The sequence below is a fragment of the Melozone crissalis genome, unplaced genomic scaffold (assembly GCF_028551555.1).
Source record: "Melozone crissalis strain CALT ecotype California unplaced genomic scaffold, PUWL_Pcris_2 ptg000110l_1, whole genome shotgun sequence".
In the NCBI taxonomy this organism is placed as follows: Eukaryota; Metazoa; Chordata; class Aves; order Passeriformes; family Passerellidae; genus Melozone; species Melozone crissalis.
In genome coordinates this window covers 1,409,931-1,469,154 of record NW_026535887.1, presented here as the reverse complement: position 1 = coordinate 1,469,154, position 59,224 = coordinate 1,409,931, and the positions used below count along the sequence as shown (strand labels likewise).

The 59,224-nt window shown below is 50.5% G+C and overlaps 3 protein-coding genes across 3 annotated transcripts; all 3 read left to right on the top strand.

Annotated features, from left to right (window-relative positions):
• Nucleotides 1-3,048: 3,048 nt before the first annotated feature.
• LOC128947902 (endonuclease domain-containing 1 protein-like) lies at nt 3,049-30,404 on the top strand. Its single transcript, XM_054292418.1, has 4 exons — nt 3,049-3,088; nt 18,917-19,235; nt 22,226-22,799; nt 30,365-30,404. The coding sequence occupies exons 2-3, from the start codon at nt 18,951-18,953 to the stop codon at nt 22,769-22,771; spliced, it is 831 nt and encodes a 276-aa protein (XP_054148393.1). The 5' UTR covers nt 3,049-3,088; nt 18,917-18,950; the 3' UTR covers nt 22,772-22,799; nt 30,365-30,404.
• LOC128947905 (endonuclease domain-containing 1 protein-like) lies at nt 26,467-30,336 on the top strand. Its single transcript, XM_054292421.1, has 3 exons — nt 26,467-26,518; nt 28,559-28,883; nt 29,803-30,336. The coding sequence occupies exons 2-3, from the start codon at nt 28,593-28,595 to the stop codon at nt 30,334-30,336; spliced, it is 825 nt and encodes a 274-aa protein (XP_054148396.1). The 5' UTR covers nt 26,467-26,518; nt 28,559-28,592.
• A 4,002-nt stretch (nt 30,405-34,406) lies between the features above and the next one.
• On the top strand, nt 34,407-39,391 carry LOC128947904 (endonuclease domain-containing 1 protein-like). Its single transcript, XM_054292420.1, has 3 exons — nt 34,407-34,480; nt 36,522-36,843; nt 38,849-39,391. Exons 2-3 carry the CDS (start codon nt 36,556-36,558, stop codon nt 39,389-39,391), a joined length of 831 nt encoding a protein of 276 aa, XP_054148395.1. The 5' UTR covers nt 34,407-34,480; nt 36,522-36,555.
• The last annotated feature ends 19,833 nt before the right edge of the window (nt 39,392-59,224 follow it).

Sequence of the window (59,224 nt, the reverse complement as noted above, 5' to 3'; positions counted from 1 at the left end):
CAGAGCAGACACACTCCAGCCCTTGCAGCATCTTCATGGCCTCCACTGGACTCCACTCCAACAGCTATGGATCATTCTTGTGCTGTGGGCCCCAGAGCTGGAGGCAGCACTGCAGGTGGGGTCTGAGCAGAGCAGAGCAGAGGGGGACAAATGTCCTGGTCAGAGTCTGTGCTGCTTCCTTCTCTGCTGTGTTTCCAGCTCTGTCCCTCAGGGCACCTCCTGCTCTGCTCAAAGGCACAAAGATGTGGGCAGAGCCTCCAGCTGCTTTGCTTTGCTGCCCATGTCAGGAGAGAGCTCTGAGGAACGAGTCCTCTCCTCCTCAGCAGTCCCCAAGAGTGTGCAGCTGACTTGTCCCTCCCCTCCTTAGCCAGGCTGTGGCACCAGGGCGCCTCAGGGTGGCCAGAGATTCTGTCTGGAGATCTCCATGTCTGGAGATCCCCAAATCCCAACAATACATGATTCTGGACAACCTGCTCTAGCTGATCCTGCTGCAGCCTGGAGTGTGGACTAGAAGATGCTGAGAAGTCCCTCCAAAACACAACAATTCAGTGATTCTGTCATCCTGGCACATGCTTTTGTTTGCTTGCTTTTGAAAGTGCACCTTGGGGGCAGCAGCTGTTGTATCAAACAGGCAGGCTTTGGCATCAGATCCATAGAGAGCCTGGAGCAGCCAAAGCTGAATTCCTGTGTTGCACTCCTTGGACACCTTCATGCTCTGCTCTGCTTCTGAAGCTTTTCTGCAGATTGAGGGGAAACTGATTTGGGGAAATGTATTCAATGCTTGTCAAAGATCCATGTGTGCCCCATCATGGAGTTTGCAAGAGCTTGCAATAAAAGTGATTTGCTGCAGTGCTGGATTGTAGGGTCAAGTCTTCTATAAACTACAATTTGCTTCTCAGTGAAATTTCTACATCCACCAGTAAAGTGACAGTGCCCAGAGCATCCTTGCAGGACATTGGGTGTGCAAATGCAATCAGAGGATGCCACAACACCCACACAAGTGTCAGCATCAGACACCAGTCATTCTCCTGTGAATGGCATGAACCAAGTGGGCCAGGGTGTCAACAGCTCATACAAGATACTTCCATTGATCCAGGAACAAGACTACCAGCTTTGATGTCCCAAACTTTGACGATTCTTTGGGACTTGAGGCCTTTGCATTGAAGAGTTCTGTAGGTTCTGTGAGTTCAGGATTATGTGGGGTTTCCCCACTTTTCCCCTGGGCGGTGTTGTACACATTGGTCATGCAGCACTGTGGAGCTGGGGGACACTTTGGTGGTCTTTGATGGTTTATGGCCCCTTCTAATGATGTGACCACTGTTGGGCCCCATCAGAAAGGAGGAATTTGCCCCACCTCCACCAGATCTGCTTCTTCTTGGCCTTCTCCTTCATTCTGGCTAAACCCCACTTTGTTTAAGACATCAGTCCCAGGTTAACAGAGACAAAAGAAACCACAGGACTCAACCAGCATGCTTAATAAACTTTGGTCTAACACACTTCTGGACACTTATGGTTGTAAGAAAGAACTCGTCACTTTGTTATTCCTGGACTTTTGGAAACAGAAGAAAATTTGTCCAATTTAGTTTGAGTGAATGAATGGTCATAGAATGACAGACTATTTGGGGTTGGAAAGGAACTTGAAGACCAGCCTCCCGGAAGGCAGGGACACCTTCCAGTATCCCAGGTTCCTCCAAGCCCCAGCCAGCCTGGCCATGGACACTTGCAGTCATGGGGCAGTCTCAGCTTCTGTGGGCAACCTGTGCTGGGGCCTCACCACCACACAGTAACAAATATCTTCTTAATATCCTTTCTAAACCTACGCTCCTTCCATTTCAAGCCCTTTCAGCTTGTCCCAATAATGTGTTTTTGCCCCAGCCAGCAGCCACACCCCACGCAGCCGCTACCTCCCTCCCTGACCACTGGGATGAGGGAGAGAACTGGAAGGGGATAAGCTGGAAATCTCCTGGGTGGAGATAGAGACAGTTTAACAGGGAAAGCAAAAGCCGTACACACAAGCAAAGCACATCAAGGCATTCCTTCATCATTTCCCATGGATAGAAAGGTGTTCAGCCAACTCCAGGAGGGCTGGGAACTGTTCCACCTGCCAGCTACCTAGGAAGACAAAACCCATCACTCCAATCTCCCCCTCCTTCCTCCTCCTTCCCCTCACTTTATACCCTCAGCATGATGCCTCATGGTCTGGAATATCCTCTGGTCAGTTGGGCTCACCTGTCCTGGTTGTGTCTCCTCCCAGCCTCCCAGGTACCCCCAGCCTCCTTGCCAGCCTGGCAGTACAAGAAGCACAAAAGGCCTTGGCCTGTGAAAGCTCTGCCCAGCAATACCAGAAACATCTCTGTGTTATCAACTCTGTGTTCAGCAGAAATCCAAAACACAGCCCCACACCTGCCACTGTCAAGAAAACTAACTCTGAACCCAACACACCTGTCAGCCCCATGCCCTTGTGCAGAGTCTGTCTCCAGCTCTCCTGTAGACTCCTCAAGTACTGGCAGGTGCTCCAAGGTATCCCCAGAGCCTTCTGCTTCCCAGGCTGCTGGGATGGAGCTGTCACACAGCCATGGCAACCAGGCAAGAGAATATTTGCAGCCTGGCCATGGCAATGATGTTCAGGGAGGCTGCAGAAGGACAGACTGTGAATATCTGAGTGTATCAGAGTCAGGCCAGTCCATCCAGTGTCAGCAGAGCTGTTCTGTTGGGAGCAGAAACACGTGTAGGTGCTGGAGCAGCAGCAGCTGCAGCTGGTGGGATTGATGAAAGGATCAAGGAGCCCACCAGACCCTGTTAGCTGACCCTGACATGCCATGCTGCAAGGCAGCAAATTTGGGAGAAATTCTGGGGAACTATAACAAACAACAGTCAGCACATTTCAGGGTGGGTTTCATCATGCCCCTGAATAAAAACAGGTAACTTCTCTATTCTATAGAATTCCTTGTTTATAACAAGGGGCAAATTTTGGCTGCACGTGATATTTATAGATTGCAGGTGCACTCCTGAGGATTCAAACTCTCCTTTCTCGTGGGAGAAGACAGAAGGAACAGTTCAGCTGCCTGTTCTGAGACTCTGCACCAAGGTAAGCTCTTTCTCCCTCCTCACCATTGATTCCAATATTCTAAGTCTTTCCTGACTTTCTGAAATAAATATTTATATGGACAAAACCCAGGCTGCTGAGCTCCAAGGAGCAATCAGAGCTTATGAATGCATTGAATTTTGCAGCATTTTGGTATTTTCTGTCAGTCAGGAGGGTATGGAGGGAGGGAGTGATTTGGGAAAGAAAATCAAGCACGGTCACCTGAAAATTATCATCAAATTGTTTAATAAGAAGGAAGGGCGAGATTATTGACTACTAAATCTTCACCTATGACCTTCCAAAAAACCTCTAGACAAACAGAGAAGGGGTCTGAACACCTTAGAAAATTTATTCTAAAGGCTTCTTGGGAAATCCAACTACTACCTCTTCCTGGAAAGCATATAAATCCAGAAAGTCTGAGACTGCAGCAGAGGCATTTGAGACTCCTCTGCCACTTTGGGGCTGCGAGCAGAATCCTGTGCCACTCCTTCTCACGGTACTTTCTTTTGTATGAATCTGTTAAAGTAGATATTAAGTTAGAGATATTTCAATCTCATGGAGTGGATCATGCAGAAGGACTTCTCAGACCCTTCTCTGCTTGATTTGGGGCGGCTTTGGGCATGCTCTGCCGAGTACTGTAAAAATTCCGACTTGTAGTTGCAGTTCTCAGTTTCCAGCTCATTGGTCACCACATTCCTGATGCAGGGCTGAACAAGAGGAAAAGGGCCAGATATCTTGGGTCAGAGCAGGGCTGTGTGCAGCTCAGCATCCTGAATCCAGTGGAGATGGAGAGATGAGGGGCAGGGAGAAGAACAAGACAAGGGCAAATGTGCAAGGTGACCTGTGAAGCCTTCAGCAGTGCTGAGCTCAGCCCCTGGCCAGCCCAAGGTGGGCTTTGTGCTTTAGAGGCTGTGGCAGCTTTGTGTGCCAGGAGCCCTTTGAACTGCCTGTCCCAGCTGCCTTATCCCAAATGCTGATGATATTAAATCTGTCCAATGAGTGTCTGGCAATGCAAATGGAAGCATCCCTGCTCTCCCAAACCTGTGCTGCCTCTGAAAAGAGACAAAGCTCCTCGTGTGGTTGCCATCATCCCAGGGAGCTTTTCAGCAGGTTTCTCATAAAGGAATGATCTTACTGCCTGCTGAAAATCACATCAGCACTGAGAAAGACAAAACAGGACCGGTGGCTGTCCAAGAAATTCCTGCAATGGTGCCTTTGACTGTCCAGGGAAATCAATCAGCAAAGCTGAAGATGGGCATCAGCAGGAATCCCAAGCAACCAGGGCAAGAGCTGTCCCTCAGGGCTTGCCTTGCAGCAGCCACTGTGCTGATAAGATAGAGGTGTTATCCCTCATGCTTGCTGCTGCCATCTGCTTGGCCCCTTCATTTGCTCCATCCATGTGTCTGCAAGTTCAGAGTCTGGGCTTGGATAACGTGGAAATGCAAGGTGAGCAGCAGGACACGCATGGCCCCATGTCAGCTGAGAGGCAGGAGCCCAGGTGGATGATTTGGGGTTCAGTGTTGGGTCTGACTGGAAGAGCTGAGTGTCTGTGTGAACCTGGATGGGGCCAGAGAGCTGTAGGCAGTGCAGCATTGCTGTTCTTGGCCTGCCCAATGGCCCATGAGATTAAAGCCCAGCTGAGCATGGCAGGGGGCTGAGCAGAGTCCGTGCCCAGCTGCAGGTGTGTGCTGTGGGAAGGTGCTGAGAGCAGGAGGGAGGTGGGCAAAGGTGACCTTGTCCCAGGACTGTGCCTCAGTTGCAAGATCCCTTTGCTGTGAGAGCTGATTGCAGTCCTGGTGGGTTTGGCTCCTTCCTCCTACAGGCTGAGTGCTCCCACTGCTGCCTCCTCTGGGCACCTAAACCCTGTTTTTGGTTTCAGCCTTGTCATCCTTGTGATTTTTCCATATGCAGGAGAACATAAATTACTCCTTTCCTGGTCTCTCACAATCCCCTGCTCTGCCAGCTCTGTCCCCCTACACCAAAAGGCTCCAGGCCATGACCTGCTCTCTCCAAGCTGAGTGTCCCTCTGCATTTGCCTTCCAGGGGAGCAAGAGCCCTTCACTGAAATCCTGCCACCATGCTGGGGCTGCTGCTGCTGCTGCAGGTGTTGGCCAGCTGCCTCTGGCTGGGACACAGCGAGGTGGTGGACTCCTTTGATAGCTGTCCTCAGTTTTTCTATGATGGGATCCCCCCAAATTATGCCCTCAATCCACGTAACCCAGCCCGGATCTGTCAGCGCTTCAACAACTCGTATCACTATGCCACCCTGTACGACAGAGACGGGAGAATTCCAGTGTACTCTGCTTACAAATATGAGCCTGGAGATGCCAAGAAACCTCCAGAGTGGTGGATGGTTGAGCCTCAGGTGAGTGTTCCTCTTACACACATCGCATCACTCTCCGGGCACTTGGAGATGATCTCCAGCATTTAAATTACCACTTCTATTTCCTAACACCCCAATACACACATGCAAATGGACACACAGATGGGAATGTCCTCATTGAACTTCAAACGCCTGCACCACATGGTTCCTCTGATGCACCTGAGACATCAGCAGGAGCATGAGATGAATCACATCCCAAAGGTGCCCAGCTCTCTGCCTTCACCTGACAGGAACAGCCAATCACATTACTTGGCATGACATGACAAAGTCAAATGCTTCCCCTCCCTGTGCCCTGCTCTGCTGGCTGACCAAGTGATGGGGAAAAGGCATCCAGGAGAGGCAAAACTTGAGGGACCAACAGTCCTGCTGGGCTCTGATCCCCACTTTGCCCTGAACTGTTCTGCATTCCTGGCAGAGCTTCTCTGCTCCCAGTGATGTGTCAAACAGGCTTTGTGATTGGTGTGAGAGAAGTGAGGAGAAACTCAGAAGGGGTGAGATGGCCCCGGGACAAAGCTTCATGGGAAAAGGCACTGGAGATGAGGGGGTCAGGTTCACTGGGCAGGGATTTCTGGAGGGACATTTCGGGCAGTGCAAAGTGTGGAGCGTCAGTGTTGGTCCAGTCACAAGGGTGGGATCTTCACCCATGGGCAGTGACCCCTGAGCACCTTTGGCTCAGGCTTGGTCCAGAAGGATCCAGCAGACAGACAGAACTCCACAAGCTCTAGAGCCCTCCCAAATGTCCTTCAGAGAAACCTCAGCAGAACAGGCCAGGCCAATTGTAGAAGAGAAAAAGAAGCAATTCCTGTCACTGGTAAGGACAGAGCAGCAGGGCAGCTATGGGGGAAGGTGAACCAAAGAAGGAAGCCCCATGCCCTACACCAGAGGAAGGCTAAACATGTTTCCCTAAAGATGAACAAAAAGGTGTTGAAATTATTAAAAAAAAATCTTTTACATCTTAATTTTCAAAGGAACTTGAACAACTACTCTGGCTTTGCATTACTGCAGCCTCCACATTCTCTCTTTTTGGTATATCATACAATGGTTTGTGTTGGAAGGAACACAAGGTTTAATGACCCTCTCAGTCCAACTCCCGTGCATGGGCCAGGCCACTTGCCATTAGACCAGCCTGCTCCAGGCTCTCTCCAACCTGGCATTTTCCTCCTGGAGCTTGGACCCCAGACACCCAAAAAACCTTTGATATTTTTAACTTTCTCCTTAGATATTTCTGGAGTATTTAGTTTCTCTAGGACTCTTTAGGGATTACAGGCCCCTCTCAGAGGCAGATCATTTGAAATTTCTTTTCAGCAATGCTGTAGAAAATGCTCCCTGGCCCAGATCAGCTCTGGCACACATTCTCAGCACTGCTGTAACAGATTCCATTCACATTGAGATCTTTTTGGTTGCTGAGCAAAACTGTTCATCCTTCAATGAACTGCACTGCTATCAGGGAAACCTCAGCTCCAGGACTGATTTCCTGACACTTCTTCCTGTGTATGGGATTACAGGAGGCAACCTCTGGTGGTCCAGGACTGGGGTACACTTGTAGCAACCCCACATCAAATCACAGAATCACAGAATGACAGTGTGGTGTGAGGGAATCCAGGGAGAGCCCTGGGCAGTTTTGGGCTGTGGAGACAGGAGGAAAGGGAAGCAGATTTGGCAGGGGAGGTGAATCACCAAAGTCACCTTTCAATCCTAGGAGTGGGAAATGCTCCTTGTCTCAGGCATTCATCCATGCTCCCAGCACAGGCTGCAGGCTGGATCACAAAGGTCACAAATCAAACTGAGAGCACTCAGATTCTGAGCTGCTAGTTCTTTAAAGCTTTTCTGTTCATATGGGAGGGTCATGTGTATGATTTCTCTCAGATTCATACATTTTCCTACACTTTGATGACAAAAAATGGGATCTTGACCATCAGAGCATTTTACTCCATGGAAATCTTCTCCATTACTCCCATTCCCCATTCTAACACCTCTTTCTCTTTCCCTGTCCAGCTCTTAGATAAAAATAATCTTCCAGACATGGACAGGGATTGGATCCTCATAGAACAAAAAAAGTTCACCTTAGACCAAATCAAAAAGAGCCAAGCTATTCCTGACGACTACAAAGGACTGAAGGATTTGGACCGTGGCCATTTGAGCCCCAGTGGCCATCACTTCAGTAGAGAGAGCAAGATGGCTTCCTTCACCTTCACCAACGTAGTGCCCCAGAACAGCACTCTCAACAATGGCAAGTGGAATGCTTACGTGCATAAAACAATGCCAAAAATGACCAAGCGCTGTAAAACCACCTACGTGATCACGGGTGCTGTGCGTGGGAACACCTACGTATCTGAAGAGAGGGTGAACAGACCCAGCCACATCTGGTCAGCTGCCTGCTGTATGTTGGACAAAAAGCCCCCAAAGGCTTGGGGGGCCATTGCTGAGAATGACAAGAACCAGGTGGAAGAGCTCAGCCTGGGGGAGCTGGAGGACAGGTTGACTGAGCTCTATGGTGGAACTGTTACTCTGTTCAACAATGCATGTCCTCGGAAAAAGCCTCGCATAATCATTAGAATAGCCTCGGTGGCTTTTCCCACATATCATAGAATCACAAAATCACAGAGTGGGTTGGTTTGGATGGGACCTTAAAGATCATCTCATTCTAACCTGCCTTCCATGGGCAGGGACACCTTCCACTACACCAGCTTGTTCCAAGCCCTCCCCAGCCTGGCCTTGAACCCTTCCAGACATGGGGCAGTCAAAACAGCTCTGGGTAACTTTTACTCGTACCACAGCCTGCTCACTGTAATTCACTGCTTTATAATATCCCATCTAACCCTGCCCTCCATCAGTGTGAAACCATTCCTTCCAGTCCTCTGACTCCATACCCTTGTCCAAAGACCCTCTCCAGCCCTCTTGGAGATCCCTGAGGTACCGGATCCTCAGCAGTCTTCTCCAAGCTGAACATCCCCAGCTCTCTCACCCTCACCCCAGAGCAGACACACCCCAGCCCTTGCAGCACCTTCATGGCCTGCACTGGACTCCACTCCAACAGCTTTCCATCCTTCTTGTGCTGTGGGCCCACGGCTGGAGGCAGCACTGCAGGTGGGGTCTGAGCAGAGCAGGGTAGAGGGGGACAAATGTCCTGGTCAGAGTCTGTGCTGCTTCCTTCTCTGCTGTGTTTCCAGCTCTGTCCCTCAGGGCACCTCCTGCTCTGCTCAAAGGCACAAAGATGTGGGCAGAGCCTCCAGCTGCTTTGCTTTGCTGCCCGTGTCAGGAGAGAGCTCTGAGGAACGAGTCCTCTCCTCCTCAGCTGTCCCCAAGAATGTGCAGCTGACTTGTCCCTCCCCTCCTTAGCCAGGCTGTGGCACCAGGGCGCCTCAGCATGGCCAGAGATTCTGTCTGGAGATCTCCATGTCTGGAGATCCCCAAACCCCAACAATACATGATTCTGGACAACCTGCTCTAGCTGATCCTGCTGCAGCCTGGAGTGTGGACTAGAAGATGCTGAGAAGTCCCTCCAAAACACAACAATTCAGTGATTCTGTCATCCTGGCACATGCTTTTGATTGCTTGCTTTTGAAAGTGCACCTTGAGAGCAGCAGCTGTTGTATCAGACAGGCAGGCTTTGGCATCAGATCCATAGAGAGCCTGGAGCAGCCAAAGCTGAATTCCTGTGCTGCACTCCTTCGACACCTTCATGCTCTGCTCTGCTTCTGAAGCTTTTCTGCAGATTGAGGGGAAACTGATTTGGAGAATTGTATACAATGCTTGTCAAAGATCCATGTGTGCCCCATCATGGAGTTTGCAAGAGCTTACAATAAACGTGATTTGCTGCAGTGCTGGATTGCAGGGTCACATCTTGTATAAACCACAATTTGCTTCCCACTGAAATTTATATACCCACCAGCAAAGTGACAGTGCCCAGAGCATGCTTGCAGGACATTGGGTGTGCAAATGCAATCAAAGGATGCCACAACACCTACACCAGTGTCAGCATCAGACACCAGTTATTCTCCTGTGAGTGGCATGACCCAAGTGTGCCAGGGTGCCAACAGCTCATGCAAGCTGTGTCACTTTCAGAGCTGCCAGCTTGGGACATCTCAGCTCAGGAGCCTTTGTTCATTGTCCGGCTTGGTCTCACTGCTCAGCCAGGACCAACCTGTTTGGGGGCTGCACTAAAACACAGGTTCTGGTGGAGGTGCAGAGTGAGGCAGCCCCATGCAGGTGTCTCCAGGTGTGCTGGTGTCCCAGCTGTGACCACAGCCAGCAGAGCTGCAGGCCTGCCTCAGCTGCATAAAGAGCTGCACCCTGGGCCCCTGCAGCTGCCCTGAGCTTTGGAGAGCCCCACTGGGGCTGGCTGATGTGCTGCAGCATCCTGGGCAGCAGGCACCCCCAGCTGGGCCAGCAGCCAGAGGCCAGGCCCATTCCCCAGGGGCAGCTCTGGGGGCTCTGCACACCTGAGCACAGGCACCAGGTGCCAGGGCAGACACGGGGCACGGCCTGGCAGCACCATGCAGTTCTGCTCCTCTTGCCTCCAGCTGCCATGGCCACAGCAGCAAGAGCCCTGCCTTGTGCCAGCAGGGCTGCACACACCCCTGGGACAAGATGTTGCTTTTAGGAGAGCAAAGTGAGCACATCACTCTCACTGCCTTTGCTGGACAGCTCCTGCCCTCCCAGGTCCTCTGCCTGCATGGATTTTTTCTGCTGGGATCAAATGCTGACACAGCCCCTGCTGGGATGAAAGCATCAGAGTGATTTCAGGCTGAGGCCCCTCTGCAGACACCTCTGCAGTACCTCAGGCTGAGGCTCCCTCTGACTTGCTCACCCACCTCTGCACACTGGCTGGGGCTTGGGACCACACTCATCCTCACCATTCCTCGTGCCATGTCTCACTGCCCCAAATTTCCAGGCTCTGGAGCCACTGGCTGCTTGAACAACTGTCGTGGTTTGACACTGGCCAAAGACCAGGCAGCCACAAAAGCTGCTCACTCAGCCTCCCCTGTCATAGCTGGACAGTGGAGAGAACAAAAATAATAAAGATTTATGAGTTGAGATAAGGACTCAGAGTAAACACTCCCAAGGGCAAAACTTGTTCAACTTAGAGATAGAAAATGAGTTTATTACAGACACTATCAGAGGAGGATAATGAGAAGTAAAATAGCCCTTTAAAAACACCTTTTCTTTCCTGAACCTTTCCCTCCTTCCCACCAACAGCACAGGCAGACAGAGTGAGGGGGGCTTGGTCGGTTCATCACCCAAGGTTCTCTTCCAATGCTCAGGGAGAGGAGTCCCTCCCCTTCTGCACCGTAGGGTCCCTCCCATGGGAGACAGTTCTCCTTGAACTTCTCCAGTGGGGCTCCACTCTCACTAGCAGCAGTCCAACCAAAACTGCTGCAACAGGAGGCCCTCCCACAGGCACACAGTCCTCCCCAAATTGCCCTGGCCTGGGTCATCCTTCCATAGGGTGCAGTCCAAGGACAGGCTGCTCCAGCAGGGGAGCAGGGGACCCCTCTCTTCACCAGGTCTCCCAGTGGATCACAGCCTCCTCCAGGCATCCACCTGCTCCAGACTGGCCTGTGGGTGGATCTCTGAATATATCCTGGACTCCCATGGCCTGTGTGTGGACCTCTGAATCCCCTGTGGATCCCCGTGGTTGCAGGGGCAGAGCGGCTTCACCATGGCCTACAGAGGAATCTTGGCTCCAGCATCTGGAGCACCTCCTCCTCCTCCTTCTCCATTGACCTTGGTGTCTCCATGTTGTTTCCCTCACATGTTCTCACCTCCTCCTAATCTCTGACTGGAATTCAAACTGCACGCTCCACTTGGTTTTGATTTTCTTCTTAAATATGTTATTGCAGAGGTGTCACCAACATCTCTAATTGGCCCAGCTGTGGCCAGCAGCATGTCCATCTACAGAGCCACCACAGATTGGGTTTGCTGGACAATGCTGGAAGCTTCTAGCAGCTTCTCACAGAAGACACCTATGTGGCCTCCCCACTCGCAAAAACTCAGCTGTGCAAAACCAACACACCAACCCCATCTGTGCCACCTCTGTCAACTTCCCTGGCCCTTCCTAGGACCTTCACTCCTGGCAATAATCAGAAATGCCCTGCCATCCCCAGCAAGCTTGGAAATACATGGGAAGCCCAACAGTGAAAAGGATCAGCTTGGACTCTGCCTTATTTCATTCATGGGGACTGTTGCTTTCCATCAGTGGCGGGTCACTGGGGAGGTGCCAGCTGCCTGGAGTTTGCAATTGTGACACACATCCACAAGAAGGGCTGGAAGGAGAATCTGGGGAATTACAGGCGTGTCCCCCTGAACTTGCATCCGAGAAGGATTTTGGAGCAGATTGTCCTGAGTGTGATCACAGGACACATCCAGGAGAACCAAGGCATCAGTCCCAGCCAGCCAGCAGGGCTTTAGGAAAGACAGGTCTTGCCTAGAGAACTGTTGGAAGCCTGGATGCTGAGAATTTTACACTTTCTTTGCTGAAAGGCACAAACCCTCCAGGGCACACTGCATTTGACCTGAAGTCCTGGAGAAGGCTTCCAAAATTGATTGATAGCGCTGGAATTATACCTAAGTAATTTGAATAGAAGTATGTAATATCAAAGGGTGAAAAACACCGGGTTTAACATTTTTGAATATAGCAATATATATAAAGCAAGAGGGAGGGTTTTGGGCACTGGCTGGTTGTTCTTCACCTTCTTCCTCATGGGTTTGGGGAGCAGGATGTAATTGGTTAGAAAAGTCTGCATTGTGGACTTTGAGTGATTAGATTCTGGATTAAAAATCAAAAAAAATTTAGTTGTCATTTCTCAATTCATTATTTTAGCCTTCAAAGACTTGGTTGAGAAAGATACTGGGCCAGTTTGTATCTTGTTAGTTGAATCCCGTAAAATTCACAAAAATCACACTTTGTAAGACAGTAACACAGATAAGAATTAATAAACACTGAACACCAAACACGAGAAACACTCCAGCGCATTTCATTCCAATTCTAACAATTAAGAAAATAAAATAGCAACACAATAGCAAACCTGATCTCCTTTGATGACCAGATGACTGCCCCAGTGGATGAGGGGGGGTTGCTGTGGAAGTGTCTACCTGGACTTCACCAAAGCCTCTGGCACAGTCTCCCACGGCATTCTCCTGGAAAAGCTGTCAGCCCAGGCCTTGGAGAGGTGCTCTCCTGGCTGCCTCAGGAGCTGCCTGCATGTCCAGGCCCAGAGAGCCTTGGTGAGCAGTGCCACATGCAGCTGGCGTCCGGCCACAAGCGCTGTCCCCAGGGACCAGGGTGGGGCCCGGTCCCATTGAAGATCTTTCCTGATGATCTGGATGAGGGGATGCAGGGAACACTCAGCAAGATCACAGATGGTGCCAACTCTGGAGGGAGACTCAGCTGCTGGAGGGCAGGAAGGCTCTGCAGAGGGATCTGCACAGGCTGGATCCACGGGCCGAGGCCACCTCTGCAGGCCGTGCAGAGCAAGGCCATGGAGCTGCTGAAGGCCCTGCAGGGAAAGGCCTGAGAGGAGCAGCTGAGGCAGCTGGGGTTCTTTAGCCCAGACATGGGGGCTCTGAGAGATCATTTCTCTCTCCAGCTCCCTGAAAAGGGGCTGTAGCCAGCTGGGCATCAGCATTTTCTGCTGGACTACCAGCGAGACGATGAGAGGGCAAGGCCTCGACCTGCACCAGAGGAGATTCTGGTGGCACATCAGGAGGAATTTCTTCACTTAAAGGGTGATTCAACACTGGAATGGACTGTCTGAAGATGTGGTGAAATCCCAATCTCTGGAGCCTGGATTAGCATAGCACTCAGTGCTATGGGCCATTTGAGCAGTGTGTGATTGGTCCAAGGTTGGACTCCACGATGCCAGAGGCCTTTTCCAACAGAAATAATTCTGTGCTTCTGCCAGGAAGCCAGCTTGGAGCTGAGCACAGGGCTGCCCCAGCTCCACAAGCATGCTGCCAGGCACCTTTCAGCTGGCATTGCCTCTGCTTTCTGCTGAGCCTGCTGTGAATGGGCAATAGGGATGGAGCCCTTTGCTGAGCCCAGAGCTGCTCCATGCCCATGGTGGGGTGGGAAGCACCTGAGTTCCCTGGGAAGGTGCAGCTGCACTGCCATGGCAGGGTAATTTTGCTGTTTGCTCTATGTCTGTCCATCTGTGGGGAGAGCTGTGGGCTCCAGTGGGTCACAGGGATTTTTCTCACTTGGGAAAAAAGATTTTTGCTGGGAATTGTGAGGAGACATTGTGATCTCAAGCCACTTCACTCCTCACGGTTGGATCAGGCAGCTGGCTAACCCCATTTCCAGTAACACCAATGGTTCACATTCTGTGGACTGAACATGTTGCCATGTGCCGTCCCAAAAGAGAAGGAGACAGGAGAATCAAGACAGTGATATCTTCTAAACTTTGCTTGAGAGAGCAGCTAAGCAAAGATCCTTTAGTCCATACAGGAAACAAACTTCCCTGTTTGGCAACTTTTATGAGGTTACATTGTAAAATTGCAACTCTGATTTCTGAGGAACTGCTTATCTGTTGTATATCTGGGTGGCTTTCTGCAATGACCCCTGCAATGAGGTCCTCACTTCCTGTACCTGGGCAAAATGTCCCTTGCTGATGTGCAACAGCACTTTGGCACAGGAATATCAGCCAAGAACCATCGGGGGTCAGGTCAGGAGGTGTTCAGGAATGCTGCTGCCCAAGTGCTGTGCCACACACGTGAAGATACTGCAGAGAACATTGTGGACAACCTGCTCTAGCTGGTCGTGCTGCAGCCTGGAGTCTGGACTAGAAGATGTTTAGAATTCCCTCTGAAACAAAACAATTCAGTGATTCTGTCATCCTGGCACATGCTTTTGTTTGGTGGCTTTTGAAAGTGCACCTTGGGAGCAGCAGCTGTTGTATCAAACAGGCAGGCCTGGGATCAGATCCATAGAGAGCTTGGAGCAGCCAAAGCTGAATTCGTGTGTTGTACTCCTTCGACACCTTCATGCTCTGCTCTGCTTCTGAAGCTTTTCTGCAGATTGAGGGGAAACTGATTTGGGGAAATGTATTTAATGCTTGTCAAAGATCAATGTGTGCCCCATCATGGAGTTTGCAAGAGCTTGCAATAAAAGGGATTTGCTGCAGTGCTGGATTGCAAGGCCACGTCTTGTATAAACCACGAACTGCTTCTCACTGAAATTTCTACTTTCACCAGTAAAGTCACAGTGCCCAGAGCATCCTTGCAGGACATTGGGTGTGCAAATGCAATCAGAGGATGCCACAAGAGCCACACAAGTGTCAGCATCAGGCACCAGTCATTCTCCTGTGAATGGCATGAACCAAGTGTGCCAGGGTGCCAACAGCTCTTACAAGATACCTCCATTCATCCAGGAACAAGACCACCAACTTTGACGTCCCAAACTTTTATGATCTTTGGAGTTGTGGGCGCTGCATGAAAGAATTCAATGGGTTCTTTGATTTCAGGACTCTGGGGCAGTGTCCCACTTTTCCCCTGGGAGGGGTTTTACACTTGCTCAGGCAGCACTGTGTAGTTCGGGGACACCTTGGTGCTCTTTGATGGTTTATGGCCCCTCCTAATGATGTGACCACAGTCGGGCCCTGCTTTGTTCTGTCAGTTGGGCCCCATCAGAAAGGAGGAATTTACCCCACCTCCACCAGATCTGCTTCTTCTTGGCCTTCTCCCTCATGCTGGCTAAACCCCACTTTGTTTAAGACATCAGTGCCAGGTTAACTGAGACACAAGAAACCACAGGACTCAACCAGCATCGTTAAATAAATTTTGGTCTAACACACTTCTTCTGGACACTTATGGTTGTAACAAACAACTCGTCATTCTGTTTTTCCTGGACTTTTGGAAAGAGAAGAAAATTTGTCCAATTTAGTTTGAGTGAATGAATGGTCATTGAATGACAGAATGTTTTGGCTTGGAAAGGACCTTAATGACCAGCTTACATCCGTGTCCTCTCATAGGCAGGGACACCTTCCAGTATCTCAGGCTCGTCCAAGCCCCAGCCAGCCTGGCCATGGACACTTGCAGGCATGGGGCAGTCTCAGCTTCTGTGGGCAACCTGTGCTGGGGCTTCACCACCACACAGTAACAAATATCTTCTTAATATCCTTTCTAAACCCACACTCCTTCCATTTCAAGCCCTTTCAGCTTGGCCCAGTGCTTTGGTTTAACCCCAGCCAGCAGCCATGTTCCACAAAACCCCTCCCTCCCTGACCGCAATGATCAGGGAGAGAACTGGAAGGGGAAAAGGTGGAAAACTCATGGATGGAGATAGAAACAGTTTAACAGGGAAAGCAAAGGCTGAGCACACAAGCAAAGCACATCAAGGAATTCCTTCACCATTTTCCATGGACAGAAAGGTGTACAGCCACCTCCAGGAGAGCAGGGCTCCATCCCACCTAACAGCTACCTGGGAAGCGACAAAATCCAGCTACAAAACTCAACATTCCAAATGCCCCCTCCTTCCCCTCATTTATACACTCTGCATGATGTCACATGCTCTTGAATATCCTCTGGTCAGTTGGACTCACCTGTCCTGGTTGTGTCTCCTCCCAGCCTCCCAGATACCCCCAGCCTCCTTGCCAGTCTGGCAGTACAGAAAGCACAAAAGGCCTTGGCCTGTGAAAGCTCTGCCCAGCAATACCAGAAACATCTCTGTGTTATCAACTCTGTGTTCAGCACAACTCCAAAACACAGCCCCACACCTGCCACTGACAAAAACATTATCTCTAAACCCAGCACACCTCTCAGCTCCAAGCCCGTGTGCAGAGTCTGTCTCCAGCTCTCCTGTAGACTCCTCAAGTACTGGCAGGTGCTCCAAGGTATCCCCAGAGCCTTCTCCTTCCCAGGCCGCTGGGATGGAGCTCTCACACAGCCATGGCAACCAGGCAAGAGAATATTTGCAGCCTGGCCATGGCAATGATGTTCAGGGAGGCTGCAGAAGGACAGATTGTGAATATCTGAGTGTATCAGAGTCAGGCCAGTCCATCCAATGTCAGCAGAGCTGTTCTGTTGGGAGCAGAAACACGTGTAGGTGCTGGAGCAGCAGCCGCTGCAGCTGGTGGGATTGATGAAAGGATCAAGGAACCCACCAGACCCTGTTAGCTGACCCTGACATGCCATGCTGCAAGGCAGCACATTTGAGAGAAAGTCTGGGGAAACTAAAACAACTGTCAACCACTTTCAGGGGGAGTATGAACAAACTCTGTAAATAAAAATAGAAAACTTCTCCTTTCTGTGGAATTCCCTGTTTGAAACAAGGGGCAAATTTATGCCTGGATATATATTGCAGTGGCACTCCTGAGGATTCAAACTCTCCTTTCTCCAGGGAGAAGACAGAAGGAATGATTCAGCTGCCTCTTTTGGGACCCTGCTTCAAGGTAAGCTCTTGCTCCTTCCTCAACAATGCCTCCAATATTCAAATTCTTTCCTGAGTTTTGGAATGAATATACATATGCAAACACTGGGCTGGAATTGCTGAACTCTAAGGAGCAGTCAGAGCTTATGCATACAACGAGTTTTGTAGGACTTGAGTATTTTCTGTCATTCAGGAGGGCAAGGACAGAGGAAGTGATTTGGGAAAGAAACTCAAGCCAGCTCACCTGAAAATTAACAACTTTTAATTTAATCTGAAATCTAACAAACGGTTGAATAAGAAGGATGGGGGAGACTATTCAGTACTGAAACTCCACCCATGACCTTGCAAAAAACCTCTGGATTAACACAGGTGTGGTCTAAATTCCCAGGAAAAGTTACTCAAAAAGCTTCTTGCGAAATCCAACTGTCACTTCCTGGAGAGCATATAAACCCAGAGAGTGTGAGACTGCAGCAGAGGCATTTGAGACTCCTCTGCCACTTTGGGGCTGCGAGCAGAATCCTGTGCCACTCCTTCTCACGGTAGGCTGTGAATCTGTTATATTAGATTTTACCTTTGTTAGATCTATTTTAATCTCCAGGAGTGGGTCATGCAGATGGACTTTTCAGACCCTTCTCTCCTTGATTTAGGGCAGCTTTGGGCATGCTCTGGAGAGTACTGTAAAAATTCCGACTTGTAGTTGCAGTTCTCAGTTTGCAGCTCATTGGTCACCACATTCCTGATCCAGGGCTGAACAAGAGGAAAAGGAGCAGATATCTTGGGTCAGAGCAGGGCTGTGTGCAGCTCAGCATCCTGAATCCAGTGGAAATGGAGAGATGAGGGGCAGGGAGAAGAACAAGACAAGGGCAAATGTGCAAGGTGACTTGTCAAGCCTTCAGCAGTGCTGAGCTCAGCCCCTGGCCAGCCCAAGGTGGGCTTTGTGCTTTAGAGGCTGTGGCAGCTTTGTGTGCCAGGAACCCTTTGAACTGCCTGTCCCAGCTGCCTTATCCCAAATGCTGATGATATTAAATCTGTCCAATGAGGGTCTGGCAATGCAAATGGAAGCATCCCTGCTCTCCCAAACATGTGCTGCCTCTGAAAGGAGACAAAGCCCCTTGCTTGCTTGCCAGCATCCCAGGGAGCTTTTCAGCAGTTTTCTCTTAAAGGAATGACCTTAATGACTGCTGAAAATCACATCAGCACTGAGAAAGACAAAACAGGACAGGTTGCTGTCCAAGAAATTCCTGCAATAGTGCCTTTGACTGTCCAGGGAAATCAATCAGCAAAGCTGAAGATGGGCATCAGCAGGAATCCCAAGCAACCAGGGCAAGAGCTGCCCCTCAGGGCTTGCCTTGCAGCAGCCACTGTGCTGATAAGATAGATATGTTATCCCTCATGCTTGCTGCTGCCATCTGCTTGGCCCCTTCATTTGCTCCCTCCATGTGTCTGCAAGTTCAGAGTCTGGGGTTGGATAACGTGGAAATGCAAGGTGAGCAGCAGGACATGCATGGCCCCATGTCAGCTGAGAGGCAGGAGACCAGGTGGATGATTTGGGGTTCAATATTGGGTCTGACTGGAAGAGCTGAGTGTCTGTGTGAACCTGGATGGGGCCAGAGAGCTGTAGGCAGTGCAGCATTGCTGTTCTTGGCCTGCCCAATGGCCCATGAGATTAAAGCCCAGCCCAGCATGGCAGGGGGCTGAGCAGAGTCCGTGCCCAGCTGCAGGTGTGTGCTGTGGGAAGGTGCTGAGAGCAGGAGGGAGGTGGGCAAAGGTGACCTTGTCCCAGGACTGTGCCTCAGTTGCAAGATCCCTTTGCTGTGAGAGCTGATTGCAGTCCTGGTGGGTTTGGCTCCTTCCTCCTACAGGCTGAGTGCTCCCACTGCTGCCTCCTCTTGGCATCTAAACCCTGTTTTTGGTTCTACTGTTATTACCCTCATGATTTTTCCATATGCAGTAGGACAGAAATGACTCCTTTCCTGGTCTCTCACAATCCCCTGCTCTGCCAGCTCTCTTCCCCTGCAGCAAAAGGCTCCAGGCCATGACCTGCTCTCTCCAAGCTGAGTGTCCCTCTGCATTTGCCTTCCAGGGGAGCAAGAGCCCTTCACTGAAATCCTGCCACCATGCTGGGGCTGCTGCTGCTGCAGGTGTTGGCCAGCTGCCTCTGGCTGGGACACAGCGAGGTGGTGAACTCCTTTGATAGCTGTCCTCAGTTTTTCTATGATGGGATCCCCCCAAATGATGCCCTGAACCCAAATAACCCAGCCCGGATCTGTCAGCGCTTCAGGAACTCGTATCACTATGCCACCCTGTACGACAGAGACAGGAGAATTCCAGTGTACTCTGCTTACAAATATGAACCTGGACCTGACAAGAGACCTCCAGGGTACTGGCTTGTTGAGCCTCAGGTGAGTGCCCCTCTTACACACTTCACCCTCCAGGCACTCAGACATGTGCCACAGCATTTAAATTACCACTTGTACTTCCTAACACCCCAATACACACATGCAAATGGACACACAGATGGGAATGTCCTCATTGAACTTCAAACACCTGCACCACATGGTTCCTCTGGTGCACCTGAGACATCAGCAGGAGCATGAGATGAATCACATCCCAAAGGTGCCCAGCTCTCTGCCTTCACCTGACAGGAACAGCCAATCACATTACTTGGCATGACATGAAAAAGTCAAATGCTTCCCCTCCCTGTGCCCTGCTCTGCTGGCTGACCAAGTGATGGGGAAAAGGCATCCAGGAGAGGTAAAACTTGAGGGACCAACAGTCCTGCTGGGCTCTGATCCCCACTTTGCCCTGAGCTGTTCTGCATCCCTGGCAGAGCTTCTCTGCTCCCAGTGAAGAGTCAAACAGGCTTTATGATTGGTGTGAGAGAAGTGAGGAGAAACTCAGAAGGGGTGAGATGGCCCCGGGACAAAGCCTCAGGGAAAATGGCACTGGAGATGAGAGGATCTTGTTAACTGGGGAGGGATTTTTGGAGGTACATTTCAAGCAGTGAGATGTGAGGAGTGTAGCAAGCTGAATTGCTGCTAGCATAGTCTAGGGTAAGGAAGCCTAAAGGGCCTTTGCATAAAATGGACAGGTGTTTTATTCAGCCGAGCGGGCTGATGTTCAGGTCCCACACATACACGGTGAAAATTTTGGTCTGCCAAGGGACCTGGGGGTCAGCTTGGCCTCAGGGCAGTTGAAAGATGAGGGCCAATGAGGGAATAGGGAGATGTGACTCAGGGGCATAGGAACGGACATAGGAACCGGGGAAGGAGCCAACGGGGTCTAACAACTTTTTGGGGGAAGTTTCTTGTGTTTCCCTAAACCAGGGAATGGCCCCCCAGGCTCTCCACAGAGGAGCATCAGTGTTGGTCCATTGAGAAGGGTGTGATCTCCATCCATGGGCAGTGACCCCTGAGCACCTTTGGCTCAGGCTTGGTCCAGAATGATCCAGCAGACAGATAGAACTCCACAAGCTCTAGAGGCCTCACAAATGTCCTTCAGACAAACCTCGGGAGAACAGGCCAGGCCAATTGCAGAAGAGAAAAGGAAGCAATTCCTGTCATTGGTAAGGACAGAGTAGCAGGACAGCTATGGGGAACGTGACCCAGAGGGGGAAACCACATGCCCTGCTCCAAAGGAAGGCTAAATATGTTTGCCTAAAGATGAACCAAAAGATGTTGAAATTATGAAAAAAAATAATAATTTCATTTTATGCATAGGAACTCAAGCACCTAATCTGGTCTTGCACTACTGCAGCCTCCACATTCTCTCTTTTTGAGGAATCATAGAATGGTTGGTGTTGGAAGGAACCTTAAAGACCATCTCAGTCCAACTCCCCTGCATGGGCCAGGCCACTTGCTGTTAGACCATGTCCTGGTTCAGGGCAAATTTTGGAGAGAACCCCCAAAGGGGCTCCTCTAGGAAAGCAGATTCAATTGGCCCCTTCTTCAACCTGTCCGGGAGAAAATACCTCCTTGGAGAAAAGTGGAAAAAAACTATTTATTAAACAATAAAAGCTGAACAATATTAAACAATTAAACCACTTGCTGCTCCAAAAGAGGTGACAAACCCAGAAAAGTCCCTCCCTGGGTTGCAGTTCAGCTCACTCAGGCTCTTAGCAGTCCCTCCTGTGCTGGAAATGCCACAGCCCAGGCCCGGCCCGGTGGGAGCTGCTGGTGTTCCTCTGGTGTTCAGTCCAGAGCAGGTTTGTAAAGGTCCAAAGAAAAAGCAAAAAAATCCACAGTCCAGGGAACTTCTTTGCCTCAGCTAGCTAAACTAAATAAAAGGAAAGCAGAGCTCTGTCCCGCTGTCTGTCTGTCCGCAGAGAGCACAGGCCAGGAGCAGAAATGTGGAGGAGTGAGTGCAGTGCCTGAAAACAAACTGCTGCTTCTTCTCTCTCCCTTCATTCTTTGGAACAAGGCTTAAAGGTGCAAAACTTCTTATTCAGCATAAACAGAACAAAATGATTGGGGATAAAAGCATCCTATAGTCAACCTAGGACAGACCAGCATGCTCCAAGCCCTGTCCAACCTGGCATTTTCCTCCTGGACCTTGGACCCCAGACACCCAAAAAATCTTTGATATATTTTTAACTTTCTCCAGAGGCATTTTTGGAGTATTTAGTTTCCCCAGGACTCTTTTGGGATTAAAGGCGCCTCTCAAAGTCTGATCATTTGTAACCTATTTTCAGCAATGCTGCAGAAAATGCTCCCTGGCCCAGATCAGCTCTGGGACACATTCCCAGCACTGCTGTAACAGATTCCATTCACACTGAGATCTTTTTGCTTACTGAGCAAAACTGTTCATCCTTCAATGAACTGCAGCCCTCCCATGGATAGCTCAGCTCCGGGACTGATTTCCTATCACATCTCCCTGTGTATGGGGTTACAGGAGGCAATCTCTGGTGGTCCAGGACTGGGGTACACTTGTAGCAACAACACATAAAATCACAGAACCATAGAATCACAGAATGACAGTGTGGTGTGAGGGGATCCAGGGAGAGCCCTGGGCAGATTTGGGCTGTGGAGACAGGAGGAAAGGGAAGCAGATTTGGCAGGGGAGATGATGTCCCACCAAAGTCACCTTTCTGTCCTAGGAGTGGGAAATGCTCCTTGTCTCATGCAAGTATCCATGCTCCCAGCACAGACTGCAGGCTGGATCACAAAGGTCACAAGTCAAACTGAGAGCAGTCAGATTCTGAGCTGCTTGCTCTTTAAAGCTCTTGTATTCATGCAGGAGGGGGCATGTGTATGATTTATCTCAGATTCATACATTTTTCAACACTGAGATGACAAAAAATGGTATCTTGACCATCAGAGACTTCTGCTCCAGGGAAATTTTCTCCATTACTCCCATTCCCTATTCTAACACCACTTTTTCTTTCCCTGTCCAGCTTATAGGTGATAATAATCTTAAAGAGATGACAAGTGAGATGAACCTCATACATAATCACTCCTTCACCTTAGATCAAATCAAAGAGAGCCAAGCTATTAATGATGACTACAAAGGACTGAAGGATTTGGACTGTGGCCATTTGAGCCCCAGTGGCCATCAGTTCACTAAAGAGAGCAAGATTGCTACCTTCACCCTCACCAACGTAGTGCCCCAGGACAGCAGTCTCAACAAGGGCAAGTGGATGGCCTACGAGTCTAAAATAATGCCCAAAAAGACCCAGGGCTGTACAACCACCTACGTGATCACGGGTGCTGTGCCTGAGAAAGAGAACGAATCCAGTAACAGGGTGAACAGACCCAGCCACATCTGGTCAGCTGCCTGCTGCCTGGGAGATGAAAAGCCCAAAGATGCCTGGGGGGCCATCGCTGAGAACAAGAGCAAAAAAAAGGTAGAGCAGCTCAGCCTGGAGGATCTGGAGAAGAGGTTGACTGAGCTCTACGGTGAAAAGGTTACTCTGTTCAAAAATGCCTGTTCCCAGAAATAGGCCTCACTTCCTCAATGGAAAGGGTTAGGTGGATTTTCCATTCTGTCATCGAATCACACAATCACAGAATGGGTTGGTTTGGATGGGACCTTAAAACCTTAAAGATCATCTCATTCTGACCTGCCTTCCATGGGCAGGGACACCTTCCACTACACCAGCTTGTTCCAAGCCCTCCCCAGCCTGGTCTTGAACCCCTCCAGACATGGGGCAGTCAAAACAGCTCTGGGTAACTTTTACTCGTACCACAGCCTGCTCACTGTAATTTACTGCTTTATAATATCCCATCTAACCCTGCCCTCCATCGGTGTGAAACCATTCTCTCCTGTCCTGTCACTCCGTACCCTTGTCCAAAGACCCTCTCCAGCCCTCTTGGAGACCCTTGAGGCACTGCACTCTCAGCAGTCTCCTCCAGGCTGAACATCCTCAGCTCTCTCTCCCTCACCCCAGAGCAGACACACCCCAGCCCTTGCAGCACCTTCATGGCCTGCACTGGACTCCACTCCAACAGCTTTCCATCCTTCTTGTGCTGTGGGCACACGGCTGGAGGCAGCACTGCAGGTGGGGTCTGAGCAGAGCAGGGTAGAGGGGGACAAATGTCCTGGTCAGAGTCTGTGCTGCTTCCTTCTCTGCTGTGTTTCCAGCTCTGTCCCTCAGGGCACCTCCTGCTCTGCTCAAAGGCACAAAGATGTGGGCAGAGCCTCCAGCTGCTTTGCTTTGCTGCCCATGTCAGGAGAGAGCTCTGAGGAACGAGTCCTCTCCTCCTCAGCTGTCCCCAAGAATGTGCAGCTGACTTGTCCCTCCCCTCCTTAGCCAGGCTGTGGCACCAGGGCGCCTCAGGGTGTCCAGAGATCCTGTCTGGAGATCTCCATGTCTGGAGATCCCCAAAGCCCAACAATACATGATTCTGGACAACCTGCTCTAACTGATCCTGCTGCAGCCTGGAGTGTGGACTAGAAGGTCCTGAGTAGTCCCTCCAAAACACAATTCAGTGATTCTGGGATCCTCGCACATACTTTTGTTTGCTTGCTTTTGAAAGTGCACCTTGGGAGCAGCAGCTGTTGTATCAGACAGGCGGGCTTTGGCATCAGATCCATAGAGAGCTTGGAGCAGCCAAAGCTGAATTCCTGTGTTGCACTCCTTGGACACCTTCATGTTCTGCTCTGCTTCTGAAGCTTTTCTGCAGATTGAGGGGAAACTGATTTGGGGAATTGTATACAATGCTTGTCAAAGATCCATGTGTGCCCCATCATGGAGTTTGCAAGAGCTTGCAATAAAAGGGATTTGCTGCAGTGCTGGATTGCAGGGTCACATCTTGTATAAATCACAAGTTGCTTCTCAGTGAAATTTCTACTTTCACCAGTAAAGTGACAGTGTCCAGAGCATCCTTGCAGGACACTGAGTTTGCAAATGCAAGCAGAGGATGCCATAACACCCACACAAGTGTCAGCATCAGGCACCAGTTATTCTCCTGTGAGTAGCATGGACAAAGTGGGCCAGGGTGCCAACATCTCTTATAAGATACCTCCATTGATCCAGGAACAAAACTCCCAACTTTGATGTCCCAAAGTTGGACGATCCTTTGGGGGTTGAAGCCTTTGCATTGAAGAGTTCAGTAGGTTCTGTGAATTCAGGATTATGTGGGGTTGCCCCACTTTTCCCCTGGGCGGTGTTGTACACTGGGTCATGCAGCACTGTGAAGTTGGGGGACACTTTGGTGGCCTTTGATGGTTTATGGCCCCTTCTAATTATGTGACCACTGTTGGGCCCTGCTTTGTTCTGTCAGTTGGGCCCCATCAGAAAGGAGGAATTTACCCCACCTCCACCAGATCTGCTTCTTCTTGGCCTTCTCCCTAATGCTGGCTAAACCCCAGTTTGTTTAAGACATTAGCCACAGGTTAACAGAGACAAAAGAAACCACAGGACTCAACCAGCATGTTTAAACAAACTTTGGTCTAACACACTTCTTCTGGACATTTATGGTGGTAACAACCAACTCATCATTCTATTATTCCTGGACTTTTGAAAATGGAAGAAAATGAGTCCAGTTTAGCTTTAAATGAATGAATGGTCATTGAATGACAGAATATTTGGGGTTGGAAAGGACCTTAACGACCAGCCTACTTCCATGCCCTCCCATAGGCAGGGAAACCTTCCACTATCCCAGGCTGCTCCAAGCCTGGTTCAACCTGGCCATGGACACTTGCAGGCATGGGGCAGTCTCAGCTTCTGTGGGCAACCTCGGCTTGGGTTTCACCACCCCACAGTCAAAAATGTCTTCTTAATATCCAGTCTAAACCAACATTTCTTGCATTTCAAACCCTTTCAGCTTGGTCCAATGCTGTGGTTTAACCCCAGCCTGCAGCCACGTCCCATGCAGCCTCTCCCTCCCTCCCTGACCATCAGGATCACGGAGAGAACTGGAAGGGGAAAAGCTGGAAAACTCCTGGGTGGAGATAGAGACAGTTTAAAAGGGAAAGCAAAAGCTGAGCACACAAGCAAAGCACATCAAGGATTTCCTTCACCATTTCCCATGGATAGAAAGGTGTTCAGCCACCTCCAGGGGAGCAGGGCCCCATCCCACCTAACAACTACCTCAGAAGACAAAACCCACCACTCCATTCTTCTCCTCCTTCCTCCTCCTTCCCCTGATGTTATATCCTCAGCATGATGTCACATGCTCTGGAATATGCTCTGGTCAATTGGGCTCACCTGTCCTGGCTGTGTCTCCACCCAACTCCCAAGTACCCCCAGCCTCCTCACAAGTCTGGCAGTACAGAAAGCACAAAAGGCCTTGCCTCTGTGAAAGCTCTGCCCAGCAATACCAGAAACATCTCTGTCTTATCAATTCTGTGTTCAGCACAACTCCAAAACACAGCCCCACACCTGCCACTGACAAAAACATTAACTCTGAACCCAGCACACCTCTCAGCTCCAAGCCCATGTGCAGAGTCTGTCTCCAGCTCTCCTGTAGACTCCTCAAGTACTGGCAGGTGCTCCAAGGTATCCCCAGAGCCTTCTGCTTCCCAGGCCGCTGGGATGGAGCTCTCACACAGCCATGGCAACCAGGCAAGAGAATATTTGTAGCCTGGCCATGGCAATGATGTTCAGGGAGGCTGCAGAAGGACAGATTGTGAATATCTGAGTGTATCAGAGTCAGGCCAGTCCATCCAGCGTCAGCAGAGCTGTTCTGTTGGGAGCAGAAACACGTGTAGGTGCTGGAGCAGCAGCCGCTGCAGCTGGTGGGATTGATGAAAGGATCAAGGAACCCACCAGACCCTGTTAGCTGACCCTGATATGCCATGCTACAAGGCAGCAAATTTGGGAGAAATTCTGAGGAAACTAAAGCAATGTCAGCATCTTTCTGAGTGGGTGTGAACAAACTCTGTAAATAAAAATAGAAAACTTCTCTTTTCTGTGGAATTCACTGTTTACTAAAAAGGGCAACTTTATAACTGGGTGTATAGTTAACTGATCCTGACATGCCATGCTGCAAGGCAGCAAATTTGGGAGAAATTCTGGGGAAACTATAACAAACAACAGTCAGCACATTTCAGGGTGTGTGTGAAAATATCCCCTGAATAAAAATAGAAAACTTCTCTATTCTTTAGAATTCCTTGTTTATAACAAGGGGCAAATTTTTGAAAGGGTATATATTGCAGTGGCACTCCTGAGGATTCAAACACTTCTTTCTCGTAGGAGAAGACAGAAGGAACAGTCCAGCTGCCTGTTCTGAGACTCTACACCAAGGTAAGCTCTTTCTCCCTCCTCACCATTGATTCCAATATTAAAAATCTCTCCTGACTTTCTGAAAAAAATATATATATGGACAAAGGCTAGGCTGGAGCTGCTGAGCTCCAAGGAGGAGTCAGAGCTTATGCATGCTCTGAATTTTGCAGGACTTTGTTGTTTTCTGTCAGTCAGGAGGGTACAGACAGAAGGAATGTTTTGGGAAAAAATTCAAGCAGACTCACCTAAAAATTAATATCAAAACTGTAGAACAAGAAGGAAGGGGGAGATTATTGAGTATTAAAACTGCACCCATAACCTTGCAAAAAACCTCGGGACAAACACAGGTGTGGTCTAAATTCCCAGGAAAATTTACTCAAAAAGCTTCTTGCGAAATCCAACCACTGTCACTTCCTGGAGAGCATATAAACCCAGAGAGTGTGACACTGCAGCAGAGGCATTTGAGACTTCTCTGCCACTTTGGGGCTGCGAGCAGAATCCTGTGCTGCTCTTTCTCACAGTAGGCTGTTTTCTATGAATCTGTTATATTAGATATTATCTTAGTTAGATCTCTTTCAGTCTCATGGAGTGGGTCATGCAGAAGGACTTTTCAGACCCTTCTCTCCTTGATTTGGGGCAGCTTTGGGCATGCTCTGCAGAGTACTGCAAAAATTCCCGACTGGTAGTTGCAGTTCTCAGTTTGCAGCTCATTGGTCACCACATTCCTGATCCAGGGCTGAACAAGAGGAAAAGGAGCAGATATCTTGGGTCAGAGCAGGGCTGTGTGCAGCTCAGCATCCTGAATCCAGTGAAAAGGGAGAGATGAGGGGCAGGGAGAAGAACAAGACAAGGGCAAATGTGCAAGATGACCTGTGAAGCCTTCAGCAGTGCTGAGCTCAGCCCCTGGCCAGCCCAAGGTGGGCTTTGTGCTTTAGAGGCTGTGGCAGCTTTGTGTGCCAGGAGCCCTTTGAACTGCCTGTCCCAGCTGCCTTATCCCAAATGCTGATGATATTAAATCTGTCCAATGAGTGTCTGGCAATGCAAATGGAAGCATCCCTGCTCTCCCAAACCTGTGCTGCCTCTGAAAGGAGACAAAGCTCCTCATGTGGTTGCCAGCATCCCAGGGAGCTTTTCAGCAGGTTTCTCATAAATGAATGATCTTACTGCCTGCTGAAAATCACATCAGCCCTGAGAAAGAAAAAACAGGTCCAAGAAATTCCTGCAATGGTGCCTTTGACTGTCCAGGGAAATCAATCAGCAAAGCTGAAGATGGGCATCAGCAGGAATCCCAAGCAACCAGGGCAAGAGCTGCCCCTCAGGGCTTGCCTTGCAGCAGCCACTGTGCTGATAAGATAGAGGTGTTATCCCTCATGCTTGCTGCTGCCATCTGCTTGGCCCCTTCATTTGCTCCCTCCATGTGTCTGCAAGTTCAGAGTCTGGGCTTGGATAACGTGGAAATGCAGGGTGAGCAGCAGGACATGCATGGCCCCATGTCAGCTGAGAGGCAGGAGCCCAGGTGGATGATTTGGGGTTCAGTGTTGGGTCTGACTGGAAGAGCTGAGTGTCTGTGTGAACCTGGATGGGGCCAGAGAGCTGTAGGCAGTGCAGCATTGCTGTTCTTGGCCTGCCCAATGGCCCATGAGATTAAAGCCCAGCCCAGCATGGCAGGGGGCTGAGCAGAGTCCGTGCCCAGCTGCAGGTGTGTGCTGTGGGAAGGTGCTGAGAGCAGGAGGGAGGTGGGCAAAGGTGACCTTGTCCCAGGACTGTGCCTCAGTTGCAAGATCCCTTTGCTGTGAGAGCTGATTGCAGTCCTGGTGAGTTTGGCTCCTTCCTCCTACAGGCTGAGTGCTCCCACTGCTGCCTCCTCTGGGCATCTAAACCCTGTTTTTGGTTTCAGCCTTGTCATCCTTGTGATTTTTCCATATGCAGGAGAACATAAATTACTCCTTTCCTGGTCTCTCACAATCCCCTGCTCTGCCAGCTCTGTCCCCCTACACCAAAAGGGTCCAGGCCATGACCTGCTCTCTCCAAGCTGAGTGTCCCTCTGCATTTGCCTTCCAGGGGAGCAAGAGCCCTTCACTGAAATCCTGCCACCATGCTGGGGCTGCTGCTGCTGCAGGTGTTGGCCAGCTGCCTCTGGCTGGGATACAGCGAGGTGGTGACACCCTTTGCGAGTTGTCCTCAGTTCTTCTATTCGGAGACCCCTCCAAATAATGCCCTGAACCCACAGAACCCAGCCTGGATCTGTCAGCGCTTCAGGAACTCGTATCACTATGCCACCCTGTACGACAGAGACAGGAGAATTCCAGTGTACTCTGCTTACAAGTATGAGCCTGGAGATGGCAAGGAACCTCCAGAGTGGTGGATGGTTGAGCCTCAGGTGAGTGTCCCTCTTATACACCTCACCCTCCAGCCACTCAGAGATGAGCTGCAGCATTTGAATTACCACTTTTCCTGGACCTTGGACCCAGGCCACCCAAAATACCTTTGACTTTATCATCTTTCTCCCGGGTAATTTTTGGACTATTGCATTTCCACAGGACTGCTTTCAGTTTAGAGGCCCCAAATGATCAGAGGCTGATCAAATGTAACTTCTTTGCAGTGATGCTGCAGAAAATTCTCCCTGGCCCAACTCAGCTCTGAGACATATTCTCAGCACTGCTGTAACAGATTCCATTCACATTGAGATCTTCTTTCTTACTGAGCAAAACTGTTCATCCTTCAATGAACTGTAGCACTCCCAGGAAATCTAAGCTATAGGACTGATTTCCTGACACATCTCCCTGTGTATGTGGTTACAGGAGGCAACCTCTGGTGTTCCAGGACTGGGCTACACCTGTAGCAACCCCACATAACATTACAGAATCACAGAGTCACAGTGTGGTGTGAGGGGATCCAGGGAGAGCCCTGGGCAGTTTTGGGCTGTGGAGACAGGAGGAAAGGGAAGCAGATTTGGCAGGGGAGATGATGTCCCACCAAAATCACCTTTCAATCCTAGGAGTGGGAAATGCTCCTTTTCTCATGCAAGTATCCATGCTCCCAGCACAGACTGCAGACTGGGACAAAAAAGTTAGACCTCAAACTGAGAGCAGTTATGTTCTGAGCTACTCGTTCTTTAAAGCTTTTCTGTTCATGTGGGAGGGTCATGTGTATCATTTCTGTCAGATTCATACATTTTCCTACACTGAGATGACAAAAAATGGGACCTTGACCATCAGAGACTTCTGCTTCAGGGAAATCTTCTCCATTACTCCATTCCCCGTTCTAACACCTCTTTCTTTTTTCCTGTCCAGCTCATAGATAAGAATGTAAATCTTAAAGAGATGAAAAGAGAATCAGACCTCATTGATCAGCATCGTTTCACCTTAGAAGAAATCGAAGAGAGCCAGGCTGTCCTTGAGGACTACGAAGGACAGAAGGATTTGGACTTTGGCCATTTGAATCCCAGTGACCACATGGAGAATCAAGATAGCAAGATGGCTACCTTCACCCTGACCAACGTAGTGCCCCAGGACAGCAGTCTCAACAAGGGCCAGTGGAACGTCTACCTGTCTAAAACAATGCCCCAACATACCAAGGACTGTACAACCACCTATGTGATCACGGGTGCTGTGCCTGGGAACATTCACATTGCCAAAGGGAGGGTGAACAAGCCCAGCCACATCTGGTCAGCTGCCTGCTGCATGGTGGGCACAGAGCCCACAAGTGCTTGGGGGGCCATTGCTGAAAATGACAAGAATGAGGTGGAGACAATCACGCTGGGGCAGCTGGAGGACAAGTTGTCCAATCTCTATGGTGGAAAGGTTACTCTGTTTGACAAAGCATGTCCCAGGGAATAAGCCTCACATCTTAAATGGAAAGGGTAAGGTGGCTGTTCCCACATGTCACAGAATCACAGAAAGGGTTGGTTTGGATGGGACCGAAAAGCCTTAAAGATCATCTCACTCTGACCTGCCTTCCATGGGCAAGGACACCTTCCACTACACCAGCTTGTTCCAAGCCCTCCCCAGCCTGGCCTTGAGCCCTTCCAGGGATTGGGCAGTCAAAACAGCTCTGGGTAACTTTTACTCATACCACAGCCTGCTCACTCTAACTTACTGCTTTATAATATCCCATCTAACCCTGCCCTCCATCGGTGTGAAACCATTCCCTCCTGTCCTCTCACTCCATTCCAAAGACCCTCTCCAGCCCTCTTGGAGACCCTTGAGGCACTGCACTCTCAGCAGTCTCCTCCAGGCTGAACATCCCCAGCTCTCTCCCTCACTCCAGAGCAGACACACTCCAGCCCTTGCAGCATCTTCATGGCCTCCACTGGACTCCACTCCAACAGCTTTGCATCCTTCTTGTGCTGTGGGCCCCAGAGCTGGAGGCAGCACTGCAGGTGGGGTCTGAGCAGAGCAGAGCAGAGGGGGACAAATGTCCTGGTCAGAGTCTGTGCTGCTTCCTTCTCTGCTGTGTTTCCAGCTCTGTCCCTCAGGGCACCTCCTGCTCTGCTCAAAGGCACAAAGATGTGGGCAGAGCCTCCAGCTGCTTTGCTTTGCTGCCCATGTGTGGGATTTCTCAGCTGTTCAGATGGTCTGGGGAAAAGCCCAAAGATGGCCTTGGGCCCCCGGGTTCGAAAGGACGAGAGGAAGCTTCAGATTTGTTCTCGGTCTCGGTGTTTATTAATTGCTTATCTAAAAGATTTTCTCTTGGCCTGACAGAGTTCTGCTCAGCAGTCAGCCATGGGCACACACTGAAAGCCCCTGGGGCGGTCACCTATCTTTATACCCGGAGTTACGTATACAATATTTATCATTTTTCTCCAATACCCTCTACCCTTATTAACCAGTGTTCCCCTAGTAAGGTCCAATCCTGGAGTGCCAACATCACCACAGAAGATGGAGGCCCAGAGGAAGAAGAAGAAGGAGAAGGGCACGCCCCAATCCCTCCATCTTGCCTCTCTAGACCCCCCTGTACAGGGATCTTAAACCCTGTATCTCACACTCCAATTAACTTGTCCCTTCACCATTCACCCCAGTGAAATCCTCCCGTCCTCATACTGATGTCATCTCCCATGTGGGATCAAAGTCCAGCCACCAGACATCTCTGGCAGCATTCCAGGACTCCCGAGCCCCCCAGGGGGGGTCTTGCTCACCCTGCACCCCAGTTCTGAGAGACTGAGATCCCACACCCATGTCAGGAGAGAGCTCTGAGGAACGAGTCCTCTCCTCCTCAGCTGTCCCCAAGAGTGTGCAGCTGACTTGTCCCTCCCCTCCTTAGCCAGGCTGTGGCACCAGGGCGCCTCAGGGTGTCCAGAGATCCTGTCTGGAGATCTCCATGTCTGGAGATGCACAAAGCCCAACAATACATGATTGTGGACATCCTGCTCTAGCTGATCCTGCTGCAGCCTGGAGTGTGGACTAGAAGATCCTGAGAAGTCCCTCGAAAACACAACAATTCAGTGATTCTGGGATCCTGGCACATGCTTTTGTTTGGTGGCTTTTGAAAGTGCACCTTGGGGGCAGCAGCTGTTGTATCAAACAGGCAGGCTTTGGCATCAGATCCATAGAGAGCCTGGAGCAGCCAAAGCTGAATTCCTGTGTTGCACTCCTTGGACACCTTCATGCTCTGCTCTGCTTCTGAAGCTTTTCTGCAGATTGAGGGGAAACTGATTTGGGGAAATGTATTCAATGCTTGTCAAAGATCAATGTGTGCCCCATCATGGAGTTTGCAAGAGCTTGCAATAAAAGTGATTTGCTGCAGTGCTGGATTGTAGGGTCAAGTCTTCTATAAACTACAATTTGCTTCTCAGTGAAATTTCTACATCCACCAGTAAAGTGACAGTGCCCAGAGCATCCTTGCAGGACATTGGGTGTGCAAATGCAATCAGAGGATGCCACAACACCCACACAAGTGTCAGCATCAGACACCAGTCATTCTCCTGTGAATGGCATGAACCAAGTGGGCCAGGGTGTCAACAGCTCATACAAGATACCTCCATTGATCCAGGAACAAGACTACCAGCTTTGATGTCCCAAACTTTGACGATTCTTTGGGACTTGAGGCCTTTGCATTGAAGAGTTCTGTAGGTTCTGTGAGTTCAGGATTATGTGGGGTTTCCCCACTTTTCCCCTGGGAGGTGTTGTACACATTGGTCATGCAGCACTGTGGAGCTGGGGGACACTTTGGTGGTCTTTGATGGTTTATGGCCCCTTCTAATGATGTGACCACTGTTGGGCCCCATCAGAAAGGAGGAATTTGCCCCACCTCCACCAGATCTGCTTCTTCTTGGCCTTCTCCTTCATTCTGGCTAAACCCCACTTGGTTTAAGACATCAGTCCCAGGTTAACAGAGACAAAAGAAACCACAGGACTCAACCAGCATGCTTAATAAACTTTGGTCTAACACACTTCTGGACACTTATGGTTGTAAGAAAGAACTCGTCACTTTGTTATTCCTGGACTTTTGGAAACAGAAGAAAATTTGTCCAATTTAGTTTGAGTGAATGAATGGTCATAGAATGACAGAATATTTGGGGTTGGAAAGGAACTTGAAGACCAGCCTCCCGGAAGGCAGGGACACCTTCCAGTATCCCAGGTTCCTCCAAGCCCCAGCCAGCCTGGCCATGGACACTTGCAGGCATGGGGCAGTCTCAGCTTCTGTGGGCAACCTGTGCTGGGGCCTCACCACCCAACAGTAACAAATATCTTCTTAATATCCTTTCTAAACCTACGCTCCTTCCATTTCAAGCCCTTTCAGCTTGTCCCAATAATGTGTTTTTGCCCCAGCCAGCAGCCACACCCCACGCAGCCGCTACCTCCCTCCCTGACCACTGGGATGAGGGAGAGAACTGGAAGGGGATAAGCTGGAAAACTCCTGGGTGGAGATAGAGACAGTTTAACAGGGAAAGCAAAAGCCGTACACACAAGCAAAGCACATCAAGGCATTCCTTCATCATTTCCCATGGATAGAAAGGTGTTCAGCCATCTCCAGGAGGGCTGGGAACTGTTCCACCTGCCAGCTACCTAGGAAGACAAAACCCATCACTCCAATCTCCCCCTCCTTCCTCCTCCTTCCCCTCACTTTGTATCCTCAGCATGATGTCACATGCTCTGGACTATCCTCTGGTCAGTTGGGCTCACCTGTCCTGGTTGTGTCTCCTCCCAACCTCCCAGGTACCCCCAGCCTCCTTGCCAGCCTGGCAGTACAAGAAGCACAAAAGGCCTTGGCCTGTGAAAGCTCTGCCCAGAAATACCAGAAACATCTCTGTGTTATCAACTCTGTGTTCAGCAGAAATCCAAAACACAGCCCCACACCTGCCACTGTCAAGAAAACTAACTCTGAACCCAACACACCTGTCAGCCCCATGCCCTTGTGCAGAGTCTGTCTCCAGCTCTCCTGTAGACTCCTCAAGTACTGGCAGGTGCTCCAAGGTATCCCCAGAGCCTTCTGCTTCCCAGGCCGCTGGGATGGAGCTGTCACACAGCCATGGCAACCAGGCAAGAGAATATTTGTAGCCTGGCCATGGCAATGATGTTCAGGGAGGCTGTAGAAGGACAGACTGTGAATATCTGAGTGTATCAGAGTCAGGCCAGTCCATCCAGTGTCAGCAGAGCTGTTCTGTTGGGAGCAGAAACACGTGTAGGTGCTGGAGCAGCAGCAGCTGCAGCTGGTGGGATTGATGAAAGGATCAAGGAGCCCACCAGACCCTGTTAGCTGACCCTGACATGCCGTGCTGCAAGGCAGCAAATTTGGGAGAAATTCTGGGGAACTATAACAAACAACAGTCAGCACATTTCAGGGTGGGTTTCATCATGCCCCTGAATAAAAACAGGTAACTTCTCTATTCTATAGAATTCCTTGTTTATAACAAGGGGCAAATTTTGGCTGCACGTGATATTTATAGATTGCAGGTGCACTCCTGAGGATTCAAACACTCCTTTCTCGTGGGAGAAGACAGAAGGAACAGTTCAGCTGCCTGTTCTGAGACTCTGCACCAAGGTAAGTTCTTTCTCCCTCCTCACCATTGATTCCAATATTCTAAGTCTTTCCTGACTTTCTGAAATAAATATTTATATGGACAAAGCCCAGGCTGCTGAGCTCCAAGGAGCAATCAGAGCTTATGAATGCATTGAATTTTGCAGCATTTTGGTATTTTCTGTCAGTCAGGAGGGTATGGAGGGAGGGAGTGATTTGGGAAAGAAAATCAAGCACGGTCACCTGAAAATTATCATCAAATTGTTTAATAAGAAGGAAGGGGGAGATTATTGACTACTAAATCTTCACCTATGACCTTCCAAAAAACCTCTAGACAAACAGAGAAGGGGTCTGAATACCTGAGAAAATTTATTCTAAAGGCTTCTTGGGAAATCCAACTACTACCTCTTCCTGGAAAGCATATAAATCCAGAAAGTCTGAGACTGCAGCAGAGGCATTTGAGACTCCTCTGCCACTTTGGGGCTGCGAGCAGAATCCTGTGCCACTCCTTCTCACGGTACTTTCTTTTGTATGAATCTGTTAAAGTAGATATTAAGTTAGAGATATTTCAATCTCATGGAGTGGATCATGCAGAAGGACTTCTCAGACCCTTCTCTGCTTGATTTGGGGCGGCTTTGGGCATGCTCTGCCGAGTACTGTAAAAATTCCGACTTGTAGTTGCAGTTCTCAGTTTCCAGCTCATTGGTCACCACATTCCTGATGCAGGGCTGAACAAGAGGAAAAGGGCCAGATATCTTGGGTCAGAGCAGGGCTGTGTGCAGCTCAGCATCCTGAATCCAGTGGAAATGGAGAGATGAGGGTCAGGGAGAAGAACAAGACAAGGGCAAATGTGCAAGGTGACTTGTCAAGCCTTCAGCAGTGCTGAGCTCAGCCCCTGGCCAGCCCAAGGTGGGCTTTGTGCTTTAGAGGCTGTGGCAGCTTTGTGTGCCAGGAACCCTTTGAACTGCCTGTCCCAGCTGCCTTATCCCAAATGCTGATGATATTAAATCTGTCCAATGAGTGTCTGGCAATGCAAATGGAAGCATCCCTGCTCTCCCAAACCTGTGCTGCCTCTGAAAAGAGACAAAGCTCCTCGTGTGGTTGCCATCATCCCAGGGAGCTTTTCAGCAGTGTTCTCATAAAGGAATGATCTTACTGCCTGCTGAAAATCACATCAGCACTGAGAAAGACAAAACAGGACAGGTGGCTGTCCAAGAAATTCCTGCAATGGTGCCTTTGACTGTCCAGGGAAATCAATCAGCAAAGCTGAAGATGGGCATCAGCAGGAATCCCAAGCAACCAGGGCAAGAGCTGCCCCTCAGGGCTTGCCTTGCAGCAGCCACTGTGCTGATAAGATAGAGGTGTTATCCCTCATGCTTGCTGCTGCCATCTGCTTGGCCCCTTCATTTGCTCCATCCATGTGTCTGCAAGTTCAGAGTCTGGGGTTGGATAACGTGGAAATGCAAGGTGAGCAGCAGGACACGCATGGCCCCATGTCAGCTGAGAGGCAGGAGCCCAGGTGGATGATTTGGGGTTCAGTATTGGGTCTGACTGGAAGAGCTGAGTGTCTGTGTGAACCTGGATGGGGCCAGAGAGCTGTAGGCAGTGCAGCATTGCTGTTCTTGGCCTGCCCAATGGCCCATGAGATTAAAGCCCAGCTGAGCATGGCAGGGGGCTGAGCAGAGTCCGTGCCCAGCTGCAGGTGTGTGCTGTGGGAAGGTGCTGAGAGCAGGAGGGAGGTGGGCAAAGGTGACCTTGTCCCAGGGCTGTGCCTCAGTTGCAAGATCCCTTTGCTGTGAGAGCTGATTGCAGTCCTGGTGGGTTTGGCTCCTTCCTCCTACAGGCTGAGTGCTCCCACTGCTGCCTCTTCTGGGCAGCTAAACCCTGTTTTTGGTTTCACACTTATTGCCCTTGTGATTTTTTCATATCCAGGATGACAAAAAATGACTCCTTTCCTGGTCTCTCACAATTCCCTGCTCTGCCAGCTCTGTCCCTCTGCACAAAAAGGCTCCAGGCCATGACCTGCTCTCTCCAAGCTGAGTGTCCCTCTGCATTTGCCTTCCAGGGGAGCAAGAGCCCTTCACTGAAATCCTGCCACCATGCTGGGGCTGCTGCTGCTGCTGCAGGTGTTGGCCAGCTGCCTCTGGCTGGGACACAGCGAGGTGGTGAACTCCTTTGATAGCTGTCCTCAGTTTTTCTATGATGGGATTCCCCCAGATGGTGCCCTGAATCCAAAGAACCCAGCCCGGATCTGTCAGCGCTTCAGGAACTCGTATCACTATGCCACCCTGTACGACAGAGACAGGAGAATTCCAGTGTACTCTGCTTACAAATACCAGCCTGTAGAAGAGAAGAGACCTCGAGGATGGTGGTTTCTTGAGCCTCAGGTGAGTGTCTCTCACACAGCACATCACATGACCCTCCGGCCATTCAGAGTTGAGCTGCAGCGTTTAAATTACCACTTCTATTTCCTAACACCCCAATACACACACGCAAATGGACACACAGATGGGAATGTCCTCATTGAACATCAAACACCTGCACCACATGGTTCCTCTGATGCATCTGAGACATCAGCAGGAGCATGAGATGAATCACATCCCAAAGGTGCCCAGCTCTCTACCTTCACCTGACAGGAACAGCCAATCACATTACTTGGCATGACATGACAAAGTCAAATGCTTCCCCTCCCTGTGCCCTGCTCTGCTGGCTGACCAAGTGATGGGGAAAAGGCATCCAGGAGAGGCAAAACTTGAGGGACCAACAGTCCTGCTGGGATCTGAGCCCCACTTTGCCCTGAGCTGTTCTGCATCCCTAGCAGAGCTTCTCTGCTCCCAGTGAAGAGTCAAACAGGCTTTGATTGGTGTTAGGGAAGTGAAGAGAAACACAGAATGGGATAAGATTGTCCAGGGACAAATCCTTGAGGGAAAAGGCACCGGAGATGAGAGGGTCAGGTTAACTGTGCAGGGATACCTGGACAGTTTCATGCAGTGCAAAGTGAGGAGCGTCAGTGTTGGTCCAGTCACAAGGGTGTGATCTTCACCCATGGGCAGTGACCCCTGAGCACCTTTGGCTCAGGCTTGGTCCAGAAGGATTCAGCAGACAGACAGAACTCCACAAGCTCTAGAGGCCTCAGATAAACTTCAGCAGAACAGGCCAGGCCAATTGCAGAAGAGAAAAAGAAGCAATTCCTGTCACTGGTAAGGACAGAGCAGCAGGACAGCATTTGGGGGAAGGTGAGCCAGAGAAGGAAGCCACAGGCCCTACTCCAAAGGAAGGCTAAATATGTTTCTCTAAAGGTGAACCAAATGATGTTAAAGTTATGAAAAAAAATCATCTTTTCATATTATGCATAGGAACTCAAGCACCTAATCTGGTTTTGCACCACTGCAGCCTCCACATTCTCTCTTTCTGGTAAATCATAGAATGGTTTATGTTGAAAAAACCTTAAAGACCATCTCAGTCCAATTGCCTTGCATGGACCAGGCCACTTGCCATTACACCAGAATGCTTCAATGCCTATCTAACCTGGCGTTTTCCTCCTAGACCTTGGACCCTGGCCTTCCCAAAAACCTTTGATTTTGTTGATTTTCTCCTGAGTCCTTTTTGGAGTATTTAGGTCTCTTTAAAAAAAAGCATACTTTTGGGATGACAGGCTCCTCTCAGAGGCCGATCATTTGTAACTTTGCAGTGATGCTGCAGAAAATTCTCCCTGGCCCAGATCAGCTCTGGGACACATTCTCAGCACTGCTGTAACAGATTCCATTCACTTTGGGATCTTTTTGCTTATGGAGCAAAACTGTTCATCCTCGAATGAACTGCAGCCCTCTCAGGGAAACCTCAGCTCCAGGACTGATTTCCTGACACATCTCCCTGTGTATGGGGTTACAGGAGGCAACCTCTGGTGTTCCAGGACTGGGGTACACTTGTAGCAACAACACATAAAATCACAGAATCACAGAATCACAGAATGACAGTGTGGTGTGAGGGAATCCAGGGAGAGCCCTGGGCAGATTTGGGCTGTGGAGACAGGAGGAAAGGGAAGCAGATTTGGCAGGGGAGATGAAGTCCCACCAAAATCACCTTTCAATCCTAGGAGTGGGAAATGCTCCTTGTCTCATGCAAGTATCCATGCTCCCAGCACAGGCTGCAGGCTGGATCACAAAGGTCACAAGTCAAACTGAGAGCAGTCAGATTCTGAGCTGCTTGCCCTTTTAAGCTTTTGTGTTCATGTGGGTTGGTCATGTCTATGATTTCTCTCAGATTCATTCATTTTCATACACTGAGATGACAAAAAATGGGATCTTGACCCTGTGAGATTTCTGCTCCAGGGAAATCTTCTCCATTACTCCCATTCCCAATTCTAACATCTCTTTCTTTTTCCCTGTACAGCTCATAGATAATTGCAATCTTAAAGAGATGAAAAAAGAGTCAGACATCAAGAAAGAATGCAAAATCTCCCAAGAAGTTATCAAAAGGAGCCAGGCTGTAGATGATGACTACAAAGGGCTGAAGGATTTGGACCGTGGCCATTTGAGCCCCAGTGGCCATATGGATAAGGATGTGAGTAAAATGGCTACCTTCACCCTTACCAACATAGTGCCCCAGGACAGCACTCTCAACAACGGACAGTGGAGGGTCTATGAGGATAAAACAATGAAGAAAAACACCAAGGACTGTAAAACCACCTACGTGATCACGGGTGCTGTGCATGGGAACACCTACATATCCCATGAGAGGGTGAACAGACCCAGCCACATTTGGTCAGCTGCCTGCTGTATGTTGGACAAAAAGCCCCCAAAGGCTTGGGGGGCCATTGCTGAGAATGACAAGAACCAGGTGGAGGAGCTCAGCCTGGGAGAGCTGGAGGACAGGTTGACTGAGCTCTATGGTGGAAGGGTTACTCTGTTCAACAATGCCTGTCCCCGAGAATAAGCCTCACAGCCTCATTAGAATAGCCTCGGTGGCTTTTCACACACATCATAGAATCACAGAATCACAGAGTAGGTTGATTTTGATGGGACCTGAAAGCCTTAAAGATCATCTCATTCTAACCTGCCTTCCATGGGCAGGGACACCTTCCACTACACCAGCTTGTCCCAAGCCCTCCCCAGCCTGGCCTTGAACCCTTCCAGACATGGGGCAGTCAAAACAGCTCTGGGTAACTTTTACTCGTACCACAGCCTGCTCACTGTAATTCACTGCTTTATAATATCCCATCTAACCCTGCCCTCCATCAGTGTGAAACCATTCCCTCCTGTCCTCTTACTCCATACCCTTGTCCAAAGACCCTCTCCAGCCCTCTTGGAGATCCCTGAGGTACTGGACCCTCAGCAGTCTCCTCCAGGCTGAACATCCCCAGCTCTCTCACCCTCTCCGCAGAGCAGACACACCCCAGCCCTTGGAGCACCTTCATGGCCTGCACTGGACTCCACTCCAACAGCTTTCCATCCTTCTTGTGCTGTGGGCCCACAGCTGGAGGCAGCACTGCAGGTGGGGTCTGAGCAGAGCAGAGCAGAGGGGCACCAATGTCCTGGTCAGAGTCTGTGCTGCTTCCTTCTCTGCTGTGTTTCCAGCTCTGTCCCTCAGGGCACCTCCTGCTCTGCTCAAAGGCACAAAGATGTGGGCAGAGCCTCCAGCTGCTTTGCTTTGCTGCCCGTGTCAGGAGAGAGCTCTGAGGAACGAGTCCTCTCCTCCTCAGCTGTCCCCAAGAATGTGCAGCTGACTTGTCCCTCCCCTCCTTAGCCAGGCTGTGGCACCAGGGCGCCTCAGGGTGTCCAGAGATCCTGTCTGGAGATCTCCATGTCTGGAGATACACAAAGCCCAACAATACATGATTCTGGACAACCTGCTCTAGCTGATCCTGCTGCAGCCTGGAGTGTGGACTAGAAGATCCTGAGAAGTCCCTCCAAAACACAACAATTCAGTGATTCTGTCATCCTGGCACATGCTTTTGTTTGGTGGCTTTTGAAAGTGCACCTTGAGAGCAGCAGCTTTTGTATCAAACAGGCAGGCTTTGGCATCAGATCCATAGAGAGCCTGGAGCAGCCAAAGCTGAATTCCTGTGCTGCACTCCTTGGACACCTTCATGCTCTCTTCTGCTTCTGAAGCTTTTCTGCAGATTGATGGGAAACTGATTTGGAGAATTGTATACAATGCTTGTCAAAGATCCATGTGTGCCCCATCATGGAGTTTGCAAGAGCTTACAATAAACGTGATTTGCTGCAGTGCCGGCTTGCAGGGTCATGTCTTCTGTAAACCATAATTTGTTTCTCTCTGATACTTATACATCCACCAGTAAAGTCACATTTCCCAGAGCATCCTTGCAGGACATTGGGTGTGAAATGCAATCAGGGGATGCCACAACACCTACACAAGTGTCAGCATCAGACACCAGTTATTCTCCTGTGAGTGGCATGAACGAAGTGGGCCAGGGTGCCAACAGCTCATGCAAGCTGTGTCACTTTCAGAGGTGCCAGCTTGGCACTGGACATCTCAGCTCAGGAGCTGTTGTTCATTGTCTTGCTGGGTCTCACTGCTCAGCCAGGACCAACCTGTTTGGGGGCTGCACTAAAACACAGGTTCTGGTGGAGGTGCAGAGTGAGGCAGCCCCATGCAGGTGTCTCCAGGTGTGCTGGTGTCCCAGCTGTGACCACAGCCAGCAGAGCTGCAGGCCTGCCTCAGCTGCATAAAGAGCTGCACCCTGGGCCCCTGCAGCTGCCCTGAGCTTTGGAGAGCCCCACTGGGGCTGGCTGATGTGCTGCAGCATCCTGGGCAGCAGGCACCCCCAGCTGGGCCAGCAGCCAGAGGCCAGGCCCATTCCCCAGGGGCAGCTCTGGGGGCTCTGCACACCTGAGCACAGGCACCAGGTGCCAGGGCAGACACGGGGCACGGCCTGGCAGCACCATGCAGTTCTGCTCCTCTTCCTCCAGCTGCCATGGCCACAGCAGCAAGAGCCCTGCCTTCTGCCAGCGGGGCTGCACACACCCCTGGGAGAAGATGTTGCTTTTAGGAGAGCAAAGTGAGCACATCACTCTCACTGCCTTTGCTGGACAGCTCCTGCCCTCCCAGGTCCTCTGCCTGCATGGATTTTTTCTGCTGGGATCAAATGCTGACACAGCCCCTGCTGGGAAGAAAGCATCAGAGTGACTTCAGGCTGAGGCCCCTCTGCAGACACCTCTGCTGTACCTCAGGCTGAGGCTCCCTCTGACTTGCTCACCCACCTCTGCACACTGGCTGGGGCTTGGGACCACACTCATCCTCACCATTCCTCATGCCATGTCTCACTGCCCCCACCTTCCAGGCTCTGGAGCCACTGGCTGCTTGACCAACTGTCGTGGTTTGACACTGGCAAAACACCAGGCACCCACAAAAGCTGCTCACTCAGCCTCCCCTGTTACTGCCACAAAGAGGAGAGGAAAAAAAAAATAAAAAAAGATATATGAGTTGAGATAAGGACTCAGAGTAAAACTCTCAAGGGCAAAACTTGTTCAACTTAGAGATAGAAAATGAGTTTATCACAAACACAATCAGAGGAAGATAATGAGAAGTAAAATAGCCCTTTAAAAACACCTTTTCTTTCCTCAACACTTCCCTCCTTCCCACCAACAGCACAGGCAGACAGAGTGAGCGGGGCTTGGTCAGTTCATCACCCAAGGTTCTCTTCCAATGCTTAGGGAGAGGAGTCCCTCCCCTTCTGCACCGTGGGGTCCCTCCCATGGGAGACAGTTCTCCTTGAACTTCTCCAGTGGGGCTCCACTCTCACTAGCAGCAGTCCAACCAAAACTGCTGCAACAGGAGGCCCTCCCACAGGCACACAGTCCTCCCCAAACTGCCCTGGCCTGGGTCATCCTTCCATTGGGTGAAGTCCTCCCAGGACAGGCTGCTCCAGCAGGGGAGCAGGGGACCCGTCTCTTCACCAGGTCTCCCAGTGGTCCCCAACATCCACCCACTCCAATGTGGGCAGCTCTGAAATGGGCTGTGGGTGGATCTCTGCATCCCCTATGGATCCCCATGGGCCGTGGGTGGATCTCTGCATTCCCCATGGATCCCCATGGGCTGTGGGTGGATCTCTGCATTCCCCATGGATCCCCACGAGCTGTGGGTGGAACTCTGCATTCCCCATTAATCCCCAGGGCATGCAGGGGAACTGCTGCTTCACCACAGTCACACCAAGGCCTACAGAGGAATCTCTGCTCTGGTGCCCGGAGCATCACCTCTCCCTCCTTCTCCACTGACCTTGGTGTCTCCATGTTGTTTCCCTCACATGTTCTCAACGCCTCCTAGTCTAAGGCTGCAATTCAAACTGCACACGCCACTTTGCTTTCATTTTCCACTTAAATATGTTATTGCAGAGGTTTTTACAACATCTCTAACTGTCCCAGCTGTGGGCACCAGCATGTCCATCTTCAGGGCCATCAGGGACTGGATCTGCCAGACAAGGTGGAAGCTTCTAGCAGCTTCTCACAGAAGCCACCTCTGTGGCACTTCTGCTACGAAAATCCAGCCTGTGCAAAACCAACACACCAAGCCCATCAGTTCTAATCAGTGCTGGGTCACTGGGGAGGTGCCAGATGCCTGGAGATTGGCCATTGTGACACCCATCCACAAGAAGGGCTGGGAGGAGAATCTGGGGAATTACAGGCGTGTCCCCCTGAACTTGCATCCGAGAAGGATTTTGGAGCAGATTGTCCTGAGTGTGATCACAGGACACATCCAGGAGAACCAAGGCATCAGTCCCATCCACCAGGGCTTTAGGAAAGGCAGGTCCTGCCTAGGGAACTGGATTTCCTTTGATGACCAGATGACCGGCCCAGCGGATAATGGGGGATGGCTGTGGAAGTGTCTACCTGGACTTCACCAAAGCCTCTGGCACAGTCTGCCACAGCATTCTCCTGGAAAAGCTGTCAGCCCAGGCCTTGGAGAGGTGCTCTCCTGGCTGCCTCAGGAGCTGCCTGCATGTCCAGGCCCAGAGAGCCTTGGTGAGCAGTGCCACATGCAGCTGGCGTCCGGCCACAAGCGCTGTCCCCAGGGACCAGGGTGGGGCCCGGTACCATTGAAGATCTTTCCTGATGATCTGGATGAGGGGATGCAGGGAACACTCAGCAAGATCACAGATGGTGCCAACTCTGGAGGGAGACTCAGCTGCTGGAGGGCAGGAAGGCTCTGCAGAGGGATCTGCACAGGCTGGATCCACGGGCCGAGGCCACCTCTGCAGGCCGTGCAGAGCAAGGCCATGGAGCTGCTGAAGGCCCTGCAGGGAAAGGCCTGAGAGGAGCAGCTGAGGCAGCTGGGGTTCTTTAGCCCAGACATGGGGGCTCTGAGAGATCATTTCTCTCTCCAGCTCCCTGAAAAGGGGCTGTAGCCAGCTGGGGATCAGCATTTTCTGCTGGACTACCAGCGAGACGATGAGAGGGCAAGGCCTTGACCTGCACCAGAAGGGATTCTGGTGGCACATCAGGAGGAATTTCTTCACATAAAGAGTGATTCAACATTGGAATGGACTGTCTGAAGATGTGGTGAAATCCCAATCTCTGCGGACTGGATGTGGCACTCAGTGCCATGGGCCATTTGAGCAGTGTGTGATTGGTCCAAGGTTGGACTCCACGATGCCAGAGGCCTTTTCCAACAGAAATAATTCTGTGCTTCTCCCAGGAAGCCAGCTTGGAGCTGAGCACAGGGCTGCCCCAGCTCCACAAGCATGCTGCCAGGCACCTTTCAGCTGGCATTGCCTCTGCTTTCTGCTGAGCCTGCTGTGAATGGGCAATAGGGATGGAGCCCTTTGCTGAGCCCAGAGCTGCTCCATGCCCACGGTGGGGTGGGAAGCACCTGAGTTCCCTGGGAAGGTGCAGCTGCACTGCCATGGCAGGGTAATTTTGCTGTTTGCTCTATGTCTGTCCATCTGTGGGGAGAGCTGTGGGCTCCAGTGGGTCACAGGGATTTTTCTCACTTGGGAAAAAAGATTTTTGCTGGGAATTGTGAGGAGACATTGTGATCTCAAGCCACTTTACTCCTCACGGTTGGATCAGGCAGCTGGCTAACCCCATTTCCAGTAACACCAATGGTTCACATTCTGTGGACTGAACATGTTGCCATGTGCCGTCCCAAAAGAGAAGGAGACAGGAGAATCAAGACAGTGATATCTTCTAAACTTTGCTTGAGAGAGCAGCTAAGCAAAGATCCTTTAGTCCATCCAGGAAACAAACTTCCCTGTTTGGCAACTTTTATGAGGTTACATTGTAAAATTGCAACTCTGATTTCTGAGGAACTGCTTATCTGTTGTATATCTGGGTGGCTTTCTGCAATGACCCCTGCAATGAGGTCCTCACTTCCTGTACCTGGGCAAAATGTCCCTTGCTGATGTGCAACAGCACTTTGGCACAGGAATATCAGCCAAGAACCATCGGGGGTCAGGTCAGGAGGTGTTCAGGAATGCTGCTGCCCAACTGCTGTGCCACACACGTGAAGATACTGCAGAGAACATTGTGGACAACCTGCTCTAGCTGGTCGTGCTGCAGCCTGGAGTCTGGACTAGAAGATGTTTAGAATTCCCTCTGAAACAAAACAATTCAGTGATTCTGTCATCCTGGCACATGCTTTTGTTTGGTGGCTTTTGAAAGTGCACCTTGGGAGCAGCAGCTGTTGTATCAGACAGGCAGGCCTGGGATCAGATCCATAGAGAGCTTGGAGCAGCCAAAGCTGAATTCGTGTGTTGTACTCCTTCGACACCTTCATGCTCTGCTCTGCTTCTGAAGCTTTTCTGCAGATTGATGGGAAACTGATTTGGGGAAATGTATTCAATGCTTGTCAAAGATCCATGTGTGCCCCATCATGGAGTTTGCAAGAGCTTGCAATAAAAGGGATTTGCTGCAGTGCTGGATTGCAAGGCCACGTCTTGTATAAACCACGAACTGCTTCTCACTGAAATTTCTACTTTCACCAGTAAAGTCACAGTGCCCAGAGCATCCTTGCAGGACATTGGGTGTACAAATGCAATCAGAGGATGCCACAAGAGCCACACAAGTGTCAGCATCAGGCACCAGTTATTCTCCTGTGAATGGCATGAACCAAGTGTGCCAGGGTGCCAACAGCTCTTACAAGATACCTCCATTCATCCTAGAACAAGACCACCAACTTTGATGTCCCAAACTTTTATGATCTTTGGAGTTGTGGGCGCTGCATGAAAGAATTCAATGGGTTCTTTGATTTCAGGACTCTGGGGCAGTGTCCCACTTTTCCCCTGGGAGGGGTTTTACACTTGCTCAGGCAGCACTGTGTAGTTCGGGGACACCTTGGTGCTCTTTGATGGTTTATGGCCCCTCCTAATGATGTGACCACAGTCGGGCCCTGCTTTGTTCTGTCAGTTGGGCCCCATCAGAAAGGAGGAATTTACCCCACCTCCACCAGATCTGCTTCTTCTTGGCCTTCTCCCTCATGCTGGCTAAACCCCACTTTGTTTAAGACATCAGTGCCAGGTTAACAGAGACAAAAGAAACCACAGGACTCAACCAGCATCGTTAAATAAATTTTGGTCTAACACACTTCTTCTGGACACTTATGGTTGTAACAAACAACTCGTCATTCTGTTTTTCCTGGACTTTTGGAAAGAGAAGAAAATTTGTCCAATTTAGTTTGAGTGAATGAATGGTCATTGAATGACAGAATGTTTTGGCTTGGAAAGGACCTTAATGACCAGCTTACATCCGTGTCCTCTCATAGGCAGGGACACCTTCCAGTATCTCAGGCTCGTCCAAGCCCCAGCCAGCCTGGCCATGGACACTTGCAGTCATGGGGCAGTCTCAGCTTCTGTGGGCAACCTGTGCTGGGGCTTCACCACCCCACAGTAACAAATATCTTCTTCATATCCTTTCTAAACCCACACTCCTTCCATTTCAAGCCCTTTCAGCTTGGCCCAGTGCTTTGGTTTAACCCCAGCCAGCAGCCATGTTCCACAAAACCCCTCCCTCCCAGACCATCAGGATCAGGGAGAGAACTGGAAGGGGAAAAGGTGGAAAACTCATGGATGGAGATAGAAACAGTTTAACAGGGAAAGCAAAGGCTGAGCACACAAGCAAAGCACATCAAGGAATTCCTTCACCATTTTCCATGGACAGAAAGGTGTACAGCCACCTCCAGGAGAGCAGGGCTCCATCCCACCTAACAGCTACCTGGGAAGCGACAAAATCCAGCTACAAAACTCAACATTCCAAATGCCCAATCCTTCCCCTCATTTATACACTCTGCATGATGTCACATGCTCTTGAATATCCTCTGGTCAGTTGGACTCACCTGTCCTGGTTGTGTCTCCTCCCAACCTCCCAGGTACCCCCAGCCTCCTTGCCAGCCTGGCAGTACAGAAAGCACAAAAGGCCTTGGCCTGTGAAAGCTCTGCCCAGCAATACCAGAAACATCTCTGTGTTATCAACTCTGTGTTCAGCACAACTCCAAAACACAGCCCCACACCTGCCACTGACAAAAACATTATCTCTAAACCCAGCACACCTGTCAGCTCCAAGCCCGTGTGCAGAGTCTGTCTCCAGCTCTCCTGTAGACTCCTCAAGTACTAGCAGGTGCTCCAAGGTATCCCCAGAGCCTTCTCCTTCCCAGGCCGCTGGGATGGAGCTGTCACACAGCCATGGCAACCAGGCAAGAGAATATTTGCAGCCTGGCCATGGCAATGATGTTCAGGGAGGCTGCAGAAGGACAGATTGTGAATATCTGAGTGTATCAGAGTCAGGCCAGTCCATCCAGCATCAGCAGAGCTGTTCTGTTGGGAGCAGAAACACGTGTAGGTGCTGGAGCAGCAGCAGCTGCAGCTGGTGGGATTGATGAAAGGATCAAGGAACCCACCAGACCCTGTTAGCTGACCCTGACATGCCATGCTGCAAGGCAGCACATTTGAGAGAAAGTCTGGGGAAACTAAAACAACTGTCAACCACTTTCAGGGGGAGTATGAACAAACTCTGTAAATAAAAATAGAAAACTTCTCCTTTCTGTGGAATTCCCTGTTTGAAACAAGGGGCAAATTTATGCCTGGATATATATTGCAGTGGCACTCCTGAGGATTCAAACTCTCCTTTCTCCAGGGAGAAGACAGAAGGAATGATTCAGCTGCCTCTTTTGGGACCCTGCTTCAAGGTAAGCTCATGCTCCTTCCTCAACAATGCCTCCAATATTCAAAGTCTTTCCTGAGTTTTGGAATGAATATACATATGCAAACACTGGGCTGGAATTGCTGAACTCTTAAGGAGCAATCAGAGCTTATGCATACAACGAGTTTTGTAGGACTTGAGTATTTTCTGTCATTCAGGAGGGCAAGGACAGAGGAAGTGATTTGGGAAAGAAACTCAAGCCAGCTCACCTGAAAATTAACAACTTTTAATTTAATCTGAAATCTAACAAACGGTTGAATAAGAAGGATGGGGGAGACTATTCAGTACTGAAACTCCACCCATGACCTTGCAAAAAACCTCTGGACTAACACAGGTGTGGTCTAAATTCCCAGGAAAAGTTACTCAAAAAGCTTCTTGCGAAATCCAACTGTCACTTCCTGGAGAGCATATAAACCCAGAGAGTGTGAGACTGCAGCAGAGGCATTTGAGACTCCTCTGCCACTTTGGGGCTGCGAGCAGAATCCTGTGCCACTCCTTCTCACGGTAGGCTGTGAATCTGTTATATTAGATTTTACCTTTGTTAGATCTATTTTAATCTCCAGGAGTGGGTCATGCAGATGGACTTTTCAGACCCTTCTCTCCTTGATTTAGGGCAGCTTTGGGCATGCTCTGCCGAGTACTGTAAAAATTCCGACTTGTAGTTGCAGTTCTCAGTTTGCAGCTCATTGGTCACCACATTCCTGATCCAGGGCTGAACAAGAGGAAAAGGAGCAGATATCTTGGGTCAGAGCAGGGCTGTGTGCAGCTCAGCATCCTGAATCCAGTGAAAAGGGAGAGATGAGGGGCAGGGAGAAGAACAAGACAAGGGCAAATGTGCAAGGTGACTTGTCAAGCCTTCAGCAGTGCTGAGCTCAGCCCCTGGCCAGCCCAAGGTGGGCTTTGTGCTTTAGAGGCTGTGGCAGCTTTGTGTGCCAGGAACCCTTTGAACTGCCTGTCCCAGCTGCCTGATCCCAAATGCTGATGATATTAAATCTGTCCAATGAGGGTCTGGCAATGCAAATGGAAGCATCCCTGCTCTCCCAAACCTGTGCTGCCTCTGAAAAGAGACAAAGCCCCTTGCTTGCTTGCCAGCATCCCAGGGAGCTTTTCAGCAGTTTTCTCTTAAAGGAATGACCTTAATGACTGCTGAAAATCACATCAGCACTGAGAAAGACAAAACAGGACAGGTGGCTGTCCAAGAAATTCCTGCAGTGGTGCCTTTGACTGTCCAGGGAAATCAATCAGAAAAGCTGAAGATGGGCATCAGCAGGAATCCCAAGCAACCAGGGCAAGAGCTGCCCCTCAGGGCTTGCATTGCAGCAGGCATTGTGCTGATAAGATAGAAGTTGTTATCCCTCATGCTTGCTGCTGCCATCTGCTTGGCCCCTTCATTTGCTCCCTCCATGTGTCTGCAAGTTCAGAGTCTGGGGTTGGATAACGTGGAAATGCAAGGTGAGCAGCAGGACATGCATGGCCCCATGTCAGCTGAGAGGCAGGAGCCCAGGTGGATGATTTGGGGTTCAATATTGGGTCTGACTGGAAGAGCTGAGTGTCTGTGTGAACCTGGATGGGGCCAGAGAGCTGTAGGCAGTGCAGCATTGCTGTTCTTGGCCTGCCCAATGGCCCATGAGATTAAAGCCCAGCCCAGCATGGCAGGGGGCTGAGCAGAGTCCGTGCCCAGCTGCAGGTGTGTGCTGTGGGAAGGTGCTGAGAGCAGGAGGGAGGTGGGCAAAGGTGACCTTGTCCCAGGACTGTGCCTCAGTTGCAAGATCCCTTTGCTGTGAGAGCTGATTGCAGTCCTGGTGGGTTTGGCTCCTTCCTCCGACAGGCTGAGTGCTCCCACTGCTGCCTCTTCTGGGCAGCTAAACCCTGTTTTTGGTTTCACCCTTATTGCCCTTGTGATTTTTTCATATCCAGGATGACAAAAAATGACTCCTTTCCTGGTCTCTCACAATTCCCTGCTCTGCCAGCTCTGTCCCTCTGCACAAAAAGGCTCCAGACCATGACCTGCTCTCTCCAAGCTGAGTGTCCCTCTGCATTTGCCTTCCAGGGGAGCAAGAGCCCTTCACTGAAATCCTGCCACCATGCTGGGGCTGCTGCTGCTGCAGGTGTTGGCCAGCTGCCTCTGGCTGGGACACAGCGAGGTGGTGAACTCCTTTGATAGGTGTCCTCAGTTCTTCTATGATGGGATTCCCCCAGATGGTGCCCTGAATCCAAATAACCCAGCCCGGATCTGTCAGCGCTTCAACAACTCGTATCACTATGCCACCCTGTACGACAGAGACAGGAGAATTCCAGTGTACTCTGCTTACAAATACCAGCCTGTAGAAGAGAAGAGACCTCGAGGATGGTGGTTTCTTGAGCCTCAGGTGAGTGTCTCTCTTACAGCACATCACATGACCCTCCGGCCATTCAGAGTTGAGCTGCAGCGTTTAAATTACCACTTCTATTTCCTAACACCCCAATACACACACGCAAATGGACACACAGATGGGAATGTCCTCATTGAACATCAAACACCTGCACCACATGGTTCCTCTGATGCATCTGAGACATCAGCAGGAGCATGAGATGAATCACATCCCAAAGGTGCCCAGCTCTCTACCTTCACCTGACAGGAACAGGAAATCACATTTCTTGGCAGGACATGAAAAAGTCAAATGCTTCCCGTCCCTGTGCCCTGCTCTGCTGGCTGACCAAGTGATGGGGAAAAGGCATCCAGGAGAGGCTAAACTTGAGGGACCAACAGTCCTGCTGGGCTCTGATCCCCACTTTGCCCTGAGCTGTTCTGCATTCCTGGCAGAGCTTATCTGCTCCCAGTGAAGCGTCAAACAGGCTTTGATTGGTGTTAGAGAAGTGAAGAGAAACACAGAACGGGATGAGATGGTCCAGGGACAAATCCTTGAGGGAAAAGGCACCGGAGATGAGAGGGTCGGGTTAACTGTGCAGGGATACCTGGACAGTTTCATGCAGTGCAAAGTGAGGAGCGTCAGTGTTGGTCCAGTCACAAGGGTGTGATCTTCATCCATGGGCAGTGACCCCTGAGCACCTTTGGCTCAGGCTTGGTCCAGAAGGATTCAGCAGACAGACAGAACTCCACAAGCTCTAGAGGCCTCAGATAAACTTCAGCAGAACAGGCCAGGCCAATTGCAGAAGAGAAAAAGAAGCAATTCCTGTCACTGGTAAGGACAGAGCAGCAGGACAGCATTTGGGGGAAGGTGAGCCAGAGAAGGAAGCCACAGGCCCTACTCCAAAGGAAGGCTAAATATGTTTCTCTAAAGGTGAACCAAATGATGTTAAAGTTATGAAAAAAAATCATCTTTTCATATTATGCATAGGAACTCAAGCACCTAATCTGGTTTTGCACCACTGCAGCCTCCACATTCTCTCTTTCTGGTAAATCATAGAATGGTTTATGTTGAAAAAACCTTAAAGACCATCTCAGTCCAATTGCCTTGCATGGACCAGGCCACTTGCCATTACATCAGAATGCTTCAATGCCTATCTAACCTGGCATTTTCCTCCTAGACCTTGGACCCTGGCCTTCCCAAAAACCTTTGATTTTGTTGATTTTCTCCTGAGTCCTTTTTGGAGTATTTAGTTTTCTTTAAAAAAAAGCATACTTTTGGGATGACAGGCTCCTCTCAGAGGCCGATCATTTGTAACTTTGCAGTGATGCTGCAGAAAATTCTCCCTGGCCCAGATCAGCTCATGGACACATTCCCAGCACTGCTGTAACAGATTCCATTCACTTTGGGATCTTTTTGCTTATGGAGCAAAACTGTTCATCCTCAAATGAACTGCAGCCCTCTCAGGGAAACCTCAGCTCCAGGACTGATTTTCCTGACACATCTTCCTGTGTATGGGGTTACAGGAGGCAACCTCTGGTGTTCCAGGACTGGGGTACACTTGTAGCAACAACACATAAAATCACAGAACCATAGAATCACAGAATGACAGTGTGGTGTGAGGGGATCCAGGGAGAGCCCTGGGCAGATTTGGGCTGTGGAGACAGGAGGAAAGGGAAGCAGATTTGGCAGGGGAGATGAAGTCCCACAAAAATCACCTTTCAATCCTAGGAGTGGGAAATGCTCCTTGTCTCATGCAAGTATCCATGCTCCCAGCACAGGCTGCAGGCTGGATCACAAAGGTCACAAATCAAACTGAGAGCACTCAGATTCTGAGCTGCTTGCCCTTTTAAGCTTTTGTGTTCATGTGGGTTGGTCATGTCTATGATTTCTCTCAGATTCATTCATTTTCATACACTGAGATGACAAAAAATGGGATCTTGACCCTGTGAGATTTCTGCTCCAGGGAAATCTTCTCCATTACTCCCATTCCCAATTCTAACATCTCTTTCTTTTTCCCTGTACAGCTCATAGATAATTGCAATCTTAAAGAGATGAAAAAAGAGTCAGACATCAAGAAAGAATGCAAAATCTCCCAAGAAGTTATCAAAAGGAGCCAGGCTGTAGATGATGACTACAAAGGGCTGAAGGATTTGGACCGTGGCCATTTGAGCCCCAGTGGCCATATGGATAAGGATGTGAGTAAAATGGCTACCTTCACCCTTACCAACATAGTGCCCCAGGACAGCACTCTCAACAACGGACAGTGGAGGGTCTATGAGGATAAAACAATGAAGAAAAACACCAAGGACTGTAAAACCACCTACGTGATCACGGGTGCTGTGCGTGGGAACACCTACATATCCCATGAGAGGGTGAACAGACCCAGCCACATTTGGTCAGCTGCCTGCTGTATGTTGGACAAAAAGCCCCCAAAGGCTTGGGGGGCCATTGCTGAGAATGACAAGAACCAGGTGGAGGAGCTCAGCCTGGGAGAGCTGGAGGACAGGTTGACTGAGCTCTATGGTGGAAGGGTTACTCTGTTCAACAATGCCTGTCCCCGAGAATAAGCCTCACAGCCTCATTAGAATAGCCTCGGTGGCTTTTCACACACATCATAGAATCACAGAATCACAGAGTAGGTTGATTTTGATGGGACCTGAAAGCCTTAAAGATCATCTCATTCTAACCTGCCTTCCATGGGCAGGGACACCTTCCACTACACCAGCTTGTCCCAAGCCCTCCCCAGCCTGGCCTTGAACCCTTCCAGACATGGGGCAGTCAAAACAGCTCTGGGTAACTTTTATTCGTACCACAGCCTGCTCACTGTAATTCACTGCTTTATAATATCCCATCTAACCCTGCCCTCCATCAGTGTGAAACCATTCCCTCCTGTCCTCTTACTCCATACCCTTGTCCAAAGACCCTCTCCAGCCCTCTTGGAGATCCCTGAGGTACTGGACCCTCAGCAGTCTCCTCCAGGCTGAACATCCCCAGCTCTCTCACCCTCTCCGCAGAGCAGACACACCCCAGCCCTTGGAGCACCTTCATGGCCTGCACTGGACTCCACTCCAACAGCTTTCCATCCTTCTTGTGCTGTGGGCACACAGCTGGAGGCAGCACTGCAGGTGGGGTCTGAGCAGAGCAGGGTAGAGGGGGACAAATGTCCTGGTCAGAGTCTGTGCTGCTTCCTTCTCTGCTGTGTTTCCAGCTCTGTCCCTCAGGGCACCTCCTGCTCTGCTCAAAGGCACAAAGATGTGGGCAGAGCCTCCAGCTGCTTTGCTTTGCTGCCCGTGTCAGGAGAGAGCTCTGAGGAACGAGTCCTCTCCTCCTCAGCTGTCCCCAAGAATGTGCAGCTGACTTGTCCCTCCCCTCCTTAGCCAGGCTGTGGCACCAGGGCGCCTCAGGGTGTCCAGAGATCCTGTCTGGAGATCTCCATGTCTGGAGATACACAAAGCCCAACAATACATGATTCTGGACAACCTGCTCTAGCTGATCCTGCTGCAGCCTGGAGTGTGGACTAGAAGATCCTGAGAAGTCCCTCCAAAACACAACAATTCAGTGATTCTGTCATCCTGGCACATGCTTTTGTTTGGTGGCTTTTGAAAGTGCACCTTGAGAGCAGCAGCTTTTGTATCAAACAGGCAGGCTTTGGCATCAGATCCATAGAGAGCCTGGAGCAGCCAAAGCTGAATTCCTGTGCTGCACTCCTTGGACACCTTCATGCTCTCTTCTGCTTCTGAAGCTTTTCTGCAGATTGATGGGAAACTGATTTGGAGAATTGTATACAATGCTTGTCAAAGATCCATGTGTGCCCCATCATGGAGTTTGCAAGAGCTTACAATAAACGTGATTTGCTGCAGTGCCGGCTTGCAGGGTCATGTCTTCTGTAAACCATAATTTGTTTCTCTCTGATACTTATACATCCACCAGTAAAGTCACATTTCCCAGAGCATCCTTGCAGGACATTGGGTGTGAAATGCAATCAGGGGATGCCACAACACCTACACAAGTGTCAGCATCAGACACCAGTTATTCTCCTGTGAGTGGCATGAACGAAGTGGGCCAGGGTGCCAACAGCTCATGCAAGCTGTGTCACTTTCAGAGCTGCCAGCTTGGCACTGGACATCTCAGCTCAGGAGCTGTTGTTCATTGTCTTGCTGGGTCTCACTGCTCAGCCAGGACCAACCTGTTTGGGGGCTGCACTAAAACACAGGTTCTGGTGGAGGTGCAGAGTGAGGCAGCCCCATGCAGGTGTCTCCAGGTGTGCTGGTGTCCCAGCTGTGACCACAGCCAGCAGAGCTGCAGGCCTGCCTCAGCTGCATAAAGAGCTGCACCCTGGGCCCCTGCAGCTGCCCTGAGCTTTGGAGAGCCCCACTGGGGCTGGCTGATGTGCTGCAGCATCCTGGGCAGCAGGCACCCCCAGCTGGGCCAGCAGCCAGAGGCCAGGCCCATTCCCCAGGGGCAGCTCTGGGGGCTCTGCACACCTGAGCACAGGCACCAGGTGCCAGGGCAGACACGGGGCACGGCCTGGCAGCACCATGCAGTTCTGCTCCTCTTCCTCCAGCTGCCATGGCCACAGCAGCAAGAGCCCTGCCTTCTGCCAGCGGGGCTGCACACACCCCTGGGAGAAGATGTTGCTTTTAGGAGAGCAAAGTGAGCACATCACTCTCACTGCCTTTGCTGGACAGCTCCTGCCCTCCCAGGTCCTCTGCCTGCATGGATTTTTTCTGCTGGGATCAAATGCTGACACAGCCCCTGCTGGGAAGAAAGCATCAGAGTGACTTCAGGCTGAGGCCCCTCTGCAGACACCTCTGCTGTACCTCAGGCTGAGGCTCCCTCTGACTTGCTCACCCACCTCTGCACACTGGCTGGGGCTTGGGACCACACTCATCCTCACCATTCCTCATGCCATGTCTCACTGCCCCCACCTTCCAGGCTCTGGAGCCACTGGCTGCTTGACCAACTGTCGTGGTTTGACACTGGCAAAACACCAGGCACCCACAAAAGCTGCTCACTCAGCCTCCCCTGTTACTGCCACAAAGAGGAGAGGAAAAAAAAAATAAAAAAAGATATATGAGTTGAGATAAGGACTCAGAGTAAAACTCTCAAGGGCAAAACTTGTTCAACTTAGAGATAGAAAATGAGTTTATCACAAACACAATCAGAGGAAGATAATGAGAAGTAAAATAGCCCTTTAAAAACACCTTTTCTTTCCTCAACACTTCCCTCCTTCCCACCAACAGCACAGGCAGACAGAGTGAGCGGGGCTTGGTCAGTTCATCACCCAAGGTTCTCTTCCAATGCTTAGGGAGAGGAGTCCCTCCCCTTCTGCACCGTGGGGTCCCTCCCATGGGAGACAGTTCTCCTTGAACTTCTCCAGTGGGGCTCCACTCTCACTAGCAGCAGTCCAACCAAAACTGCTGCAACAGGAGGCCCTCCCACAGGCACACAGTCCTCCCCAAACTGCCCTGGCCTGGGTCATCCTTCCATTGGGTGAAGTCCTCCCAGGACAGGCTGCTCCAGCAGGGGAGCAGGGGACCCGTCTCTTCACCAGGTCTCCCAGTGGTCCCCAACATCCACCCACTCCAATGTGGGCAGCTCTGAAATGGGCTGTGGGTGGATCTCTGCATCCCCTATGGATCCCCATGGGCCGTGGGTGGATCTCTGCATTCCCCATGGATCCCCATGGGCTGTGGGTGGATCTCTGCATTCCCCATGGATCCCCACGAGCTGTGGGTGGAACTCTGCATTCCCCATTAATCCCCAGGGCATGCAGGGGAACTGCTGCTTCACCACAGTCACACCAAGGCCTACAGAGGAATCTCTGCTCTGGTGCCCGGAGCATCACCTCTCCCTCCTTCTCCACTGACCTTGGTGTCTCCATGTTGTTTCCCTCACATGTTCTCAACGCCTCCTAGTCTAAGGCTGCAATTCAAACTGCACACGCCACTTTGCTTTCATTTTCCACTTAAATATGTTATTGCAGAGGTTTTTACAACATCTCTAACTGTCCCAGCTGTGGGCACCAGCATGTCCATCTTCAGGGCCATCAGGGACTGGATCTGCCAGACAAGGTGGAAGCTTCTAGCAGCTTCTCACAGAAGCCACCTCTGTGGCACTTCTGCTACGAAAATCCAGCCTGTGCAAAACCAACACACCAAGCCCATCAGTTCTAATCAGTGCTGGGTCACTGGGGAGGTGCCAGATGCCTGGAGATTGGCCATTGTGACACCCATCCACAAGAAGGGCTGGGAGGAGAATCTGGGGAACTAGAGGTGTGTCCACCTGACCTTGCATCCCAGAAGGGTTTTGGAGCAGATTGTCCTGAGTGATGACAGAGTGCATCCAGGAGAACCAAGGCATCAGTCCCATCCACCAGGGCTTTAGGAAAGGCAGGTCCTGCCTAGGGAACTGGATTTCCTTTGATGACCAGATGACCGGCCCAGCGGATAATGGGGGATGGCTGTGGAAGTGTCTACCTGGACTTCACCAAAGCCTCTGGCACAGTCTGCCACAGCATTCTCCTGGAAAAGCTGTCAGCCCAGGCCTTGGAGAGGTGCTCTCCTGGCTGCCTCAGGAGCTGCCTGCATGTCCAGGCCCAGAGAGCCTTGGTGAGCAGTGCCACATGCAGCTGGCGTCCGGCCACAAGCGCTGTCCCCAGGGACCAGGGTGGGGCCCGGTACCATTGAAGATCTTTCCTGATGATCTGGATGAGGGGATGCAGGGAACACTCAGCAAGATCACAGATGGTGCCAACTCTGGAGGGAGACTCAGCTGCTGGAGGGCAGGAAGGCTCTGCAGAGGGATCTGGACAGGCTGCATCCACGGGCCGAGGCCACCTCTGCAGGCCGTGCAGAGCAAGGCCATGGAGCTGCTGAAGGCCCTGCAGGGAAAGGCCTGAGAGGAGCAGCTGAGGCAGCTGGGGTTCTTTAGCCCAGACATGGGGGCTCTGAGAGATCATTTCTCTCTCCAGCTCCCTGAAAAGGGGCTGTAGCCAGCTGGGGATCAGCATTTTCTGCTGGACTACCAGCGAGACGATGAGAGGGCAAGGCCTTGACCTGCACCAGAAGGGATTCTGGTGGCACATCAGGAGGAATTTCTTCACATAAAGAGTGATTCAACATTGGAATGGACTGTCTGAAGATGTGGTGAAATCCCAATCTCTGCGGACTGGATGTGGCACTCAGTGCCATGGGCCATTTGAGCAGTGTGTGATTGGTCCAAGGTTGGACTCCACGATGCCAGAGGCCTTTTCCAACAGAAATAATTCTGTGCTTCTCCCAGGAAGCCAGCTTGGAGCTGAGCACAGGGCTGCCCCAGCTCCACAAGCATGCTGCCAGGCACCTTTCAGCTGGCATTGCCTCTGCTTTCTGCTGAGCCTGCTGTGAATGGGCAATAGGGATGGAGCCCTTTGCTGAGCCCAGAGCTGCTCCATGCCCACGGTGGGGTGGGAAGCACCTGAGTTCCCTGGGAAGGTGCAGCTGCACTGCCATGGCAGGGTAATTTTGCTGTTTGCTCTATGTCTGTCCATCTGTGGGGAGAGCTGTGGGCTCCAGTGGGTCACAGGGATTTTTCTCACTTGGGAAAAAAGATTTTTGCTGGGAATTGTGAGGAGACATTGTGATCTCAAGCCACTTCACTCCTCACGGTTGGATCAGGCAGCTGGCTAACCCCATTTCCAGTAACACCAATGGTTCACATTCTGTGGACTGAACATGTTGCCATGTGCCGTCCCAAAAGAGAAGGAGACAGGAGAATCAAGACAGTGATATCTTCTAAACTTTGCTTGAGAGAGCAGCTAAGCAAAGATCCTTTAGTCCATCCAGGAAACAAACTTCCCTGTTTGGCAACTTTTATGAGGTTACATTGTAAAATTGCAACTCTGATTTCTGAGGAACTGCTTATCTGTTGTATATCTGGGTGGCTTTCTGCAATGACCCCTGCAATGAGGTCCTCACTTCCTGTACCTGGGCAAAATGTCCCTTGCTGATGTGCAACAGCACTTTGGCACAGGAATATCAGCCAAGAACCATCGGGGGTCAGGTCAGGAGGTGTTCAGGAATGCTGCTGCCCAACTGCTGTGCCACACACGTGAAGATACTGCAGAGAACATTGTGGACAACCTGCTCTAGCTGGTCGTGCTGCAGCCTGGAGTCTGGACTAGAAGATGTTTAGAATTCCCTCTGAAACAAAACAATTCAGTGATTCTGTCATCCTGGCACATGCTTTTGTTTGGTGGCTTTTGAAAGTGCACCTTGGGAGCAGCAGCTGTTGTATCAGACAGGCAGGCCTGGGATCAGATCCATAGAGAGCTTGGAGCAGCCAAAGCTGAATTCGTGTGTTGTACTCCTTCGACACCTTCATGCTCTGCTCTGCTTCTGAAGCTTTTCTGCAGATTGATGGGAAACTGATTTGGGGAAATGTATTCAATGCTTGTCAAAGATCCATGTGTGCCCCATCATGGAGTTTGCAAGAGCTTGCAATAAAAGGGATTTGCTGCAGTGCTGGATTGCAAGGCCACGTCTTGTATAAACCACGAACTGCTTCTCACTGAAATTTCTACTTTCACCAGTAAAGTCACAGTGCCCAGAGCATCCTTGCAGGACATTGGGTGTACAAATGCAATCAGAGGATGCCACAAGAGCCACACAAGTGTCAGCATCAGGCACCAGTTATTCTCCTGTGAATGGCATGAACCAAGTGTGCCAGGGTGCCAACAGCTCTTACAAGATACCTCCATTCATCCTAGAACAAGACCACCAACTTTGATGTCCCAAACTTTTATGATCTTTGGAGTTGTGGGCGCTGCATGAAAGAATTCAATGGGTTCTTTGATTTCAGGACTCTGGGGCAGTGTCCCACTTTTCCCCTGGGAGGGGTTTTACACTTGCTCAGGCAGCACTGTGTAGTTCGGGGACACCTTGGTGCTCTTTGATGGTTTATGGCCCCTCCTAATGATGTGACCACAGTCGGGCCCTGCTTTGTTCTGTCAGTTGGGCCCCATCAGAAAGGAGGAATTTACCCCACCTCCACCAGATCTGCTTCTTCTTGGCCTTCTCCCTCATGCTGGCTAAACCCCACTTTGTTTAAGACATCAGTGCCAGGTTAACAGAGACAAAAGAAACCACAGGACTCAACCAGCATCGTTAAATAAATTTTGGTCTAACACACTTCTTCTGGACACTTATGGTTGTAACAAACAACTCGTCATTCTGTTTTTCCTGGACTTTTGGAAAGAGAAGAAAATTTGTCCAATTTAGTTTGAG

Excerpts from the sequence above, each read along its gene's own strand:
- LOC128947904 (XM_054292420.1), top strand. The coding sequence starts at position 36,556 with ATGCTGGGGCTGCTGCTGCTGCTGCAGGTGTTGGCCAGCTGCCTCTGG. Across the intron at positions 36,844-38,848 it reads GGTGGTTTCTTGAGCCTCAG|CTCATAGATAATTGCAATCT; the intron begins GTGAGTGTCTCT and ends TTCCCTGTACAG.
- LOC128947902 (XM_054292418.1), top strand. The coding sequence starts at position 18,951 with ATGCTGGGGCTGCTGCTGCTGCAGGTGTTGGCCAGCTGCCTCTGGCTG. Across the intron at positions 19,236-22,225 it reads ACTGGCTTGTTGAGCCTCAG|CTTATAGGTGATAATAATCT; the intron begins GTGAGTGCCCCT and ends TTCCCTGTCCAG.
- LOC128947905 (XM_054292421.1), top strand. The coding sequence starts at position 28,593 with ATGCTGGGGCTGCTGCTGCTGCAGGTGTTGGCCAGCTGCCTCTGGCTG. Across the intron at positions 28,884-29,802 it reads TGGTTGAGCCTCAGGTGAGT|AATGTAAATCTTAAAGAGAT; the intron begins GTCCCTCTTATA and ends CTCATAGATAAG.